The sequence below is a fragment of the Zonotrichia leucophrys genome, chromosome 1 (genome assembly GCF_028769735.1).
Source record: "Zonotrichia leucophrys gambelii isolate GWCS_2022_RI chromosome 1, RI_Zleu_2.0, whole genome shotgun sequence".
Lineage (NCBI taxonomy): Eukaryota > Metazoa > Chordata > Aves > Passeriformes > Passerellidae > Zonotrichia > Zonotrichia leucophrys.
Window position 1 is genome coordinate 14505016 of NC_088169.1, and position 72089 is coordinate 14577104.

The 72089-nt window shown below is 44.1% G+C and overlaps 1 protein-coding gene across 1 annotated transcript; it reads right to left on the reverse strand.

Annotated features, from left to right (window-relative positions):
* Positions 1–7030: 7030 nt before the first annotated feature.
* Positions 7031–45993, reverse strand: PTCHD1 (patched domain containing 1). The gene is made up of 3 exons (XM_064707245.1): positions 45206–45993; positions 32482–33142; positions 7031–14618 (listed from the first exon to the last, which is right to left on the reverse strand). Exons 1-3 carry the CDS (start codon positions 45632–45634, stop codon positions 12964–12966), a joined length of 2745 nt encoding a protein of 914 aa, XP_064563315.1. The 5' UTR covers positions 45635–45993; the 3' UTR covers positions 7031–12963.
* Positions 45994–72089: the final 26096 nt, after the last annotated feature.

Genomic DNA, 72089 nt, shown 5'->3' on the forward strand with positions numbered 1-72089 from the left:
TCTCTTATGTGTGTGTCTGTGAGATAAATGAGGGTGAGAACAAGCAAGGAGAGAGAAGCAGGGTGGCATTGCAGGAGGGCAAAGTGCCAGAGAATCTTTCTCTGAAGAAAAACAGAGATCTTGAAATGTGCATTGTCACTCCCAGAGGAGAGGGGCAGTGCTGCTGGAGGTCTGCAGAGTCTTTGTGTGTTACAGAGACTTGGTGGTGGGATAAACCACGGGTCCTTGGGCAAACTGGCAGGACCTGGCTCCCTGGAACTGTGTCACCTCCCTGCTTTGAGGACATGCCAGAAATTTATCAGCTCTCCTGATAAATACAGGTCTTCCAGCTGTAAGTGGAAGACCTTTTCCCCTTTCCCCCAGACTTTGTAGCCAAGGAAGGAGCCCAGGAATTAGAAACCCTTTGGTGTTTCATTACTGGCACATTGCTGGAAAAATGCAGTCCTTTAGGCAGTGACCTAGTTAAGGCTCCTACTTCTGCAGAAATTTGGTGCTCCCATCTAGGCAGCTCCTAGCAAATGCCTGGTGAGCCATTCCCTTTCTCTCCCACACTCTCTGGAAGGCTGTCTCCCTCTCTTTGCAGGTATAATTCAATTCAAACAAGAGCTGCATATTCCTTGCTAGTCACTGCCTCGTTCCCCAGGCACTGGCCGAGTCATTGCCTTTCCATCAGCCTCAACGGGAAGTTGCATAATGCTGCAGAGACACAATGGAGAAAGGGATATTTTTAAATGTGTGCTTTATTTTTTACTTTTTGTTAAACCTGTATAAATAATTACAAAATGACAAAGAGGTTCATGTTTACTAAACATTGCATTTGATTGTATGAGATTACACAGTGTGTGTCACAAGTTCACTTTTAATTGTGTCCTTTCAGCTGTTGGTGCATAATTCTGTAACTCATAAGATACAATTAGTCCTGAAGCTGCATCCAGCCACCCCTTTAGTGGAACCCCTGAGTACTTACAATTGCAAGAGTGCATTAGGGGAGCTCTTGAGTCAACTGGCCAAAATTGGGGAATTTCATCAGAGAGGTCTGGCATAGCAAAAGGAGAAGGTAATGGGAGGTGTAGGATACATTCTTGAGAAAGGTTTGGAGGATTTTCGTTTCTGTGTTTTGTCCCCTTAGTGGTTAACAGAAACACTCTGGAATTAACCAAAGCCAGCAGAAACCACAGGCTCATTTAGGAATATGATTTTTTTCATGCTCGCTGAGAGCAGGCAAATGGACAAACCTTGCATGACCAGTTTTTACCTGATGAGCTGGTTCATATTTGAAAAGGGTAAAAATATACTCAACCACTTGATGAAATGCTGATTCTCCAAACCACTTACCATCCTCACCCATTGAAGGTCAACTGCCAAGGTTTTATAGACATTCTCTGGTCATGATTCGCTTGCTTGCTTCTTCAAATTGCACTCCATGTGCTTTTTCACATTCATTCTCTCATTCATTCTCTTCAAAAGGTTTGAATAGAGCTACTTTACCTTCACATTTTGAGCTTTTAAAAGTATTTGCTGCAAACAATTTTTCAATTCTGTTTGGCTTGTTTAAAGCAAATTGTTTCCAGGTAGGTTAGATTTTTGTATAGATTTTCCCCATTATTCTGTGAAATACACACACTTGATATGTATTTTAGGAGTGGGGGTAGCTGTAATGGATGACCTTTGATTACTTGAGATCTATGGCTGGCCACCTGAGTATGGTTTATATTGGCACAGTATATTAATGATAATTAAGTTTAAAGAAACTGATTACAGATTTCAGTGGAGTTGAAAAGACCCAGATGAACCATAACAAGAAGTTAAAAACCATAGAAAGTTTTTTGACAATCTTTCCCTGACTTTATTTTTCCTGCATCAGGAGATTTTTGGTAACATTCAGCCAATTATGCATTCAAATCCATGTTTCCATAGAAGTGCAATGTTTGCTATTGTTTGCATTTGCTACTGCCTTGATATCTTTGCTCAGCTCATATCTGGACTCTCCTCTCCTGACCAGAAGGTTTTGTATATGAATTTATGTGCTTTGAGTTTGTCAGACTTAAAGACTTCTCCTTTCAGAACAAAGGTAAAAATGTGAATTTTCTTTAAAAAAAGAAAATCCAGTCTTTTCTGCTGAAAATTTCAAACCCAGCAACTCTATTCACCTCTCCTCCCCTTCCCAATGCTTATTTCCACTGTAGAACATGGCTTCAATGGAGCAATTATATTCTGCTTGGAGTATTCTGAAAATCCATAGTTCTCCCTGGCTGGGGAGTGGAATAGTGAGCACCATTTAAAAATTTGGTACTGGAAAATGAAGGTCACAAAATTTCTGGTAATTGAGCCTCACAAAACTAGCTGCCACTGAACTGAAATGATGGGACTTTAATTGCTTTCCAGTTCTCTCCTTCCCACTGTGGCCACCTTCATTTCCAGATGTACTGACAGAGAATAGAGATGGCAGGTGTGGGAACCTGGGGAAAATAGAAGAGTTCATATTTAAACAGATTTGTTTGTTGTGAAAGAAGTCATTTTCACCAAAAAGGTATCTCAATGAAACCTGCAATATGAGTGTCAGAGGGACTGTGTGGCATGGAGCCAAGCTGAGGGCTGCTAAGATTTGGGAAAGCACAAGCATAAGGATGCCTGGACAGCATCCACAGCACATCTACTGCCTAGGGAAACCACAGTGATCCACAGAGGCCAATTTTTCTTATAAGCTTTTAAAGCACATTAGAAATTGGAATGCCCTCTTTTGCACAGCTGTCTGATGAAGGAGGAACAATGTTTTGCCTTGCCATGGCTCAGGTGTTTCCTGTGCTGCTCTGTGCTCACCTCTGTGTCTCAGGTCCTTTGTCACTCAGACACTGTCAGAGGGATCATCTGCCTTGGAAGCAGATTGACAAAATGAAACTCAGCCTCAGGCTTCCAGGGGAAGGGAGAACAGTTGTCTGGAATGTGCTGGGTGGTGCTTTAAACAAAAGCTATTAGCTGAAACTCCTGAGAAGTCTGTGGAGAGGTGCTGATGAACACAATGAGTAAGAAATTCAGTATTTTTTTCCCATAATTTTTCCATTTCTCTCTTACCCAAGTTCTATGCTTTAAAGCTCTGTTGGTTGTAGTTGTCAATAATTTAAAACTTACCTTGTTTTTGATCTGGTGCTGGAACAGACCACCTGAAGAGCTCTCCAGGACTGCGAGTACATTTAGGAGGTTTTCTGTCCAGGTTTTCATGGAGTTCTCTACAATAAATCTAAGCATTTCTCATCTGAGTTGATTTTTTTGTCTCCCTTGACTTTATAGTTTCTAATATGTATTTGTCATTTCTACCTGTGAAATGTTCTCCATGAATTTATTATTTGCTTCTCACTTCAAACATTTTGTATTCTGAGATTCTGGCTTTGAGGGATATACTGGGCAAAAAAAAAAAAGAAAAAAGAAAAAAAACAAAGAACTCACTGATGTTAGCAATCTTATCCATAATTCTGGTCACATATCTCTGCTCCACATTTCCCCTTTCTAAGCCAAATTCTTTTAATATTTTTCTGTAAAACAGATTCTTAATGTTTGGTATCACCACTGACTGTGAGGCAAGAACTCTTCCTTTGATGGAGACATATGGAAAGTGCTGAATAAGGAGTTTAATTGATGTTCTACCACTCTTTTCCCTATTTCTGCAAATTCCATATAGTAAGTCTGCTGTATAAACATCCTCACAGGTAATATTAAATATCCTGGTGTCCTGATAGTGAGCTTTGGATGCTTCTCCTTGCTAGATCTGAAATTGCTGTGTCACTTGCGTATATCAGAGGCATGGCAGGTCAGCAAATTGCTGTTGGTTGTCCTGTGACAGCCATTGTAGCCACCCTTCCAGCAAGATCCAAGATATTGACAGAAAGGCTCCCATGAGAGGGGCTAGAATAATCCTGAAATTATAATGTGGCCACAGCCTCTGGAGCCAGCATCAGGGGATGCTTGGCAGAACCCCACCTCTCTTGCAAAGAAGGGTACAATGCACTGATTGGTCAGACTGTCAATAAACAGGTCTGGAACTGCCTGCAATAGTATGCAGAGAGGAGAGAAAAGAGAAATGCAACTGCAGATGGATGTCCTTGAATCAGGAATCACCTTAAGAGAGGAATTTCCCACCTCTTGCTGTGGGTTTTGTGCCTGAGGACTCACTTTGTCCAGAGAGAAAATTGATCGCATCTTCAAAAGAAAAGAAAAGAAATCCTTCCAGCACACAAGTCTTTTGTCAGGAAGGCATGACTGTTTCAGAACATTAAAGTCAGCTGCTCTTCTCTAAATAAGAGCTGCAGCAAAATAGTGAGGGTCAATTTGTCATTTTTAAGTAAGTTATGAGCCAGAATCCATGACCAATCTCTTTTTCTGTATGATACTGTTTATAGATCATGTCAAATCCTTCAGCTCTGGGCCCAGATTAGATTAGGAACGATATCCTCCTTTTATTCCAAAACAATGAGGTACTGAATCTATATTTGAAATCATATAATTAGGCAGCTGTGATTTTTTATTTTCCTTGTATAGACAGATCCTGTCTTTTATTAAACAGCCTTAATATACCTTACAGCTGCTAGTCTTACATATGTTCATATGATTTTTCTCAGTCTCATACTAGCTTAGACCTTCCTTCCCTTTGCAACTCAGAGGGTTTTTAGATAATTTCTTTCTCATCCTCCTGACACAATAAAACCTGAGTTTTATTGACAGCTCTGCATTTCTGTAGCCAGTTTCTTTGTTCCTAAACTCCTTACCAAACTTCTCTGTTACTCCTCCCCTGCTGATCCATTACTAATTTCAGTGCAGATAAACTATTCTTCCTACCAGCTTTCAACTACATTTCTAGGATGGCTTTTCCTCCTCTTTATGCAGAGCCAACTTGTGCTGGGCGTATAAGAAATACATAATTGCTATGGGGGTGTATGCACTATATATACATTAGTGGGGCATCTCATTTTCCTGAATATAGCTGACAAATAAAAAATCAGTTTTTACTTGTAGCATCAGGGAACAGATTGCTTATTATGAAATATAATCAGTATGTGAAGGCATAATTTTTACAAATTGTGTTTTCTGGCATCAGTTTGTTTGTATACATTTAAAATTTTGTTTCCAGCAAACTTCACCTGTGCAAATTGGTAATTTCTAAGAAGATAAATGTCAGGTTTGCTCAAAAGTCTGCCTCCTCACAGAACAGAGCATATTTCAAAGGATTCAATGTGGCCAAAAAGAATAGAATATTCTGCATTCATATATAACATATGCTATGTATAGTCTGGATATCCAGCTAAGGCCTTTAACATGTTTCTTACATTTCTCGTATGTATAAATTTTCAAGTGGATGATTGGATGGACTGTTGGATGTCTTATTCCCTGGTTCTTTCTAGCTAGTGCTTGGCTAGTGCTTATATCTGTTATATTTGGCCAGTAAACTGGAGTCAGCAAAAAAATCCTGTTCTTCTCAGTGAGTTGTATATAGCCACTAACCTTTAAAAGTTTAAGTGATATATACAGGATGAATGTAAACATGAGCATGCTTCATTGTTTTGGGTCCACAATCCTGCCTAGTTTCTGTGTGCAAATTAGTTATATAAATAAGGAAATGTGGCATTTGGGAGTGAAAATATTCTGACTTGTATGCAGCAATGTAAGAATTGCATGTGGGATTCAGACATGCTGCTCATGAACATTTGTTGGGCTGAACTATATTCCTTGATAAGTTAAAAATCACATTTAACATGCTTTTATTTTGAAGGTACAGGTACAGATGAACTTTCAGAATGAAACGTGCTGATTATACATTTGGAAAGGCTGAATTTTGTAAATTAGATCAGGGGAGATTTGCACGAAGGAGCTCCTGCTAATACAAATGAGGAACACCAGCCTGGTATAGGGGTTTTTCTTTTGAGTTCCCGTGTGATGCTTAGACATAGCCTCTCTTACATCACACTAGCCATTAGAAAAATTGATATCGTTTGAGTTTCAGTTTCAGACAGAATTTTTGGCAACAGTGCTTCTGGATTCTGAATTTAAGGCAATGAGAGAAAGAATGACTGAAAGGGACCAGGCCCAGAGCCATAAGAGGTGACAGGAATCACCTTTAAATTGCAGACCCAAACTTCCCATTAAAGTGCCTGAAAGCCCTTGGTAGCCAAAATACCAAACTCCTGCTATTTGTTGCAGTGACTTAGGATTGGATGTGGCTCACCTGCTTCTTACAGTAAAGTGATGCATATCTTATTTCTGCAGTCACGAGTGACAGAGCACCTGTAGCTGTCCCCTGGTGGAGTGGTTTGCTTCTGCTTTGAAGCAGTTGGTCCAAATGAGTTTTAGGGATGCTGCTCCCCTTCTCCAAAACATAAGGAAAGAAGTGCAAATGGGTTATCTGCTTGGGCATGGGAAGAAGATGATTGAGCACAGTCATCAGAAGATCCTGGAGCAGCAGCTGTGGTTCTGCTGGTGAGAGAGGTGGGTCTCTCAGTGATGATGGGGCATCTGAGTTTGTGAAAGGTAAGGTCTTGGTAAGAAAAATTTTAATAGCAATAAGTCTGTTCAATCACAATACTTCTGTTAAACAGTAATACTTCAGGCCTACCTACCAGATCTGAGAAGGTCCAGGTCTTGTTTGAGGAAATAAAATGTAGTTTTTGATCAAATCAGTTTTAGATTTTTGCCTTAGCTGTTGGTTTGCCAGCTGAGGCTGGGGTTCTGCTGCTGGAGTACCTAGAACACCCCCAAAAGCACTTAGATCCCAATAACATGGAAATGAATGGACGTGGTTTTCCCTGTGCTTGCAGTGTGCAGCCTGGAACAAGAGGGGCTCCTGCAGAAGCAGCATGCCCATCATCCTGGGGACATTGCTGGCTCTGTGCTGAGCAGGTGCCCCTGAACTCCACCACCCCTCTCTGTGGGGACTTGGAGACCACGCTCATCCTGATTATTTGGGTTAGGCCAGGGCCAGGAAAATCAGTTTGTAGCATTGGCGATGGCATGGGATTTCTGTAGCAGTTTGGGAGCACAGGAAGCAAAGAGAGAGACAGCCATTTTATTTTAGGCTTATGCTATACATTGAGATTCATTATACAATTTTTCCCCTAAATTAATACAAAAATAGTAAAAATAGGTTAAAAAAAGCCTAAACGAAAACCCCTGACATCTTGCAAGCCATTTATTTGATGCACAGATTAAGACTTCTTGGAGCTTAAATAATCTAGAATTGTTTCTGCCGATCTTCTTTTGTTTTGTTTTTCCCCCAAAATTAAAAATGGTAATGACTTGCAGAATGCCAACGACATCAGAACAATTTGTGCCTGAGAAGCGGCTGCCCCAGGCAGGCGCACGTGATGCTGAGGTGCCCTCTCTCCAGGCTGGAAGCTGTGCCAGGACAACAGGGCAAGGGGTGGCATGGCAGGGCATGCCATTCTGCTCCAACCCACGCACCATGGACAGGAATTCGTGTTCAAATGCCCTCCTGGGATCCTTTTGCCATCTCTTTCTCAAAAAAACCCAACCAAACAAGAAGTTTCCCACTGCGCTTTTCTGGCAGTGGACGAGTTTCACAAGGGCTTCCTAGGGGCCCATCTCCCCACAAAATTTGGAGTTAAAGTTTCTCCCTGTTCTTGAATATAATTAGGGAGGGGGGATAAGGTTGTCCTCCCCACTGCACTGAGCTGGGGTCACTGGAGTGCCCTGCAGTAGTGCCTGGCCATGGGTGGAAGACGCTTCCTACCTTTGGGAAAGAGAAGGGGCTCTCCCCCCTCCCCACCTCCTTCTCATCAGACTTGTGTGTTCCCCAGAAAGGCTTAGTTACTTCACAATGTTGATAAGAAAAATAAATGACAGGTACTTTTAGTGATAAATGTAGGGATAAAGCCATGGAAGAAATACTTTGTCCCTACAGAGCTAAATTGTACAATCTGATTTTTATGGATCAGGATTTCAATGTGTGCAAAGGCAGGGGAGGAAAAGGCTCTGGATAATTCTTTCCAACTAAGAGCTTCCAGAAAGTGGTTTCCTACAGGGCTTGTGCCTTACCATGACAGCACTGGTTCAGCAAAACCCCCCCAGCAGTGCTGCCACAGTGTGAGAATGGTGAGGAGCTGTTCCTGCAGGGCAGCTGATGCTCTCTGCAGGCTGCACACCCTGGGAACCCCTGGCAGGGCTGTGGGATGGGGACAAGGGAAATGGCACCACCACAGCCCCTGGTCTGGCATCCCCAGTGCCTACAGCAGTGCCAGCCCTGCCCTGCCCAATTCCCATCCTGCTGACAGCTCCCAGCCATGCCAGAGGAGCTGCTGTAACTGGAGTGCACAGCAAACCCAGAGCTGACGCCCACTAACTCAGCTTCGCTTCCCCGTGTCTCCCTGAACATGATATTTGCTTTCCAAGTTAACAAAGTAGGAAAGACCACGACTTTGCTAAGTTTTGAAGTCACCAGGTCTTCTCCCACAACCCATTTGCTTTGCTGGCTCTGTTTTTCAGAGAAGCCAGTTTTCCTTCTGGACTCCCCTGATCTCTGCCCAGTTGTGCCACCACTTAGTTTTGTTTTCCCTTTGAATAAAAATAAAGGTGTTGGCTGATGGGGGATTTCATGGCTCACAGGAGGACAGCCACCCTAGAAAAAAACATTTAAAAGTACACCTTTCAATTTACAGTACATGTTCTACCTGAATTCAGCGCTGGCTCAGAAGACTTCTGAGAGCAGATGTGAATCCTCTTGTGACTCAACATAACCTCAGTCCACTTTGGTACTGAATTCCCTCCAGGTTCATGCAGTTGACCATAATAAGTGTATTTGCTTGTCTTTGGAAAAGAAGCTCTTTTTCTTTTACAGACAGGTTTTTCTCAACAATTCCAGCTCTAATTTTAATCTAACTAGAACACTTCCACATTTCTGCTTTGGGCAGAAAATTCTGTCTTCATCAATTAATGTTTATGGCATAGTTATTCCAGCTATAACAAATTTTCTTTTTTTTTTTTTTTTCCATTTAGAGTAATTGTAAATTGAAAGTGGACTTGTGCTAACAAAATATCAGAAGTTATATTACAAGAAAACTGGATTGATCTTGAGGGCCATATGCAGGTAGGTTGGCTCTTTTCCCCCATGCTTACCCTGTAGTAAAAATATCCTGTACACCAAACCTTACTGTATGGGAATTTTCATGTTTGTAGAAGATATATGTGCTCAGTGAGCCATAGTCCTACATAGCCTTGTTAGCCTTAGCTAAAATTTTCACTGTTAGATTTTAGTCAGTGCCTGACAGTGTATAATACTCTGCTCTACTCACTGCATTTATAAAAAGTTGGATCATCTATATTGCAAACAAAACCACAGTGATACCAGGGCTGAAAAGCCACTTAAGAGTATGTCAAAAATCTGCTTAAGCCTAGGTAGTCTTCCAAACTGGAGGTTCACCAGTAAGGGGAAAATCTCATGCACAGTTAGCCACTGGGAGCGCTTTGGACTGAGAACAGAGCACTGCATCTGCACCTACTCAATCAATCAGTGCAGGGAGGTCCATTGACTTTGGTGAAGATAATTGCTCCAGAGGAAAAGGTTGAAGGGGAGGAAGGCCAAAGTGGCTTAGCATAGTCTGAAACCTTGAGAACGTGGTTCATGTTGAGGTATTCAAGCTACCTGCAGAGAAGGAGCATTTGGTGCACCCCTCAGACACATCAGGATCCAGGCTGAGTCTTACAGACCTGGGCTGAGTGCACCTTGGGCACTTCCCTGGTGTGTGCTGGGGAACAGAATGGCAGCTTGATGTGAAACACAGTGAAAAATGTATGTAAGTTGGTTCTGGCTCTGTTCTGGGTTTTCTCTCTTTTGGGGATGCTTCAGTCTCCTGCCTGTCCTATCCCTGTGTAGAAAGGGGCACGGCTTCTCTTCTCCATCCCAGTCTTGGGTGGCTAGCAGGAGTTAATGGTTACTAAAGAGGGTAACATGGCACTGAGGGGAACTATTGGGAAAGGAATCTGCCCTTAAAAAGACTTTTAGGAATGGGCTAGACAAACACCCTTCAGAAATTATTTAAATGTTGGCTCTGCCCTAGGGGCAAGGGCATGGATTCCATGACTTCTCACTCTGCCTTCTGTGGACACTCAAGCCTCTTCTGCAGCACTTTGTCACAGGAATGCCTCCACATCCTTTTCCTGACAGGTTTGGAGATAGAGAAGTAATTTTGTCCCTGGTTTTATCACCTTTCTTGAAGATCTCTGAAGGCCTCACATGGTGAGATTTAATAAGAGATCTGTGAAACTGCAAGCTTGTCTTTGGACATCTCTTTAAAGATGCTCCTGGTCTATGCACTGCAATTAGATGTGAGGAGGTTTATGGTAACTATCTTGGCATCTGGTGTTTGCAAGGGAATAGCAGAGGGATAGCAGAGGTGTAAAATCAGTGCTTGCCATGTATTCCTCTCGGCAGAGTACAAACAGCCTCTCTGACACGTGTCCCATTTCCAAGTGTCACACAAGTCAGTGGGTCACTGCAGAGGAATTGCAGTTCCTCTGTAAGTCTCAGCTAATTTGCTAATGCCCTCAGAAGTTTAAAAGCCACTGCAGCTGCCTGTTGAACAGCCAGGGGGACAGGGTGACTGGTATTTAAACAACATACTGATGATCACAGAAAATCTACAGTGAAGTACATTTAAGGAATATTTTTTGGCCAGAAAACATAGCCCCAAGCCTGAGTCTAAAAAAACAGGGGAAACAGATCTTTTTCCTAGCCTTACATTCGTTTGGCTGTCTTCAAGGTGTCTGCCTGTGTTCTGCCAAGGCTGAAGTTGTTGTTACAGCTTCCCAGCTGCTACTGAAGCAACTGTTGTTTACTTAAGCAAAGAGCCTGCGCATTCCTGGACACAGCTTCCTTTCTTCTGGTCAGGGAAGGGACTTATCCAGGGGAAAGTAAATGTTGCCAGCTGCTCTGCTGATTTGTTTTGCTAGTGAGAATGTAATATTTTGCTTCAGGGCAAAATATCTGGTTATCTTATTTTCTGCTAGGAAGGATGCTTCAGAAATATCTCTTTGCTGGAAAATTAATATTCAGTAGGTGGCATTTGCAGGTTTTGTACAGGGCATTTGGGGGTCACTGGGATTTGGATGCTAAAGAGATGTTTCAAGTAATGAAGCACATCCTGGTTTTGTGACCACAGATGTCCTAGTGGCTGTACAGGTACCACAGGCAGCCTCCCAAGCCATGGTGCTCCCAGTGCTCCAAGCCCCAAGGCTCTTGCAATATCCCTCCCCCTCCAGATACTGACATTGAAGCAAACTTTGTGCCAAATGCTGAAAACCTTTCAAGTGCTCTTAGTTTCCAGATGAGCTGCAGATGGGAGTCTGGTTGGAATACATTCATGTTGCACCACAAAGCAACAGTCCATATGAACCCACCTGACACACACCAGCCAGCTCCTGCCACTGGGGCTTCACAGGCAATGTATGGTCAGAATGCTCTCAGCAAAACCTACAGAATTGGCTTACATATCCCCACTGGGGTTCAACCACATGATAAAACCTTACAGCAATGAGCCTGTCGCTCTTAAGGGTGGAGGGGGTGGAGGAGGGAAGAGATGCTGCTTTATCTGTTTTACTCCACATCACAGATGCTGACAGAATTATTGATTTAGAACTCATGGTTCCAAAAAGACTTGCTAATGTAATCTTTTTAAGTTGGTTTTTTTGGGTATTTTTTTTTCCCCTCTTACATGTGATGTTTTCAATAGGCCCCTTAGACATGGGCTCTTTGGGGACGTTGTTGAACTTGCTGTTGCTAAACCACAGAGCCAACCTTCAGTTTGTTCCACTCAACTCTTACTGTCTACTGTCTCCTGGAAGAGCCCATAGCTGCAAGGTCTATTGCTTTACAGGTACTCTAGGAAGATTGAGGGATTAAGTTATACATTATGTAAAACTACCCACTAATCCTCTTAGTGTGCATTACCAGTGAATGGCCTGAAATAGGCTCTCACTAAAAGAGCCCTAACATTCACTTTCTTGATGACATTTTAGTATTTGAGGTTTGTATCATGGATTTTGGTGCTGAAATATTCAGTACACCATCTTCTATCTGCTGCTAGATCCACTCACATGTCTTAGTAGAGTGCTAACAAAATTACAGTTGGTAAAGCAGATTACATGTTTAACTAGTAGCGAGACATGTATAAAATAGAATTATATATTTTCTAGAGTGACAGAGTCACATGGATTTTTTTGTTCCTTTTTTTTTTGTTCTTTTTTGTTTTTATAAGAAAAAGAAACAGCTATAAAACCATGATTAAAAATGTTACAAGGGATGATTTCAATTTTAAAATAATGATACTTTTAGAAAAAAAAAGTGATTCATAACATAAAGGTGTTTGGAAAGCACTTGGTTGCTGTGTACTGCCTTCTTTCCCAGTACAGTTTGCTATTTTTTATATAGTCTTGCATAAATGTTTAGATTAGGGGAGAAAAGAAATATTAAATGTGATGGCAAAGACTTATAAGAGCTGACTCACTGACTTGAGTTATTGCTGTGCAGAAAGTCTGTAAAGCCTTTACATCCAGCGAACATTTAGTGCTACTTCAGCCTTGACAGTTGACCTTTCAACATGATTTGGTTTAGCCACAATAATTGCAGCATCTGCAGTACAGGCGATGCAGACGACTGCTTAAGAACTCAACTTCTTCCATTAGATCTTACTTCATGCATCTAAAATTTAACCTCTCTTTGCATGGGTGTGCAAATTCTCCCATATTACCTGTTATAGGAACTGAGCAAGGTACAATACCCCGGCTCTTGCTTTTTTTTTTTAAATTTATTTTTAATTTCTCCCATAATTTTGAATATTCCTGGATTTAGCTTAGAAAAGGGAAGGGAAAACCTCCAATCTTCCTGTCCCCACACATTTAGTCAGTACTGGTTTCTTTTTTTTTTCTCAGTAAGATCTAGTGTAAAAAAGCAACCAACAAATCAAGTTAGACTGTTGTAATTTGGTCAACCACTCGGGTGCTATCCATATCCACCATTTCAACACACTCTATTTCCTCACGGTTTTCAGGATTCTTCTTCTCTTTCCTCTTCTTCTTGGAGGGTGGCAGGAAAGTCAGTATCACAGGTAAAATGGCAAAGCAGTGAAAGAAGGTGACTAATGCTATTAAAAACAAGCACCTGAACAGTGTACGGGTCAGATTTGAAGGCACAGCTGCAAGAGGAATCAGACCAACAATATAGCAGAGGTAGCTCTGCAAAATAGCTACCCCATGCACTTCCAGGGCATTTTTCACCCATTTAGTTCTTGTGAATTCTTTGCCCAGGACAAAGGTTGATAACAGTGGAGCACAGTTGTCAATTGTATAATTAATTCCGTAAATTAAGCACAACACAGAAATACAATCTAGTTCCACTTTCCACAAGGTCATAAAACCTATAACTCCAAATTCAACTGAGGCAACAGTTAGAGTGAGCCAGACATTGATCAGAGAGTCTGCCACCAGGAATGCAGAGAAGAAGAGCAGAAATAAAGCACTAATGCAGGAGTTTTGTAAGGGGGCTCCCACTGAAGAGGCATAACGATCCATGTACACAAATGACGGATTGAAAACGATGAATTTCACCTTGGAGGTGAGAGAGAGCTTCCTCAGGGTCTCCAGGAGGTCATAAAGTTCTTCCCTCTTGGTTTCCATTGTCTTGGCCACCAAGAACATCCTGGAGGCCACAACATCAACTTCATTGTTGTACTTCTTGGAAAAGATGATATCCTCTGAAAAATGGGCAAACTGAGGGGTCTTCAGGAAGGAGTTCCTCAACATATCAGTGAAATTCTTCTTCGGCAATCCAGTAGATATGTTGAGTTTCCTAAGGTAATTTAAGTAGCTCTCAAACCAAGATATCCTCACGAAGCCCTTGGTGTACTCCAGCACGTCCTCCTGGACACTGGTGTTCCAGTACTCGATGGACTCGTAGATGTAGAACCCGATGACCGGGCTGTAGTTACTGAAGTACTTCTGCTGGGCAGTCGTGTACTCGATGGTCCGAGTCGCGGTCGCTACGATGTTGCTCAGGTCTGACCCCTCACTGACCTGCAGGTAGCCCATTAAGGCAAAGGAAATATAAACAAGGTAAAAGAGAACTACAAAAGGCTTGACATAAGTGTTTGTTATCCAGTCACAATAATAGCGTTTCAGGAACCACACCAAAAGATGACTCTCATAAGTGTTCGTTTCCTCTGAATCATCCGTGTCCTCACTGAATCTGGCTGTCAGAAGAAACCTATACCATGCAGGCTTCTCTTGCAATACCTCTGGCTTTGGTACCTTTCTGCAGAAGATACTATGCTGGTAGTTGTTTTCTATGTAGCCAGTAAACACCAGGCTGGAACCATAAAAGGAGAGTACATAGAGGTAGTTGAAGAAAATTGCAATACAGGAATTGCAGCAGAAAATCCTGGCTGCTTCAATGTTAGTGAAGGGACTGGCACCTATTCCAAAAGTGACCAGGTACATGGCAGTGGTGAGAGAAAACGAGAGCATGGAGTCTGCAAATACAGCTGCAGTCCTCTCTTTAACGTGTTGGTCTTCTCTAGTTTTTCTCCAGGAGGACAACATTTCAAAAGTCCCATACAACCCATGACCTACAATAGAGAACAAAGGTAGTGTTCAATGTATTCAATTACCAAATTACACAGAAGAAAGTAATGTCAACATGCTAAAAGGCTCAAAGGAGACACAGCTGGATGCTATCAGTGCATGAAGGAAATGTCCTGTAGAAGAGAGAAATGATTAAGGAGGTGTAAACCACAGGAGCACGTTTGCTACCTGCATAGCAAACCTTACTGTGAGAGCTCCAGGAGAGTTCTGCACTGCTGGCACAGGATCCACGGGTAAAAAAAACAGGATTTTTTTACTCTGCTTGGCTGTTTTGTTTCGTTATTTCCGAGTGCCTGTGATGGAAGATGCTTTCAAATTAGTTTTTCCTGGTGATGGTATCTGACCTGTGGTGAAAACAAAGAAATATGACCTTGAAGTGCCTGTGCTGGAAGCAGAGCATTAGTTGGTTGCATTGTAGAAAATCTGTAAAAAATGAAAATACCACACAAACTGAAAATGATCAATTAAATCAGTTACTGATTTCTCCACCTCCCATAAGTTTTCCACCAGGAAAAAGAAATCCTAGAAATGAAACAAACAAATAAAAGCACAAATAAATTTTAGAGAAGGACAGTGGTAAAACTGATATGGAGCTGCTTAAGGCATTGGTCTTCTTTATATAACTGAGAGCTTGTAAAACAAATACAGCCCTGTATTTCTTGGCAATGCCTACATTTTGTAATGTATTTAATTGACTCTTAAAATGGATATACCATTCACAAAAGGAACAATCTAAAATCCTGTGTTTAACTCCCAAGTGCAGGTAAATCAGGAAAAGTACATGCTTTTATTTTAATGCCTGGTTGGTCATATTCCTCTTACAGTTTCTATGTTGTGAAGATGCATTTGGAGGACACAGACCTCTGCTCTCTGGTAGTGATCCTGGGCTGGGAATGCAGCCATTGACCATCTACCAGGTGAGAAGAGCTGAAGCAAATGTAGTTTGACGATTTACACAGAGATAAACAGAATATAGTCTTTGTATCACACCTAAAATGTGAGATGGTAATATTTTCTCATAATAATTTATTATAACGTTTATCTTTACTTAAGAGATCTTTTCCATATAATCCCAGCCTCTTTGCTGCCTTTTAATTCCTCCTCCTCCTCCTCATTCTTTTGCTGATTTTGCTGTCACTTGTCTGCTTCTCTGGTCTGCTCTTGGATTATCTCCAGAAATTCCCAAAAGTCAGTCCACTGTGTTTTGCTCCTACCCATCTTCTCTGATAGTAGTAGATAAAATGATCAGTGCTAAATTAGTTGCTGATAACACTGAAGTGCAAGCACTGAACTTTTGAAGCTGATGCTCCAGTCAGGAAGGTCAAGGTAATTCACAGATCTCTCTTAGAATTTCAGGCTGTCTGCAGAGTACCAAGATTGCTGTATCAGCTCTGTTCTCTTCCCCTGTAGACAATTATCACTTTTGCTACCAGAGATATAAATACCAGCCCATAAACCCAAGGTAAATGAGGTATTTTGAAGAAGTGGAACACCACAAGATCTATTAGGCATGTTGGAACTAGATGATCTTGAAGGTCCCTTCCAGCCCAAACCCTTCTGTGATGCTGTGAGTCTATAACCATGTTAATTCTTAAATGCCTCATACAGGCTAAATATTTAATTAACTTGACAAAACAACCCTTTTGTGGTCAGCACCTTTTACTGTAGGGGCAGTTGTTGCTGATTCACTCCACCCTTCTTGAAATCTGTATTTTGACAGATGGCAGAGCTGGTCACGCCGTTATGCTGAAAAGAATAGGTATGGAGTATTTTATAAAGAATTCACAATACAGAGCTCATAAGATGAGACAATAGGACAACTGGTGTATCTCCTTATCACCTGATGTTTAGTGTAATGAAGTCCACACTCTCATGTAAATCAGATATTTTACCTATTTTGTTATTTAGAGTCGTGGCATGGACCTCAAATGTCCAATTTGTAGCAGTATTACAGACCTGGCTTTGGCATTCATCTTAATTTTCCCCAACAGTGTTTTACAGCTGCTTTCAGAGGCCGGGTCAAGACTGTCAATTTGATAACTAGCACTGTGCCCCCTCTTAGAGCTAATGGGGAATACTGGAACTCCCCAGACATAAAATCAAGCAAAAAGCACAATCAGTGACTGGCATCCCGTTGCTAATTATGCTTCAAATAGTTATGTTCTAGGCTCAGTAGGGAAAGCTATTAAGCTTGCTTTCAGTGTGTTCTTTGTAAAGACAGACTGACCTTTATTTAAATGTAACTGATCACTTGCCAAAGTAGGGAGTGAGAGGTTTAATCCATTTATGGCTCCCATGAGTCCTGCAGGCTCGTCTGCGAATTTCACATGGCATCATACGCATTAGCATTGAGTGAGCAAAACAGAATAAAATGAGGTCATTGAATATTACAAATTACTTCCATCATGAGCTTTAGCTATAGCATGTTTTTTGTGAAAAAAAAACACCCCAGCATTAATAGGCTCTTGCCTAAAAATACTCAAATAGCCATATTAATTTGGGGAACCTTTCAATGTGCAATGAGAGAAGGAAATTAGAGCTAGTTAAATATGATGCTGAACATGACATTTTAACAGGTATAAGGCTTTGGATAATGCCTGATAACAGGACTTCTGATACCACATTCCTTCTTTAGGCAGGAAAGATAAAACCACAATTTGCTCTTACATAATCTTCAGGACTACCCTAAAATGGAATCTGATTTAGAGAACTGCTCAAGTAAATGCATGAAGAGGCGTCACCACATGTGCTCCACAAAGCCAAGAGAAAAATATTTGGATACTTTCCTATTTTAGGATAGGTTCCTTTTGTTGTTTGTTACACAATCTGTGTACTAGGAGCTGGTATTTTCCTTCAATTGTACAGTTTGTGATTTCTCTGTCCATTTATACGACAGGTACAGAATTATCATTTACATTGAGGAGGACATGCCTAAAGTTGCAGACTTTTGCAACAGTGCCATTCTTGACCTTATCCAGTTTCCTCAGAAAAAATTAGGCCCAAACTCAATAACAAATTAGGCAGTCCAAAGATTAGCTGTATTTAACTAGGATGGGATTTACCTAACCTAATTTACCTCTAAATACTGACTGCAAACACAACTTGGAGAACAATCTCCATCACTCTAACTCACTGATGTTCATATAAGTCCAGCCCACAGAGACTAGTGCAGATATCTCCATGGAAGCATTTTGAGAGACTTTCTTTCACTTCTCTGCCATTTCAGGGTTTTCATTTTTTGCACCCCTAATCAATTTGCACTAATTACCTCTATTTCTCTCACTGTTGCTACATCTTCTCCATGTAATATTAATGAGACGAAGGGAATTTTTTCCTTGTAAATAAATTCTGTAGTTGCTTCAATTGATTTTCCCTTTTTAATAGAGATTTAGCCGCAAATCTGTAATCATTTAGAGCAACTTGTTCATTATTCACGGTCATTCAGTAAATAATAAATATGAACTCAAACAGCTAATGGGCTACTGGAGATCTTTTCCTGCTGACATTTGCTGCTATGATTCACCGGTCGTGCCCTACAGCCAGGCTGTACAATCACGAGCTAACAAGAAGAACACAGAAAGATGGGAGTTTTTTAAGGAAAAGAAGTTAGGGGTCAAAGGAAAATGTTAAAGGGAGAGGAGAAAGGTAGTTTGGACAAAATGGGAATCAAACTTTTTTCTTATTCTCTTTTTCTGCTGCTTTGTATTTAGGAGATACTCCTACCTTATGCTGGAGGACTGAGAGCAGACATTCTGACTTCTGTAGTCAAAGAAAATGAAGAAGAAAATTACTGTTAATGCTGAGGATCTCCACAGGTTTTTTAGCCTGAGGTGGGCTACCTTTAATTTTAGAACCTGATGATAATAGTAATACTACCAATAAACCTGATAAATTAGACTAGCTTAAATACAGCACTTTTATGAGTAGCCTGAAAATGCTATAAAAAGTTTCATTTGCCTCCTTCAGAAACAAGTCTTGCAATTACACATGCTCTGCAAAATCAATGCAGAGCCTACATCAGAAAAAAAGCATTTGCAGGAAGTTGTGAAAATGAAAGAAAGTTTTTATCTTCCTTAAAATTATCAAATCATTTACCTCATTTTAAAATACCACTTATGTGTAGGCACTGAAATGATTCCTTTTAGTACCATTTTCAAACCTCAAAAAAGAAATGCATCCTTTCCCCTGTTAAGTGGTTGTTCAAGCAAGGGGCCCCCATGGGTTGGCACAGGCAGCCTGGGCTTAGTCCTGGCTCTGCTCCTGACTGAAAATAGTGAGAGCAAAACAGAGGGAGGAGAAGGGATTTCAGCAGCCCCAGAGCCTGTGAGAGGGCAGCAAAGTGACCTGCTGGTCTCTGGAGTTACAAACCTGCTCTCTACTTGCTTGGTTTAATTGCTTACCTGAAACAATGCCTGCTGCCTGCCGTTGTAAAACAAATGAGCGGTATCAATTTTGCACTAAAATCATGCCAAGTTTTGATCTTATTGTGGTAATATGAGGCTTAGATATCCAAACAGACTTCTCCCATCAGAGAAATTGAGGGGAATGACTGAGAAAGAGGTTTTTGGTTCTTCTTTTTGTACTTTTACCCCTCTGTGAAAGTAGAGAACAATAGTACACTGTGGGTCTCATCTTTTTTGTCCTTACTGTTTTGAAGGTTGTATGCATCAAAGTCTTCCAGAGGGAGCAGACTTCACTAGTGGCAAAGTTGGGCTATGGGTGTTTCTCACTTCTCAGGCCTTACTTCCGATCTCCTACTGAAGTTTTCTGCTCCCACATGGCTACTGATTCACCTGTTTTAGTCCACACTGGACTAAAGGAATGGTGGGGATCAGAAAGTAGCCTTTTTTTTTTTTTGAAGGCTACTTTTGAAACAAAATCTTTTCCTGATGCTGATGGCACAAAAGACTGTCTGAAATGGGTAATGACTCATGGTAGGATATATGGGAGCCTTGTAAACTGGGTGGCTGAAAATTTGAAGTGGAAGCATGCCCTGATGGAATATCTGAGGTTAAGGGTGGATTTTGATTTAAGGTTTTTGCTTGCACTGAAATGGCTGCATCCCTGTAACACTATCAGCTCAGCTGGACCAGTGTTGTCCCACTCAGGTTGATTTAAGCCTGAAATCACTCCTCTGAATTGGAGCACTTGTCTGCAAGAGGAATTTAGTGTCCTGTGAAAAAGGGTGTGAATGTACAGAGGGCAAACTATGTTGCACCAGCTTTCTTTGTGAAGCACAGCTGGATTCACATTCAAAGTGGAGTGAAATATCATCCGCAGAGACAAACACCAGATGAATTAACATCAAATAACTAGGATGCTGTAAATGCATATCCCAGCTTGCTGCCAATGCAGGCAAGGTCTCAAGAACTGCTCTTGTGCAAAAATAGTACATAGGAGATCAGAATCACATCACAGGAATTGCCCTTTCCAAAATGGTGCCTGCAATAACATATGATATAATGAAAGTGCAATGAATTTTCCTAGCTGACCGTATTAAAAATAACAATGGACACTGCTCAGCTCTAGAACTGCTTTCTACAGTAATGTCAACAAAGAGGCTGAGATAATTTCCCTCTGCTGACTTATTTTTTTCCAGCTAGATCAGTGATCTCATCAGCTCCCATCTTCTGACAAGCCAAGTGAAACCACTAATCCAGACTCCCTTTGTCACAGGAGCTGCAATGAACCAGTTGTTGACTGAAGACCTGGCCTGCTTCACGTGGCCTCTCCCAGCAGGCAGGATTTCAGCCCAGAACATATAGCAGGCTCAAACTGCTACTGAAGGTGACAGGCAGAGCAAGAATACTTGCATCCAGCTGAAGCAAACATCTGGCTCCACAGCCTGTTCTCACTGAAATAACGCAATACTACAGCTAGATGAGATCCTTCAGCGTGCAGACAGAATCAGCCTAATTTATACAACACTTTTTCACTGAGTGGATAACAATTTACTGGCAAGGGTTGAGCTGACCAGCTATACCATCATTAGCATGCTGCTGTAACAAACCCCAAGCAATGTCCAACCTTGTGGTCCATAAATGGTGCAACACTCAGTTTTGCTGCATGAATGTCAGATATGAAGGAGGGTGTGTATTGCTGAACATCCCACAGTGCAGACTTGTCTGTCCCAAACATTTGTGCTGAGCTGAGAAATGCACTGTGAATCCTACTTGCTTTTCCTACACTTGCCTGTTTGTGGGAGCCCAGTTCACAGTGTAGAGTAAAATCCTGGAGGATACTAACATCCTGTAAGGTACTCATCTAAACAATGTGTTAACAGGCAGCAGTGTTTGTCTCAGGGAAATTGTGACTAGGGGATTGCAGGCTGTGGACAACTGAGTAGCATTAAACACATCCTCTTTGGTGAAGTGATCGAAGTCACACAAGCCACACAAGCTCAGCCTGACCTCATTCATACCTCCAAGCACAGGTTCAAAGGCCAAGTAAAACCAAATGCTATGTGCAGGCATGGTACAGGAATTCAGGACACATGAAGAGCAACATGGGATGGGATGTACTGGTATAAGCATAGGCTGTGCATATTGCAGTGCTTTATTCATCTGCTGTCCCACAGACTCCACATGTCAGGATTGTAACTGCATTCCAGGCATGACAACACACCTCAGAAACATGGTAACAGTACTGTTGGGTAGGTTCTTTATTTGCAACTATTGTTTTAAAGGGTACTAAATTTAACACATATTATCACTTGAGATGTACTATGGCTGGTACTAACATCTGTCTTGGGATCTTCCCAAGAGAGACACATACTGAAATTAGGTAGGTGAGCCTGTTAGGTGTCTGTGCATGAAACCATTTGATCAATCTCTAGTTTTGCTTTACATTTGATTATTAGCCATTCACCCTCATGTGTCAGGCTGATCTCTCCAACCACTTTTATATCCCAGTCACAAAGCCCCATGCATGCCCAAGTATTCCTCAACTCACTACCAGCACCAAAACCACAGTATCTTGGTGCATGTACATCAGATAAAAATCTGCCTCAGTCTCTGCAGAGAGAGCTGTGTTTTGTGCAGTATCTTCTTGGCAACAAAGTAAGAGAAACCAAAATGTTTAATAATATACTCTCAGAATCTGCTGTGTTTCACAGCTGTGGGTGGCTGTGCCCACAGAAATGCACTGTGAAGAGAAAGTGTCCCCGTGCAGCACACGCTGCCTCGGTTGGTGCCTGCAGAGAAGATGTCTTCAACTGGTGCTCAGTGCTTCACACTGGGAGACCACAATGATGTTCTCAGTAATAGATCCTGCTGAAAGACTCTCCGGGCCATTAAGCCTGCACTGAAATTGCTTAATGCACAGTCAGGAAAATGGAGTGTGTCTGGCAATCCAGCACAAGGCTGAGGCCTCATTTAGGTCTTGTGCAGCACTCCCAGTCACAAAAGGGGATTAGGTTCCTCCTAAGACTCGTAGGGATGTGCTGCACCACAGTAATTTAGATGCCAACCTTCTGGCAATGAGGGTCTGCCATAATATCCTACATTTTTAAAGTGAGCTTTTGCAAATGGAGCACCCAGTCAATTCTCTGTTGTCCTGTGAAACAGTTTGTTTGGGTGAGGTGTAGCCCTTTCTGACCTGTACTAAAAAGTACACGTTGGCACAAAGCAGGCACAGACAAAATGATATCACCCCCTCGCTCTCACCTGAACTGTGGGGCCACAGTCAGCAATGCCTGATGCACACACACTATCAACTCCTCAGTACTATTTTTTATCATGGCAAACAAACTAAAATGAGCCAATATTAAAGAAAATGGTACAAGTCACAAGCTAATTTTAAAACTATGATCACATATTACATATATATAAACCATGATGACATATAACTATTGAAATGAAAATCATTATACATATAAATCTCTATCTTTGAAGAAATACATGCACATACACAAGACACACATAACATTCTGTAATTTTTCTATCTATTTAAGGGGAAAAGAAACAAAGAGAATGAGAAATATTTTAATTAAGTAGAATTAAACAATGCCTTGATATTCATCATCCTAGACTTCACCATAATCTATAATCAGCAATGGTGGTAACATGGTTCACTACTTTATATTTTTGGAGTATTTTAGAGCTATTTACTAATAAAAAAATATTACTATTTAATATTGCATTTTCAAATTATTTTTTTTTAAAGTATACCAAATTCTGTTTAAATTAACAACCTCCTACTATAATGATTATATATGCAATTCAGCACTTACATGGTAAATCCTGAACAAACCCATTGATTTCAATTAAATGAAATAATTGATTTAGGTTTTGGGAGACTGATGGATGTTTTTCTTGTATTTTTTACTTTTGAAACAATGTAATATTTGAGATTTTGTTGTTACAGTGATAGCAACAATGTCATATAAACACATTTTAAAAACAGAGATACATTTGAGAGAAAACTTGAGTGGATCTTCTATTTTGATAAGCAAACTAAGTTATAGTTCAAAATCCACTTTTATATATAAAGAGAACATTTATTTCACTTAAAAATCAGTAAAGGGTTGTTTTGGCATTTAAATAGCAGGCTGTCAGCTCTATTTAAACGTGTCACTTGCTTTCCTATGTCTTCACAAAAGACCTGGCAAAAGTTAAAAGTCATATTTCTTTCAGTGCAACAGAAGGAGATGTGTGTTAGCAAAATCTGATTTTAGCTGCTGGAATATTTGTGTCTGCATGGCTTGCTCCTCTACTGACCCCCAGACCTGTTGCAGATGTGAACCGAAAGCATTTGAGCCAAACCTGTGCCATACGTGCAAGGCTGTGCTCTGCAGCAAGCACCTGACTCTGTCTGGGCTCCAAAGGGCCTGCCTGCCCCAAAGTCCTCCCAGGAATGCCTCTTCATCCTCTTTAGCTCAGAAACACCAGGAAATCTCCCAGGAAGCAGAGTGCCCTGGGTGAGCTGGTTTTTGAAGAGAGAAGGAGAAAACTGCGAGGAGGATGACAAGAGAGAAGGGCAGGGTCTGCTCACCACTGCTGCTGGCATGGGTGCAGACCCCAGGTGTGTGAGCTCACCAGGGGAGCTGTCCAGGATGGGAGAGTGCCATGCCAGGACAGGTACAGCTGGCAGGATGAGTTTCCCCATGGTGCACAAAGCTTGAGCCTCACTAGCTGAGGATGTGGTCACACGTGGAGTTAGTCTGTTAAGAAACCTGGGCTTGTCTCACATATGACATGCTGTGAATCATATCAGCAGACAGAATTGAAAACTGATTTCCATCACTAGGTAATTTTTGGACAGATTTTATGCATGTTGTGGAAAAGAAGCACTTAAAAGTGAGAGCCTCCTCCAATCACCCGTGCTAGGTTAATATCTACCATGTTACAGAGCAGCCAAGTGACACACAGCAAACCTCCTGAAGACGGAGTAAGGCATAGTGGGTACATTTGGGGCAACCAGGTTTTCAATCTGCTTTAAATTTCTAAGGCTACAAGCTAAAATATCATTTGTTTCTAAGAGTGCTGTCCCAGTGGAGCATGGGCCAGTGGAATATGAATTTGTTTACCACTCTTCAAGTTTCTCCTTTTCTGGTGAGAAAGCTACAACTGAAACATCTCAGGCACACACTTAAATTCTCCTGGCTTAGTGATGTTTGTCACTACTCTTACCCATAATATATATATCAACCATATGTGAAACACAATGTTCAGAAAGTTGCAAAAATTCAGTTAAAACACATCCAACCTACTATTTTTACTGATTAAAAAAAATAATTACAAGTTTGGAACTCAGCTTGGGCTTTTCACAAAGCATCCAGACTGATTCCAATTTAGTTAATTCACCTCTGGATTCTCTGCCAGAGGTTTCATGACCTGAAAATGACTGGTCCCCTCCCTGCATACCTCCAGGCTACTGTCTATTTGGGGAATGTCATTTATTTGAAGCTCACAAAGTGCACCATCTCTCTTGCAGCCAGACCTAAAATGAAGTAATTTCAGTTCTTGCTGATGTTCCCTGGGTCTTCATTGACCACCCAGGCCCAGTATATAAAGTGTACCACAAACAAATATATATATATACACACACATACACACTTTCTACATGTAGATGTAGATATAGAGACAAGATTCCTTTCTTTAACCTCTGAACAGTATATAAAGTGTACCACAAACAAATATATATATATACACACACATACACACTTTCTACATGTAGATGTAGATATAGAGACAAGATTCCTTTCTTTAACCTCTGAACTTCCAGTATATTCTCATATATGTGAAAGTTTCTCTTGAGGGACTTCACTGCTTGAAGAAAATCAGGATGTCAGTGCCAAACTCTCAGTACTTGTGACTGTTTGGGACACCTCTGACAAAGCCTCCACTGAGCCCTTGCATGCACTGAGTTCCTCACAGTTAAAAGAATGCAGACAGTGAAAGTGGAACAGCTTTCTGTTCCTCTTTGCATAAATAAATGTTCATTGAACATGCTGCATCACCTGTAACATACTTTTCACAAGTGGATATTGGGGCACCAAAAATGAAGAGGAAATGGCTGTACAGCACTTGGTTTCAACATTAAGATGTTCTCTGGACTGACTTCCTATGGATACACCTCCCCTCTTCCAAAAAACATGGTAAATTATCTGAGTCATCAGCAGTGTTCTGAAGCCAAGAAGCGCGACTGTGTGCAGGGATTTCTCTGGGCTTTGTGCTGGTGAAGGGGGAGCCTGGGCACCATGTTGGCTGTGTGTCTGTCCTGTATGCCAGCTGCAAGCTCTGCCTGCTGCTTTCCAACTGCTCAGGAAAGGGCTGCTGTCTAAAACAGTCTGCACCATTTGTTTTTCAAGTCTATTTGTTTCCCATGCAATAGTGGCTTCTGTGTTTGGGTTCCTTAAGTGGTTGGAGACATCATCCTTCAGGAGAGCTGGAGTGGGGAAGACCAGCAGGTGAAGGAGGTGATTAATCAGCTCCACCTTGGGTGGAAAAGGCTGACTTTGGTGAGAGGACTAATTGGAACATTGAGTGAGGAGGGGTGGCCTGGGAACCTACTTCTGCTCTTACTCCCTCTTCCACATGAGAAACAAAAATACCATGTGATGCTTGAAGGACTGCAAAAGATGCATGGCTGCTTAGAGATGTCATAAAATGTAAGAATCCACAATAAAAGACTGAGGGACTGAGAACAGAAAAGAGAGAAGAAAAAAGCTTGATGAGGAAAGTGACATGCCTGGGATTCTGTCTGTTCAGGGTAGATAAAACCAGATAATTTTATTCATTTCTTAGAAGAGGGATGAAAGGAACAAACCACAAAATGCTTTAGGACTGTAACTGAGCTGTGCAGGGTTGAACTGGGAAAGCTGAGCAGATGGAGTGACAAAAAACCAAGTGTACTTCCAGGGCACTCTTGGAGTGCTTTGGCAGCACGAAAAAAGGAAAGGATGAATGGTGGAAACCACAAGCGGCTGAGATACAACTGCAGGGCACAGTGGGGACCTAGCTGAGTGCCAAGGAAGTTGTGAAGAATATAGGGAAAATGGTGGGAGCAATGGGTCCAGCTGTGGCTGAGGAGAGGGGAGGATGAGAGAGGAGAAATTTAAAGAAAACCCAACCAAAATGGCAGAAGGGACACACGCACAGGAATGTGAAAAACAGCAGAAAAGATGAGGGAAGCTTAGGGAGACCAAAAGATGCTGAGAGTTGTGCAGACATTAGGAAGGAGATGCCATGGCCTGGAGCAGGAAGATGGGTGAGTCCTGCTGGAGGAGGCCACCAGATATTGCTAAAGAGATGGATGAGATGGCAGAAAGAAACATAGGGGCAGCAGCTGAGCCAGCTGAAGGAGGCCATGCTTCCTCACAGCATGAAAGGACAGCAGAGGGACAGCTGCATAGGTAGAATGAGAAAGCTTAGCTGGGGAATAAAAAAACAGACTCAGTAAGCATCACAATTTTATTAACTGACTGCAGGAAAATTGGTGGAAAAATACTATACAAAGTCAAACATTTGGGTTACACAAACATTGTGTTACTCCTGTGTGTAGACTGAAGGGCATTGGGGAGACCTGTGGAGGGGCTGCTTCACTGTCTTTGACTCTCTATATGTAACCAATGTTGACTCTTCAGTTTTATTGAATATAGCAAACACTTGGATGCTTGATAGGGAGGATAATGGATGCTTTTTGAGTGTATGAATTTGGCATATGCTGCAACTCCCTACCAGCATGTTCTTCCAGAGAACTGAGCAGCAGCCAGGCCAGGTGCCTTACTGGACTGAGGCACAGCACCAGTGAGCCCCATGCACTGCTGTGTGCTGGCCTGAACACCCTCAGGTTTTTGTGCTGCTTGCCAGCTCCCCTGCTGGGTTTAGCAGCCTGTTGCCTTCATGGTCTCTAACCTTCAGCAGTCCTCTCACTTGCCCTCCTGTGCTTTTCACTTCTATGATCAAACACATTGACCTCCCCTCTTCTTCTGTTGCCTTTTTCCTTCCAACTTTATTTCCCAACTGTCTCTGACCTCATATCCCATCTATGGTGCTCCAACTTTTTGCATTTGTAAAGCCCCCATAGAGGTATCTGAGCTCACTTCTCCATCAGCACAGCTTTCCCCAAGGCAAGCCACGTGGAAGGTGTGCCCCCAACAAATTTGTGTTTTAAGAAGTGACTGGAACTCCTCTGCATCTGTAAGGTGCCACTATGAGCCCTGGTTCCTCCAGGCACCTTCCAAAGTGCTCCATACCTCACCTGCTCCTGAGCCTCCTCCGCAGCCCTGCAAGGGCATCTCCTTCTCCCCGTGGCTTTTCTCCACTTGAGACTGACCCTCAGAGGAACCCTGCCTGGGTCCTGCCTTCATTTCCACCTGCTCCTTCCCACCCATCCCTCCCTGGATCTCTCTGCTGACTGCTTTTCCTTTCTCTCATCCCAGAGGGGGCATGCTGCAGGGCAGGATGCCATGGGGTTGTAAGAAGGGGTTTTCATTTACCCGTTTTTGCTGAGTTTCACACACAGCTGCCTATAATTTCCTTTTACAGTGTGCTACAAGCTGAAGCCACTCTCATAACTTCTACCTGGCTTTCCCCTGCCAGCATTGGAGGCTAAATATAAGCTCAGGGAGCTGGCCCTGTGTCCCTGCCCATATCTGGCAGCGCCCGGCGTTCCAGCGCGGTTTCACGGAGCCGATGCTTTTCACGAACTTGGCAGCTGCAGAGAGCCACTTCTCCCCGAGTAAGCTGTATCCATTTCTGAAGGAACAGCAAACACATTGCTAGCTTGCAGTGCAGAGGGCTATGTTGCAATTTTCTTTTGAGTGCCTAGGTTTCCACTCTGCCTCTGGGAAGGGAAAAAAAGTCACGCCAAAAAGTTGTTCAGACAGCGCTGGTTGTTGTCCAATGATTTGTTTGGTAACGCTGTGATTTTTTTGAGGAAAACATTATTTTTAAAGGTTTGGCAGTTTTTAAACAGCATTTAATGTGTAAGGGAAACTTATGATGGATATGTTAGCATCTGTGCCAGACCAAACATCTGTAGTTTTTAATGAAGAAGGCAATAGGAAATCAGAATTTTAATTCTGTTTTTCAGACACTATAAATCAGCTATTTTAAACACAACCTAGCTGTAGAATTAATTTTTTTTCGTTCACATGGTCAAAAATGAACATCCCAAATTCAGCAAAGTATTCACAAGATCTAGACATGTCAGCAAACTTGTCCTTAAATTACTTGTTTGCACACTGATAGATGTGGATGGCAATTTGAAAAAACCAAATTGAATTACCACCTTACATAAGCTAATTCATACCATGTCCAGACAAATGGAGGGAGCCTGCTAATTTTCCCAGGTTTTAGGCTTCACTTTCAGGTCAGAAGTACCTGTGTTCACCTCTAACTGGAGAAGAGCAGCTCCCAGTTTGACTTGACAAGACATCCCAGAGAAAAGAGTGGCTGCAGCCAGCCTGGACTCTGCTGCCTCACCCCACAGCCATCAGTGGGGTTCAGGCCAGGCCCAGCCACAGCCTCTCACAGCTGGGCCTCCAAGCACCAAAGGGAACCTTCACTATTTAGTATTTGCTGGGCAAGGGAGTCTCTGGCAATATTTCTCCCAGCTTCAGTTTTTGCCATTGAGTCAGAAATCAGGGACAACAAAAAAGAAACCTGCCTCACCATAAAAGTCATCACAGTAGTGACATACTCAGGCTATGCAGAGTAATCTTTCGTAAGATGGCTTACAATAATCTGCCTTAATTAAAAGTTAAATAAATTAGAATAAACTACCATGATTAAAACCAAAGTATGACGTGTTTAAACTGGCATGTCATATTTAACAGGTGGAGTAGGCAAAAGATATTCCTGCCTACACTTACACAGCCTAAGACTGTAATTTGGTAAGTTGTGGTAATTTAGTAACTTTTAAAATTCCCTGTTGATGTAAAAGCTGAGGATTCAACATCTACAGAGGCTGGTACCCTTCACTGTAGCTTGTTTGTTCTTGGAAATGGCTGATGAATAAGGGATGTCAAAGAAAACAGGATGAATGGAAGAAGTATTACAAAGCACTTTGATCAGACTATTTCCCAGACATATTGCCTATATTTTTAGACTGGGCTTGTGACTGGTCAACCTATTCAGAAAGTAATTCTTGAAAATATGAAAAGGTTGATAATTGCAAAACATTGCTGACCAGCTAATACATCTTGGAGACAGTGATGGTCTCCAGATAAACTTACTGAGGAGAAATGGTGAGAGATAAACAAGCTATAATTCAGAAAGGACAGGGGCAAACTTCTGCATGTTGTTTGGAATAAATGGCTGTGAAAACAGGGTAGAAAATGACATGAAGGATCTGTGAATTACCATGTACCACCAACCAAATGCCAACCATTTCATACTGCTGAGAAAAAAATGAATGACATATGGCGATGTATGAACAGCAGTGCCATATGCAAGATGTGAAAAATCCTCCTCCTACTCTACGTGCTGCTGAAAGCCTCAGTCTGAATCCTGTGCCTGGATTTAGGCACCACACTCCATGGAAGATGTGGAATGGTCAAAAGTAAGAAGATTGCTGGAAGTCTGGTAAACACAGTCTGTGTGAGTCTGAGGAAAGCTGGGATGAAAAGGAAGAAGACTGAGCAAGTGAGAGTGGTACCAAATATGTAAAGACAAAGAAAATAAATTATTTTCCAGATGCAATGGATAAATAAGGAGGACAGCTAAGTCACAAAAAGGGAACTCAGGTTAGACATGATGCAAAGGGGAACTCAGGTTAGACGTGATGTAGTGGTTGTGCAGTAAAACACAGGAGGAAGTGGTCTAAGGAGGAGACAGAGTGCATGATGAAAACTATTTGTTATGAAAGATGTAATCTCATCCTGTGTCAAATGATGTCTGGAGAGTGTCCCCCCGCCTCCACAACACTGATGAAAAGTTAAAAATCCTCAGCTGCTGTAAACCACGGAAACTTCATTAATGATGTATACCAGTAAAGGGGCTGTGCCTGAAATGTGTCCGGTGTAATCATTTTTTCTATCTCATTTCTGCTTTTAGCCATGAGATTATGAGTAATAGATACAGGGCTATGTCGTTAGCCAGAAATCCTTTGGCTTTCTAAAGGTCAGTTAATCTATGATCTAATCTGACGGTCGCTGGAATTAAGTGGAAGCAGTTCAGTGGGCTGTAATGGAGGCTCTGGGTGTTTCCAGCCTTCAGTTGCCTTGACTTAAAACATCCTTTATAAGCAAAACAACATCTAGGTATGAAATACATCTCAAAATGCATGAATCTTGCCTTTGTACTTAAAGAAGAAGAAAAAAAAGGCCAATCTCCCTTTCTAGCTATCTGCCAGCTTAAAACAGTTCTCATTAAAAACTCCAAAATGCTGTCAGTGCCTTCTGTTCACCTGTTGATATTCCCATCCCTTGGGAGATTTTATGCAGCTGGGGCAGCGGGCAAGATTTACACGAACTTGGCTGCTCTACCTTGACTCGTTCACAGTGGGAGCTGAGCTGCCCTTTTAAGAGTGGAATACTTCAACCAAGCAAGAGCAAAAAAAAAATCAGGAAAAAGAAAAAAAAAACCTAAAAGAAAAGCAGAATTGAGTATACAGCTTGGCACTTAAAGGAGCACTAAAATAGACATATGAAACTTTTCATAGTTATCTGTAAGTCTTTGAGGATTTCAAGTCTCAGCATTGTTGCTACTAGTAAATTAAAGATCTGAAAGGTTGTCCCAGTGAGCAGATATTTGATCCCTAAACAAAGCTAATATTTCATATTTTTGAGTCAGTTTTCTCACGTACTTTCACTTCATATGTCTGGATTTTAGACTGCTTTTCTGCTACTCTTGTAACACACCAGAAAATCCCCTCCTATCTAAAGTTACACTTAATATACACTACTTAGTTTGAGGAATTGAATTTCATAATACATGAATAGGCATAAAAACCCACCAAAAAAACCCAGAGACTCAGGTCAGAAAGATACCCTTCTTTTGACTCTGACTTTCTGGCACTGCATTTCCTCTGGATTACAATGTAGTTTAATTTTCACGGATGTCATCTGGAAATGACAGGTGATGTAATGTAGCTGGATTCTGTTTGTCACTGAATTTATTCTGTATGTTAACTGGTAGTGTGATGCACTGAAGCATAGTCTTTAATTAAAGTCCAACAATACCACAGTGCAGCAGCACTACAGTACCAGCACAGCACAGGAGCCTGGCGCTGGATATAAAAATAGCTGTGCTCTAAACGTGTCATATCACTACATGATGTGACTAAGTCAGTGGAGACACTCTTACACTTGAAACCTGAAGGATTACTGAACACTGATTTTCAGCTGGGGAAGCTGTGATCAAATCAATGCATGTATTATTCTCAACAAATGAATAATGGCGTGAACAAGGACATATTAAACACCTACAGTGCACAAAGCTTTTCACACTGGTTATGAACCAAAAACAAACAAAGAGGCTGTGAACTCTCCAGAGCTCTCGTTTTGTCTCCTGTGAAGTCCTCCTGCCTCTTTGGGTTCAAGATGCAGAATTCCCACAAATGCCCTGGTGCCAGCAGGAGAAGGCTCTGACTTTGGTTTGGGAGCAAGATGGCCAGACTCCTGTCCTCTCGATGAAAACAAAACAAAACAAAACAAACTGAAACCACTCCATACACCACAGTGAGTGAAGGTGGAACAAACCCCAGGGAGATAAAGATGTCTCTGCTGGCACAGGAGCCAGGGAGCAGCCAGTGCCCCTTCCCTCCATAACCCTCTGCCTGGGATGTGCTGGTGCTGAGCTTGCAGGTCCATCCCTGACCAGGGCTGCCAAAGTGCTCACCCCAGGGCTGTGAAACTCTTCCTACACTTGCTCAGCCAACACAAGGACTTCTGGAGAAATGCAACCCAGAACCAACCACTGCTCTTATCCCACAGGGAGACACCTGCCAAGCCAGGATAGCATCACTCTGGTCTCCAAAGGAGCCAGCACTCCCTAAATGCCCAACATGGGCAGCCCTTTGATTTGCCAGCACAGCTGACGCTGTCAGTGTTGCACGGGGACCACTGCAAAGGTCTCCCTCCAAAACCAGAATCAAACATCCACAGAGAAGCAGCAGCTGGGCTCCCTCTCTGCAAAAGGCAAAGCATTTGCACATCCTTGTTCCTTGCTACTGCACAGGCTCCACATCCCACAGCATTGTGCTGTGCCATACTAGAGCCCCAGGCATGATTTTAACGTCCAGGCACCATAAAAACAGTTTAGGAGAAGAGGCAGTGTGGATTTGGCATGGGGCAGTGCTGCAGGAATGAGACAACAGGAACCATGCAGTGATGCTTGTCTGCTTGCTGGGAAATGCATCAGGGAGGCACAAACACACAAAAGAGAGAGAGGAGATAGTTACCTAACATGACGAAGGGGATTCCCAGGAAGGTGGAATTGTATTTCCCACCAGTGAGATTGATGATCCCAGCAGCAGTCAGGGTGGCAAGGGTCACTGTCAGCAATCCCAGCAGGCCAAGCCAGGGTTTGCTGCGGACACAATCCTGCATGGAGCAGCAGAGAATGGCCAAGGTAACCACAAGGACCAAGCTCGTGATCAGGTAGCGTTCTGACACCCTGCTCGTCTTCTGGAAATCCTCCTTCAGCGAAGAGGAAGTGAAAGGGTACATTTTGACTTTCCTGTTGGATTTCTGGAAAAGTTCAACAGTGTCACAAAAAATGGACTCCCACTTCTCTGCCACCATGTCATTCAGGGAGTTGATTGCCTGCAAGTAGTAGGTGAGCTGAATGGCTTCTGCAGACTTCACCCGGTCCTTGCTGTGCACAGTAACCCCACCGAGCTGATGCCCATTGTACACTTCCCTGCCATCCTTTAAGTGAGTAATCGGGTAAGTGATTGCAAAATTAGTTCGATTAGAAGAACGAGCAGCCTTTAATTCCTCCAGTACATGCACTATGTCGTCCACTATGCATGTCTTGTCATTGTTCAGGATACATATATGGGCAAACGTGTAATTGAAACCAGGTCTTTGAACTTGGATCCTGGTCACTGCAGAGTGCAACTACAAGGGAAAGAGAAATCACACACGTTATTCACCAGTTCATCTCGTGCAGCAGCAGCCAGAACCACAGCAGCTCCTCACCGCCGTCCCTTTGCTATTGATCTAAGCAACAACAACAAAAGTTCTGGTGACTGCAGTATTAACAGCACACTCATTGCAAAAAAAAAAAAAGATAAAAAAAAGGAAACATGCATCAAATCAGCAGTATTATTCCCCAGTGTCCTTTGCTGGTAACTCTGGCATAATGTGATGTACATATGGGCCACATGCCGCCGGTGTTTGGCCTCTCTAAATAAGTAAACTCAACAGCTAAAGCCCAACCATGTCCAGGGACACTGTTGTGCTGAGAATTGCCCAATTACTCTCCCAAGAGATCAACCTGAACTACAGAAGGCAGAAGAGCACCGTGACCAGGTGTGCCACCCATGCAGGATGTGTTGGCAGTCTGGCAGTGCAGGGGACCAGCACAGGCCACAGCTGCATGTCCCACCAACAGAGACTGCTGGCACAGCAGGGAAAAGAGATCTGGCAATAACTAATTTACCCTCTTTTCTCCTCCCTCTTTCCCCCATCAAATCCTCAGCAGTCTGAGAGCAGGAAGCAACAGCAGAGACAGACACTGGTTTTCTCTTGCTTTCTCTGAGACGTTCTGTTAATTACTGAGGGTCCCCTAACTTTAGGGTTTATATGTTATTTAGGTCTAGCAGCCCCTAGTGCACCTTCCTTTTTGTTTCTCATCCTTCTCAAGTTTGCCATGCCTGAGCTCTGATCCCAAAAATATTCAGTTTTTTGAGCATGAGAAAGGCAGAAAAAATTACCATCTCTTAGTGAAAAATACAGAAAACTCCTGTAACCTTTTCTGAATCCATTTTAGTCAACATAGAAGAAACAAGAAATTTAAAATATGGCAAAAGAATAGCCCAAATAGGCTAGGGTTACAGTGTTTTTAAAAAAAAATATTGAATTTGCTATTGTGTATCATTCTGTCTGATGATAAACACTGTTTAAAAAATAGAAGATAGTGTACAGGAGAGCAGTAGAGCTTATACACTCTTCTGGGGGCAAAGGAAAAAATGTCTAATAATCCTGGCTAACCCCCTGTATCTGTTGAAAAGAAACAGTCATAGTGACTTTTGTGTGGTATTTGAGACTTATTTGCAGCACCCCACCCAGCCACCCTTCCCCCTCCTAATTTATATAGTACCATCAACTTGATTGTTTTGTGATTCCATTGCACACTCTGTGATGGGTATAAATTTAGTTTTGTTGCCTCCATTCCACAGGATAAAGTAATATCATATAGACAAAGATTACAACACTCCTATATTCTCATCTTGTTTCTCTAGCAGCTTAGGGGTATATTTTTCCACCTTTGAGTAGCTTTAATTTTTTTGACAGAAATAACAGTTCAATACTGACATTTAGGAACATAACTTTGAGAAATTAACTGAACTAACAAATCTTTTCACAGTTCTGTGAGAACATGATACCTGGCCATGGTGAGAAGCAAAATTTTTCATTGTGGTGGGAGAAAAAATGTAATTGTCTGTGCAACAGTTTGGAGTCTTTTGCACAACTTCTTCTAAAACAAAACAAAATATTTGCAGGAACATGACAAAGAAATAAACTCTATGGGGAATACTTTCCATCTTTTCAGTTTGGAGTTGCAAAGTTCTGCTGTTTTGGGGTACAAATTCTATTGTGACTGCATGACTGCAGTTTGGGGAAAATGCCCTGATTTACCAGATCAAAGACAGATATCTGATTTTAATTTTTTTTCAGTGGGAGCTACTGAATGGTTTTCATTGACAACAGCTATAAAACAAGGCATCACATAAAGAATCGCAGCTGAGGGAAACCAGGAGGAATAGAAGGAATTTCCTGCCTTTATTCGATTCACAATACAACTCCTTCAGAGAGGATCTATGGAGTGACACAATGCAGAAGAAACTAAACTGACATGCAACTTTTATCAAACAGTGTGTGTTGCTATTTACCCACCCTGCCTCACTGCAGCATTTGCTTCCTTCCACATCTGAAGCACTTTCTTCTAATATTTAGCTTATAAAATATCCTCATCTATTACTTCATCTTTAGTGAAAGGCTAGAAACTAAATGTCATACCAAAAATACACCTTCCCTCTTGGAAAGGATCATTCCATGCTGAAGAACTTGTTCTGCAGCAGTGGCCTGGTGCTCCTGAGACCGCGCTGGGCTGCAGCGGGCGCTGCCCATCCCACCTCTCAGCAACGGGGCTTTGGGGAGCACAGGGAAGCAGGCAGACAGCTCTGTCTCCTGGCACATCCTGGCAGCTGAGCAGCCCCTGGAGCTGGCTGCAAGCTTGTGCAGTTTAGAGCAGCTTTGAGACATATTCTGAGCTTTGCCAATGGCCACAATGTTTGGTCTCAAATTGGCGGCAAACAGCCAAAGAAGAGAAAAGCTTGCCATTCCCTCCATCCCAGCAAAGGATGCTGAGAACTGCACCAGCATGCCCAGGGATTCAGCACTGGGAATTCTGACCCAGACTTTCCCTCTCAAGACAAACACAACACTTTATCTGCACTTTTTCAGACCTGATGCTAGGAAAGCCCTCTGCTGCCCCAGTGCAGGGCAGGGTGTGCTGCAGCTTTCTCCTTTCTCCCTTTGCTTGCCTGTGGCAGCCCGAGAGCCACAGGGTGCTGCCTCCTCCCTGAGGAGAGCTGCAGTCCCATGGCACTCTCCTCTCTGCTGCCATGCTGGGAATTCAGCTGTGCCACAGCCATAACCCTGGGTGAATGGCATCCACAGAAAACAGAAGCTCCAAGAGCTTACAAGGGCACATCCTGTGAGTTCACAGGATTGCACAGTCTGCAATTTGGCTGACCTATGGCACACCAGGAGGTCCCCCCAGGAAACTTCAGTCTGATGGTAAGGGCTGTTGTGTGATGGGGACAACATCAGCAATATGCTAATGCATAATGCATATTGCACTCCTCAGTGCAGAGGTTTCTAATAGCAAGTAACCATTTAATTTGGAATAAACCTGGCACCTAGTCCAGGGACAAATGACTGGCTACCAGATCCTCATTTATCCAGCTGTTCTTCTCCTTACTGATCCTATTAGGAGAAAGGGAAATATAAAGGAATAACAAAATCTGAATGAATGGTTCTTCTTGAAGGGAGACATGCACTGCTTGCTCATCACTCCCAGCTTTTTGCAGCTAACAGTGCAAGGAACCAAAAAGCAGCTCACTGCTGAGATGCCAGAGCACTGCAGCATGAGAACTGCATAGCACCACCTAAGCTCCCTCACCATGGTGGCATACCTTCCCTGAAAGTGTTCAGACATGAAATAATAACACTGAAAGTGTTCAGACATGAAAAAATAACATCCACTTCTTCCTTCTGCCATTGTTTAAACAGCGGCCATTCCTTGGACTTCCCCTCTCCCTTCTGAAAATGGTATTTATGTGTCCTGCACCACCTTAAAGATTTCTAGAACAGTGTTTTCCTTTAGTCTTTAGTCATTTGCATTTGGTAACATCTTGGTCTTGGTCTTTGCTTACTTTAAGTCCCATGCTCCCTTGGTTATTTATTTTAGACAGAGAGGAATGATGGTTTCAACCCGGAGACAAATCCCTTGCAGCAAATATCTCCAAGTGAGGGCTGTACTAGTCTCACACCTCTCCACCAAGCCATGTCTAAGCCTGTGGCACAGCTGACAGATGAGAAGTGGTGAATTTGCACTTCCCTGCCAGCTGGTTCTGTCCACGGGCCCAGGAGGACACCAGGAAGCAAAAATTCTTCCACTTATCCTGGGCTATGCCATTTGCACCAGGGCCTCAGAGAGCCATGGCTGGAAGTTCTTCCAACTGTTTTATTTTTGCTGGTCCTCCTATCTCTGCCACCAGCACAGGAAGACAGGTGCTGGGAGCCAGAGCCCCTCAGCAGGGTCAGTTTGGGGGCCCTGGGATGGCCAAGCCCCACACTGGGCTCTATGAGCCAGCTCTCCTCTGAACTGAGCTTGGCACAACTTTCAGCAGTGCCATCAAAGCTGAGCCTGAAGGCAAAAGGTTGTACTTGGAGATGTGTGGTCAGGACAGAAAGGAAAGCTTGTTTTTATTCTTCAGTCCCTGCAAAAGATGCGAGAAGCTACAAGAAGGGGTGAGAAAAACCTGTACCACTTTGCTTTGTCGAAAAATCCTTTAATTCAAAAGTGAGAAGGTATTTCCAGAATTTTGTTAATTTAATCAGGTAACAAAGAAGTCTGCAGCCTCCCTGTGAAGGAAACAGATCCCTTCCCAGCAGGGATGGGTTAGAAACTGCTGATTCATCTGCACAATGGTCCAATCCCAGAAATCTTTTAAACTCACATTACGTAATTTCCTACCCCAATCAAATCTATTGGCAAAGGGGATGAGGACCCAACCACCAGTGTCCCACTTGGATCTCACCTTGCTGGTGGCACAGCTTTGCTCCCAGGGAAACTCCACAGTGACAGCCACAGCAAAATGCAGTGGGACCATTCAGGCTTTAACAAGCTCCCATGCCCAGCTCATGAAAACACATCCTGACTCCCCTGCAAGCTGGGTCAGCCACAGACACCATTTCTAATCATAAGGATGTGTACAGCTACCTCCTGCTTATCATATAGACCTCAAAGATATGTTTGGTTTTGCCGCTGAGCAGTGATATGTGGTGTTTATAGAGGACATAACTCATTGTAAGGACTTGACTATACTTTGTGCTTGACATACAGTCAATGAATGGCCAATGAGACAAAACTAGCTAGATATATGGATGTCCTCCTGCACTGCCAATGATCTGGCAGGCAGACTGTTTAACTCTCAGGAGCACCATCTTTGCAAAGCTGTATTACTTCGTTGTTGCTGGTATTATTTGACTTATTTAGTCTTGCAGTCTCCATCTGATGGTTCAAATCCAATATTAGCTTTGCTTTTCAGTGTTGCCACTCTTAGAATATTTTTGCTGTCATTTTCACCAGGTCTGTTTTTTCTGAGTCCTGGAGTCTGAAGTATTGCCTTTTTTTTTTTTTTAATCACAGCTTTCATTAAAAAAAAAAGAATAAAACTTCTAAACTCATGATTATGGTGGAAAGACTGGGAAGGCTCTGAACTCATTACCTATTACTGTTTAAAATTTTATTACTGTTTTGGATTTAAGACTGAAAAACTAGAAAGCAGGATGAAGACAATAATTTAAAATATACACTTCATTTTTATGAGACACTGGTTTACTCTTTTAGTAATTTTTACAGATAACTTGTGCCAAGGAAAATGAAGAGGAGAAAACGCCTTTAATGGATAGCCATAAATTTCTCCACTTCTTCTATGATCTCAGTAATCTCTGGCATTTCATACCTTTGCAGTGTACTTTTTTATTCACGTCAAGAGGTGGCCTCAGTCAAAACGTAAAAAGGTTATTAGAGGGAAAAGACTTGCACAGCTTCCGGCTTAATTTACAAAAAATCCCCACCGTGGGTTCTGCAGATAGGGGCAGAATTAAACCTTCAAGAGTGCATTTTCATCAGAAAGTGCAGAGAGGGAGGGCAAGGGAGCCCTGGCCAGGCTGTGCCCTGCTGTCAGTCCGAGACTGTGGGTCCAGGGCAGGGGTTCAGAGAGGGTGGTGGCAGTGGGCTCCTGGCACGCCAGCCTAGCAAGGGATGAATTGCCTGCACACAGCCAGCAGAGGAAGCCAACAGATCCTAATGGCTCAGGATAAGCATTAGAAGTCACAGCTGGAGAGCAAGCAGCAAGGATTTCTCTGAGTAGTTTGGCTCTTTTTCTCAGTCCTACAATCAGGTTTCCTGAAGAGACGCTAAGATACTAATTATGCACGGGATTTATTTTTGCAACTAATTTTTTCAGCTGTCTAAAACACAAGGATTTATCTTTTCTCTGAACAATTTTCAGAAAAATAAAATCTAAAAATGGTTCAACTACAAGTCATCAACTGAGGGACAACTATTAGTGCTCGGAGCGGCAGATGTGCCTACATTTACATTTCCATCTGTCTTCTTGGTAGCTACAGAAAATCACTAGGTATGATTTTTCTTTTCTAATCTGAAGTGGAGAAGCTTTTCTAATCAATACCATCTTAATTCTGACACCTTGTAAATCTGCCTGAATTTGTTCCACCAAGAGAAGCCCACTCTTGTTTTCTGGGCTGACTGCTGCTGGATGACAGGACACCTGGGCAGCAGAAACCTCTCGGCGCAGCCTGGTGTGCGGCAACAAGATCAATTTTTCATGATTGGGAAAAAAGAACAAAACTTCGCTCTTCTGTCTGATCTTGCATCAGTTCCACCACGGGTGGCTTTTTCCATGCGCTTCAGAGGTCTCCATGAACACCCTTCCATCTTTGTACTGCTTCTCAGGGGGCTCTTGCCAAGCAGAAGCCTGAGGAACAGCCCCTTCTGCGCCGCAGGGAAACCTTAATAGCTGCAGGTTCACAGCCCACGGTCTCAGCTAACAACTCGGCTCCTCCCTCTGTCTTTCAGTAAGAAAGAGGGGATTCTCTAGCTGCAAACCCCAATTTGAAGGCAGGGCCGTGTCCCAGCTTTTAGGAAGTACAAATGTGGTCAGTGGGAAGCCCTGGCGGCTCTCCCTCAGCCCTGTGGCACTGCCTGGGGGTGGCCTGGTCTTGGTGGCTGTGATGCACAGATGTCCCTGGCCTCCTTGTGGGCTCTCCCTGAGGGGTGATGCCCCCAGCACACACAACACATCCAGCCACCTATTGAAAACACCTGTCCTCCACGTGTTCTCTTTGCTAGAGGGGAAGCAAAGTCTGACCTTCCAAGGCAGGAAAGGCAAGGCAACACGGGATGCTGGGCATTCTGAGCACGGGCTGCTCGGCTGGCAGGGAGCATCACACCATGGAGTGAAGCAGGAGGGAGAGCAGAGGGGCCCTGTCCTGGCTGGTGCTACTGGAGCAGGGCCAGGGGTGGTGGGCACCAGGGGGATGTGATCATCCTCCCAGGCACAGGCAACTTTAGGACTTCTGCTCCAGGCGCTGCCCAGCGCCTGCGGGAGAGACCAAACCCTCTTGCCTGCAGGAATCACTCTGAGGAGCTGCTGCTGCTGACACTGGAGCTCAGGGGGGTTTCTGCACACACTTCCACACTGTCCTTGCAACGTGCTATTTACCTTCCCTCTTCCTTGGCTGTGCCTGGATCTTACCTGCGTATCTTAATTCTCATCTGTTTTCGCATAAGATACATTTTAGCCCTGCAGCATTGTGCTGCTATGACAACAGGCTTGCACTTCTGCTGCTTTCACACCCTTGTTTTTCTTGTATTAGGACTCTTCCCCTCATCTTACAGCCTTGCTCTAAAGACATGACTTCATCCTTTATTTTGTTTTCAGCAGAATGCACTGTGTGTTCTATTGCCTGTTTCCCAAGAAGTGTTTTTAGTGCCCGAGCTACCCTGAGAAGGTGGAGATCTACTACATCCATTGCTAGATCCACAGCTGACTGCCTGTGTCCAGGCATTCAGGAGTAGTCAAAAGTTTCTAAAAAAGGATACCTTGTGTTATTCAGGATTGCAACAAACCCAGCTTTCAATCACAACCCCCTTCCACCGACTTTGGAAGTAATGGTTAAAGAGTGCCATGTTTGTACAGCAAAGCAGTTGGGAATACCACAGACCAGGGAACGTGGTTATTTCTAAACAAGGTTGTTTCCTCCACGAATTTCCTCACACGTACAAAGTAAGTGAGGAAATCCGTGAGGACCGCAGACAGAGCGTGCCAACACACACGTTAACAGGAACAGAATAATTAGGGTGCAGAGAGAGGAAATAAAACCGCAACAAGTATGAGGTCTGCAAGATTTTGGAGCTAAACTGTTTTGTTCTGCAGCAATCAGAAGTTCTGAAGTTCTTTAAATAAATGTGTGCTTAAACAGAAATGCCTGACTTTACTTCATTTGTGCGTACAAATACATATTTAGTCAGTTGCCTAGATCAAATAATGGCCAGTTTAGGAGAGAAGCAATCTATAAGCACTACAAATCTGTAGTTAGTAAAGGTTTCTTTAAGAAAAAAACCCCTTGTCATCTACAGATTTTTATAGAAGGAAACTGCAAATACAATCCCCTTCAGTAAGGCGTGTTACATTTCAATCCCTTCTCATCTTTATGTCTTGATATCTTAAACGGAGTTTTTGCCAAAAAAATATTAGTACTGTGTTATTGTTATAAACACAGTAATGGAAATGGAAAGAGAATATTTTTCTGCAAAAAAAGGTAAATCTTTAATTCAAAAATGTCTTTAGTATGGTGCAGTTAACTCACTGTAAGCATACAGGAATAAACAGAATCAGAAGGATCGGCGTGTCAAATTCTAAGTTCGAATGTATTTTCTGAGGTTCAAAAATCTGTCTAGGTCTGTATTCCCACGAGTTTGTATAACTTTAACCTAACAAGTCTCTCGCTGCAAGTGAAAATATCACCATGAAATGATAGGGGGGCTGTTGTAACACTATTTTTAGGTGGGATTCTAGGTTTTTTTAGAGAATTTCTACAGACCTTATATAATCATCTGAACCTCTGCATGATGGTCCACATCAAGTATCCCAATTATTTTTGCTTTTCTAAGCACTCATTGGAAATGCAGGGGTAAAAGCACACTTTCTTCAGTTAGGGTTTTTTACCTCCTACCTCTCTCTCTAAAAAGACAAATCGAGGAAGAAACGTCCTGCACAACAACAGCACAGGATGCCAGTTACCTATGCTCAGCTATAGAGCAGGTACTGCAGCAAGTAAAATTTCATTATTGTCCTCCCACGATATCTCAGTCTCAGGATGCATCTCTTCCATATCTGAGATTCTACCAAGGCTTTTTATTGTAACACCTATTCAAGACCAGAGACAGGATATGTTTAGATTTCTCCCTTCTGCAAATGACTATGGCAGCTGGAAATGCAATGTTGGGATGGCAGGCCTAGAATGGTGTAAGCACTTACAGGGAGTTATGAGAACGATGGATAGAGATTTACACAAAAATAAGAAATAAAAGAGTACTTGGCATCATCTCAAAAGCAGAACTGTTCTGTAAGGGAGCCACACACCTCTCTGCTGAGGAGGAGAGCCCCTGTGTGGAGCAGTTTGTGCCTCCATCAGGACCTGGGGCTGTGCTGGGAGCAGCCAGTGTGGCGCTGGCAGATGTGCAGTGCCAGCGGGAGCCCTCCAGCAGCTCCTGCTCTGGGAGCTCTGTCTGAGCCCTGGGCTGAGCCAGTCCTGGGGCTGAGCCTGCCCAGAACCCCCTCCCAGCCAGCAGCAAGGGATCGGCAGCACTGGCAATGGTGACTTGTCAGCCTGGTCATGTGCCCACCAGGAGCTGCACTGAGCTAACCAGAGTGTGTTAGAGATGTCACCATAACAATAATTTCATTGAATAATGAACTGACTTGGATGTTAGACTGATAAACTTTTGACAGGACTGTCTATGTTTCAGTTTCCACCGCTCAGAGCCCAAATTTTGTATCCCTTTACTCAGGAACAGTAACAGAAGATGACTTCTTCCTCTGCCTAGATCAGGGAAAATCCCCTTTCCCTGGCACATGACTAGGGAAGCTGTAGCTGCTCAAGGCTCATTCTTCTCCCTCTCTGGCAGATAAAGTGGGATATAGCAGGTAAGGAAACCAACAAGATGTGCTGCAAGAGCATCCAGCATCTGCCTGGGGCAACCATCCTCCTGTGTCTCCCATTCTCCTGCTTGTGGGTGGAGATGCAGCAACAGCCATGTGGGAGGAGCCAGCATCCAACCTGACATTTTTCCCAAAGCAAAACCTCTCCCTTGGGGAGGTCATCCTCCAGAAAAGGAAAGATAAGCAAAAGCTGCCGTGTTGGTTCTCTGCCCTGCCTGTGCTTCCATGGCAGCTTCAGAAATGTGAGTGGGATTTACTGTGTGGTTTCACCCAGGACACTTATTTACAAGCACAGTCCTCTGAGCCGGTTGGCTCTGGACTGCGGCTGGGGCTGCCTTTGCTCCTTTCTCCCTTTCACAGAACCAAATGTGTACAGGAAAGCCTTGATGGCCACCTTTTTCCTTCTCCTTCCCTTGGTGGGCCCTGTTAACTCAAGATGATGTAGGCCTGCATCACCACAGACAGAACAATTTTGGGAGCTAGGAGCCCTCCCTCCTGTTTGCAGGTCTGGGATGGGACCATGGGATGGGCCATCCCCAAGGCTGGACAGGCAGCTGCCTGAGCCTGCCTCTGCCCACAAACAGAAGCATCATCAGGAACTTAATCCATTCTACACAAAACATACTGGAATTAACTAGATAAGTAGAGAGTTGGAAATAATGCATCAGACATGTCTGACAATGTCTAAACAATCAAATGGCAATGGTGTTTTCATTATCTCACTAAAAGAAAAATAATATTTTTTGTGAATTTTGTCTATTAAAAATGGGGCTGTGTTAAATACTGACAGAACTTTCTAAGTTATACCTCTCTTGCTGATGTGATAAATCTCATGCAGAAGTTTGCCTGCAGAAAGATTCTGAGTACCATTTATTTGTGTGTCACTCTGCTATTGATAAAACTACAGATCTCCAGAGAAAGCAGTACAGAGAAAAAATCCATTATCATTATTGTCCTATGACTGAGTAAATGTGCATATACTGGATGCAAATGCAATTCACAGTGCAAGAAAAAGAAGGAATGAAAATAATTTCTCTGGAGTTTTCTCATTCGCCAGTAACATTGCTGTTACTGTAGTTAGTGAGTCGACACTCATTAAATGTTTGCTCATTACTGTTGGGTAATATGTCAAAAAGAAAACAGAAAATACTGTGTGGCTCTGTACCACAGTTCTGTATGTGCCTACAGTGGAAATGAAATATAAATAAATTCACTGTAACAGTTATTTCATTGTTTAGTAAAGAGAGAGGTCTCCCTGAAATCTCTTACAATAGGTGTTTGCATCTGTTTTTTCATTTTAGAAGAGACACTCCTTGAAGCGATAAAGAAGAATTAACATTGGCTTTTATATAGCCTGACAGTTTGACATTCAGGGAAAAAAAACCAAACCAATGCTGAAATCTTTTGGGCTTCCACAAGGCAACAGCAAAAATGTGCAGGATTGAGCTAGCCACACCTCTGCTTATTTCAAAATGTTCCTTTCCTTTCTCTTGAGTGAACTTGACCCTCTTAACACTCAAGTTTTTGCATCTATCATCCCTGTTTTTCTTTCCAGGATTGCTCAAAACTACTGGGGCATAAACTAGAGCACCAGCTTGAAGAAACACAGGTTTCTGACATGTTATGATCTATAGCACAGTGAGATGTCCTGTCAGACTGTGACTTGCACACTCCGTGCTGCTCAAGTGGGAGGATGCTGCCCGCTCTAACTTGAACCGGTAGCACAGGCTGCACCATGCCTGCAGTCTACAGCTGGGCTGGATTTTCTCTTCATCTATGGAACCGGTGCTGGTGGGCTGGGAGTGGAGGGGAAAAAAACACTACCCACTAAAAATAAGCTGCTGAGTTATGTCATTTGCCTTGATGAGCAGAGAGAAGGTTTTGTGGTACCCCTCTCCATGCAGAAGTGCAGTCCAGACACAGCAGCAGCCCCTTAAACCATTCTCGGCAGCCTGATAGACTGGTACCTAACTGTTTTTGAAGTTTGAGTTTATGAAAGCCCGAGATGCCCTAACTCGGGAGCACAACTGCCATGCGAGTGGAGAGACACCAAAAAATTATTTAAGCAAGCCAGACTGCCCTTCTCGCTCACCCAAAACAAATAAAAGCAAAATAGGGAAAAAAGAAAAAGATGGGGGGTGGGGGTGAAAAAAAAAAAATAAAAAAAAGGAGGGAGAGCGCGGATCCCGCGGCGCGGGCGGGGAGCGCGGTGCCGGCTCCCGCGGCGGGCTGGCGTCCCAACTGTTGCAGGGAGGTGACCGGGGAGCTGCGGTGGCAGCGCCCGAGCCGGACGGGCAGAGCACGGCATGCGCGGCTGGGTCCGTGCCGGCAGCAGGTGCGGGGAGCGGGGCGGGATGCGGAGCGCCGGGCCGGGCCGGGGAGCGATGCTCGGGGCCGGGGGACCCGCCGGGGTTACCTTGAGGATGAGATCGGTGTGGTGCTGGTCCAGCATGTTGGCCTTGCGGAAGGAGGTGATGATCACCCGGCCGTACCTCCCAGGCGTCTGCAGGTCGGAGTAGAGCCGGTGCTTGGAGCGGTTCACCGGGAAGAGGCTGTCCACCAGGTTCCTCTCGATCTTGGCCAGGCTGTGCGTGGGGGCCAGGAGGTGCTCCACGCTCTCCTCCACCTGGTAGCGGCTGAAGCTGGCGCCCAGCAGGATGGAGATGAGCACGGGTGCCGAGGCGAAGAACACCGGGTGGCTGGCGACGAAGTGGCCGAGCCGGGAGAAGGACGTCCCCAGCCCCCTGTGCAAGACCTGCCGCAACATCCTAGTGCGGAGGGCGCGCAGGAGAGCGAGCGCCGCGCCGGGGCCCCCGCAGCTCCCCCACGGCCCCCTCAAGACCATGGGGCAGCCCCGCCGGGCGCCGCCTCCCCGCCGGCCGCGGCTGCGGGGGGCCGGGGGCGGCCGCCGCGCGTGTGCGTGTGTGAGCGGTGTGTGTGTGCGCCCGCCCGCCCCTGTGCGTGCGCGGGGCGCCTCGGGCGCTCGTCCTCCCGCAACGCCGCCGTGCCCGAGAGGAGTTTCCCAGCCCCTCGGTGCCCGACTTCCCAACCCGCCGCCCCTCGCCGCGGAGCGGCGGCGCGGACGGCCGGGGGGTGTGTGGGGGGGGGCAGCCCCGCCGCCGCCCCGCCGCGGGAAGGGGAAGGGGCAAGCGCCGCTCCCCGCCCCCGCCGCGGAGTTTGCGCGGGAGCGGGGCTGCCCGCAGACTGCTGACTAATCCCCCGGCCGCGGCAGGCGAGGCGAGGCGGGGCGGGCGCGCTGAGCCCTCCGCGGCGCCCCCGCCGCCGCCGCCCTCCGCCCAGGGGCGCGGGGCCACGCCGGGCGGCGCCGAGCTCGGGGCGGCGGGCGCAGCGCCGCGCCTCCCGCCGGGGCCCCCGCCCGCCCGCCGGCCGCGCTCGGGACGCCGCGGCGCGCCCCGCCCCGCCCGGCCCCGCCCGCCGCCGCCGGCACCGCCGCCCCCGGGACGACGGGGCAGCAGCGCAGGCTGCCCGCGGCCCCGACGGGCGGGCGGCGGGCCGCGGAACGGCCGCCCCCGGTGGAGGGCGAGTCGCGTGTGTTTCGTGGGGGGCTTTGTTGCGAGGACCCGCCGCCAGAAACGCCCGGGCGCTTCCCCCGGCCACGGGGGCCGGCCGCGTCCCGGGGTGCCCGACGGCGCGCCCCGTTTGGTCCCGCCGCACGGCCACCGCGGCGGCGCCGGCAGCGCGGCACAGCCCGCCGGCCCCGCGCCGCCCGAGTGGGCATGTGCGAGCGCCGCACATGCCCATTAGGGAAAGCGGGTGCCGGCGGCGGGGCTGTCCCTGCCCGTCTCACGGTCCCCGGCCCGCTGGCATCGTCTCCGGAGGCGCCCCGGGCTGCCCCGGCCGTGCCCTGCGCCGGGAGCCCCGCACCTGCTGCACCGCGCCCTGCCCGGGCAGCGCTCCCCTGCCGCTCCCCGCAGCCCGAACCCGCAACGGGCGGCGGGTGCGGGAGCGCGCTGCCCACCTGTGTGTAGGGACAGACCGGATGCGATTCGGGGGCACGGCCTCGATTTTAAACACAAATTGTGCACAATTATGTTTAGGAGCACAAATGCTCTGCTGTTGGCGTATTTGGGCACACTGATTCCTAGCGCTGTTACCTGGCCCAGGCTGCTACTTCCCAATCCAAAGGTGTTGGTAATGGGAGTCCAGTTACTCCCCAGGCCGGTGGTTGTACAAATCTGAGAAAAGGAAGCTTCTGTTTGATAGCTGTTACATGTATTGCTGCATAAAACGGCAGCGCCTCCCTGTTTTGGTTGTTGATAGGCTGACAACCTAGGGTCATCGTCCCTTTTACATTTCAGTAGTGTCTGACCTAAGCTAATGTTTTGTCATGGACGCTTCATGTACAAAACCTTGACATCATTCCTGTCTCCTTACAGCTAGGTCACACAGCTTGAATGCTAAACTCTTTCCATGTTTCACTTGTAATGTGGCGAGCAAGTGAGTGGCTTGATTGAGCACGGCCAAGGTCAGAACCAACATCTCCTGTTTCTTCTGGGTTTCTTGCCCAAGGCCAGGAATCCCTCCAGGAGTGATCTGTGAGGTCAGTGCAGCTGCACCCACAGTGCCCAGTGCAGGGATGCTGGGGTTTGTAACACGATCCTGCCCCTGCTCGGCTCCACTCCCACAGAGGTGGGTCCCCACTGCTTGTATCAGTCCTATGCAAGTTTAAGAAAGAAAATCTAATTTGAATATATTTTAAAGAATATTTCAAAGGTGGACATGGAAGCACAGACATGGGAGAGGGCTGGACCTGAGTTTAGGTGACCATTCACTGTTAGGTCAGGCTCAGAGCCCAGGTCTCTTGTGTCCCAGTCCAGCACTTTCCCCTCGCTGCCATGACTGTACACGGATCTGAACACAGGCTTACTCACCTCTGTGTGTCAGGGGAACGTCAGGATGTGCCTAGTGCTCTACATCATTAGCAACAAGTAAAGAACTTTTGTCATTGCTGCAGGCAGTATCATCTGTGCTGGTTTTTTTGGGTCTCCATTAAAGATATTTTGTCATTATTAAAAAGGAAGGGAGATTGTTAATTGTTTCAGTAACCATCCAGTGGCCAATTCAGAGGTCTCCAGGGTATCTCATGAAAACTAGTTTGAAGATCTGACATCTAACCCAGTTCTCAGCACATTAACTTTGGGTAAGCTATAGGTGACCCCAGGAAGACTCAAAGAATCACATGAACCCAACCATTAACAATATATATATATATGCATTTTTGCAGGGGCATAGAGGAAAAAACTGATGCCTCAGCAATTCTGCTGGAGGTTCCCCTGTCTTCCCAGAGCAGTGTCAGTTTTACTGCCTGTTGTAACCAGCATCAGGCTGCACTGTTAGCTACAGTGGAAATGATGTCTTTTCAAAGAGAGTCACAGGATTTCACTCCACAAAATTCTTCTTCCCTTTGCCCCAAAGAATTGCCCTACCTTAGACTGTGGGGTTGTCTGTGGGGAGGAACATACAGGGGAATGTTGACATGTGCTACTGGAGCTCAGCTGTGTTCTGGAGCTGCACTGAGTACATTACAATGCTGCAGGCACCCTGTGCATGTTCCCAAGCCAGCAGGGAAACCTGCATACTCCTGACTTTGCAGGTGGTGAAATCGCCTTGCTACCGAGCCATCCAAATGTGTTCTGTGGGATTGTGGTTGTCAGGAGGGGAACAGCTGGACACCTCCCACAGCACTCTGTGGAGACCAAAGCCTGGTGAGCTCTTGCCTGTGCTGTAGGGGAGAGCTGGCAGCACGTGCTGCACAGTGAGCACTGAGCATCCCCTGCTCTGCATCTCCTCTGGAGCAAAGGGAAGGGTAGGATTTCTGTCACGTATGTGTGCCACTCTGCCACGGCTCTGAATGGCGCTTTACAAAATAGATAATGATGTCTCATTGCTCCAGAGAGTTCCCAAACTAAATTAAGAGAGAATGATGGGAAGAGATGGCCATACAATGAGGTGCAGATGCTGGGAATAGGGATAATGAGGGGGGAACAATATGATTATGTCCTTTCAAAGCAAACGCCTCAGGGTAGCTACTTTTGGGGACAGAGTATAAAAGGGAGATGGGGAAGATGTGACTCAAAGGCAGCATCTGCACAGGGTTCCAGTCTGCTCTCAAGAGCAGATTTGTCTGCTGGGGAGCATTTGTTGACTCTCAGATCCCTGCAAAAAGACTGCCTCGACCCGCGCTCAGAGGCTCTCAAGGACAAACAGGTGATGTGAATTAGCATGAGGCCATGGTGTCATGGTCAACCCATAACGCAGGCCAGAGGGCTTGAGGATGACTTGAACATCCAGAAATGAGCATATCTTTATGCATCTGCTCAAATCTTGTTATGATGGGAAGTTTTAGAGAGGAAGAAGTTGACAAGGTTTTATTTAAAATAACGTCTTTCTCTTAACTCCCCAGAAGTGGTCCAATGAAGGAAAAAACTGAGAGAAGTGATGGAGGAGGGCATTCCTGATGAGTAACTTCAGATGAGTGAAGAGGGCCTAGGGGAAAGGAAAGGTGTCAGGAGCAGCTGGGATGGCTGTGGGAGGTATGCAGAGAATCAGGGTTTTGCATTGTTTAGTTAGGCATGAGGAACCACAGAAGATATTTTAGGAGCATGTGCAGGGGATTTAGTGCTGCCAATGGGGAATGTTTTTTGCAACAGGGCACTGAGCAAAGTGTAATGCAGGTTCCAGCTGGAGCTTGGGGAGAATGAGGTTACCCACAGTGAGGAGATGGATAACAAAGGCTTTTTTTTAAAGGGAACTAAGAAGAAAAAATTCAAGGAGAGTTTAATAATTATGGTTAGACTCTTAAGAGCTGCAAAACTATTTTTATTGACATTGGTTATGTCGTGCTCATTTATACTGGCTGAAAGTCTTGCTGGTGACGTGGAAAGACCCTGTGCTTTGTGCCAAGGGATCAAGACAACATGTTGCCAGTCCAGGATGACTGGGGAGAGGAGAAGTAGCTCTCATTGCATCACCCGACCAACCTCTGCTCTATATTTCTTGGCCTCAGGTCTGGGACCTGGGCCAATGCCAATTAAATTGGTGAGGGCACAGACAAGGTTAATGATAAAGTTAATCTCCCATTGCTGATTGGTGAGGGATCCTCTCAACTTGTAACTTTTGTCCATTTGCAGTTAGCAGAAGAATGAAGCAGAAGGAGGCATCCTCCTTATTTCCAGCTGGGTTCCATCACAGTAGGAATATTATACAAAAGTATCACTCTTTTTGCTCTTATGTGCTGCATTTCTCCCAGAAGGATGACAATTTTCTTATACTAAAAAGGACTTTCTAGAAGAAACCTTGGAAATTGAAAGCTGGTCTCAGTGCAGTTAGTAGTTAATATTTAATCAATGAAAATTCACTTGCCTCTTTTCCTCTCCACCTTCTTTTGGCTGGGACCAAGGAATGGGGCATCATGGGCACAAACAGCATACTCAGAGCTTAAGAACCCCAGAACTAAGGTGACTTTTTAAACTGTGCAACCAGAGAAAGAAGAAATTAAGTAGAGGAACAAAGCAGCATCACAGGCTGTGTATTCCCTCTCTACACCAGTCCTTTGGGTCCTAAAGGATGGGGCTGTCTCAAGAACAGCTGCCTTCTTAACCCAGTATACAAACCAGAACAATACCCTGCGAGGGATGGCCACACTTTTTGCAGTCTGCATCCACAGATTTCATTGCTGGAATTCAAGATGGCTGATTTCTTACCTCCCTCAAACAGGCTGCTGACAAAATCAGTCACGTTGGAAGCTTTTCTTCAGTGTGTGCAAGCCCCTAATGTTCACCAAACGGAAGGGAAGAGAGGGACAAAGATGAGGAGGAGCTGTGGAGGAGCCCTTTGCTCTCCCTGGCGCCCTGACGTGCTGCCACCCGTGACAGGACACACGCACTCCACACATTGCACTTGCTAATGCAGATCTTGGGAGAATTCACAGCAACTGAAATATCTTTTTGCATCTGCTGACAGGAAAGAAATCTTCCCTCCTGCTCCTGCATGACAACATCTCTTCTTTGCAGTCTGTCCTGTAAAATGCAAATATGTAAATGCTCCTCTCTGTCCTGTTCCTCCAAGTGGAGAGAGAGATATACAAAAATGATGTAAATCACCAAGAAATATGACAGCTGGCACCTGATTCTTTCCCAAGTGCCCTGGTGGTCACTCTCGGGCAGCTCTTTGCTGATTCATGAGGACTGCTAAAGGAAAGCATGTATGACATCTTCTACAGAGTGTAATAAAAGGAGGAAAGTGCCCTGTGTGGCTGGAGCTGTGTTCTGTCTCTGAGATGCTCCATTAGCCTGCTCCTGGCAGTGATGATACAAAAACTGGAAATCCCCAGTTGTGCCATTAATATGAATAGATTGAAAAAAACCTCTGGAATGTGACAGGGAGCCAGTGAGCCTGTTCTTTTTTCCTTTTCTTATTGCTTTTTTTTCCCCTTTTTTCTTTTCCTCTGCTTGTATGAAAGATCAGTAGAGGGGAAGGATGGATCTGTTCCCTTGCATGTTGGCACAGCCTGCACAAACCCACAGCTCTGCTTTTATTTGAGCTCCCCCATATTTTGTTAGATCCAGAGTTGCTTCTTAATCTGAAACCTTTGGGTCTCTCTCTGGCTATGTTTTTTACTCCACTCTCTGATATTTGTTATTGACCAGACTATTTATCATGGCCTCTCCCCTGTTCATTTTAAAAGAGTGTCTGCTGACACTTCTGCCAGACCTAGGGAAAGGTCCTTCCTTCATCATAAATAATAATGACCTGATAAAAAAGAGTCCTTCCTTGCAGAAGATGGATTGCAGTCTGAATGGTCCTGGTGTACTCAAATGTTACAGCTAATATAAGCAGACGAGTCCATTTACAGCTTTCATACTACATTTTAGGAAACAAAACAAACAGATGACAACACAATAAATCTGCTTGGTGTCTTGGTCTGCTTGATGTTAACTGAGTGGAGTTGTATTAGATAACTGGGTGATGCAGCTTTCTGAAAGAATAATAAATGCACAAATTTTATCAAGAGCATGAATTTGTCTAAATAAGAGGACAGACTTAAGCAACATATCCTTTGGGAAAAATGTCTGTGAGCCAATGAAGAAGCATTGCTGTGTATGTGTTATCTTGGGTGCACAATTCTAAGTTCTTACTGGAGTAACCCTGATTATTCTGATGTTGGAATACTGCTAGAAAAGGAATTATAATATTCAGGGTTCAAGGGACCAAAATCGAAAAGAAGTTTCATTTATGGATAAATTATTTTAAGAAAATAGGTATTTTTCATTTAGCTATCACAGTTAAGTATATAAAATCTCTACTTTAAAGGTAAAGCACTGCTTTAAGAGACAAGTTTTAGTATAAAACAAAACATTAACTGGGAGTTTAGTAAATATGTCTGGAGATATTGGGATTTTTGGCAGAGTGCAACTCCTAGAATAGTGTGAATGTTTCTCTTTTGTTTATATGGCTTCATACAAAAATGGGCAAAAGAAGTAGGTTGCAAGTGAAAGCAGAAGAAAACACATGGAGCTATTAAAATAGGTTAGCATCTGATTTCAGATTTAGAAATGAATAAATACATATGCACACATAAATGCACATGTATATGTGAACATATACACATTCACTGTATTTATGGAACATATTAAATGCTTGTTTATATATATTTTATATATATTTACAGAGGCTTAAGTAAAAGCAGGAGATGTTTGAGTTGGACATTAAATATGCTTTTTGGTGGTGACATTTTTCTAATAGAAATGTGGAGAAGGGTGCAGCCTTTCCAGTACTAGTGGGTTTAGAAGCAAGCTGGATAAATGTAAAAGGTGTGACATAAGTATTGCAAATCCCACTTTGGTGCAGAAGAATGGACTAGGAATCTTGAAGGACTCTGTCAGACAGCATTATTTTCTGTGACTCCAAGATATGGGCAAAGAATAGGTTAGATGTCACACTTCCACATCTGATGAAGCATAAGAAAAATAGCCTGTGATTTGTGGATGCAGAGAGACTCATTACTGAGCACAGTGAACTGCTCCCTGTTAGCTCATCTACTCTGTATTTCAAGAGAAAATGTGGGTTTGATGGAAGTCCCTGGCAGAGCAGCCAAGTTGTGTAGACAGGCCTGATCAACCCATTTCTCCCCCGCTTTACTTCTTTATATTCTGACTTACATCCCCTTTACAGCCTTTGGCAAGGCTTTGTGTCTCTAAAGCTGTTAGTAAAAACAATTATCTAAATATATATTACAGATGTACAGCTTTGGGACAGCACACTGACTCAGAATTGTCTTCATACTGCTCTGTCACACTATTCCACCTGCATCTAGATTGCATATTGAGTCATATTGACAGTGTTGTTGGCTATAAAGTAAGAGACCTTCAGTAAAGGACATTTTAAAAAACCCTGTAATTTTTCTCCAGTCTTTCAGAATGTCTTTATGGACTGGTATCAGATTGAGTAGATTTTAGACAATATCACAGGGGTTTTGCATCATTTATAGGATGCAGCAGAGATGACAGACCAAGGACTAAAAGCTGCTGGAATTAGGTTCTACAAGTGCTGTGTTGCTGTAGGCAATTCACTTTTATTCTCCCCTTGCCTCAGTTTCCCTGGTTTTAATAATGGGATGATAAAGGTTGTGTGCCTCTTACAGGGAGTGGAATGACCATAATCAGGAATTTAACAGCATTTAGGAAACACACTATGATAAACCAGTGCAGAGTTTTATTCAGAACCCTTACTGTAAGATCATCCTTAACATTACACTTTGTTATGTTTTATCACTGTTTTTAAATGTTGTCATGAGCCAAGAAATAGAATTAATTGTAAAGGGGAAGTGAGTTTTCCCTCCTCTTTAGGCAGCCCATTTTCAGCTTCCCACAAACGTGGATCCCAGATGGCCATTGTTACAGCCCTGCACCAGTGCTCTCTCAACAAACACCAGAAAAATGCACCAGGGATGTATTTGTCAGCAGTTTGGATGTACCTCTGTGCTGCTGTCCTTTCTGCCTGTCACAAACTCATCTTTCCCCTGCACTGCTGTAAGTACCCATGGATGAAGACAGGAACTGGCTATCATCAGGAGAAAAATAGAAGAGGAGCTTCTTAGGACCTTTAGGAGGCAAAACAACTGACAAAACAGCCGACAAACCAAAACAGCTGCATTATCATAATGCAAGGGATTTGCCATTCTTACACCCCTTATATTAACACATGTTCACTAAAAACCTACCACAACCATATTAAAATAGCTCCTAAAGTGTCCCATTACTTGCTTACCCGACACTACCATGTAAAGAATATGCAGGACAGTAGGAGAGGGTTTCTCAGAGTACTGTATTCAGGGTAAGACAACAAAACAAAACAAGCCTGTTTTTATTTTTAAGCACTAAAATTCTCTCATGACAAAGCATGATTGTACAGTGCTGGAAGAAACCCACATCAGTAATTCACAGGTGTACCTTTTATGAGCAGGTGAAATGCATGCAATCTTTGAGAGAGATCAGTTGTTCTTAAGGCATACATTTTCAGTTCAGAACCATCAGATGATTAAGCAGATGTGTATTGAAAATAAGAAAACATTGGATTCCTTTGTGTCTTACATGCTTTTCATAGGTCTGGCTTGATTTTCCAATTGTTCCTGATGTTTCTGGGATAAAAAGAGAAGCAGGGAATTATCCTACTGCATGATGCATGTTTCATCTTCATAGGGTTTTTGGGCTTGCTTTCTATGAAAGCTGCATTCCAAGCAGCTCTTTCTGCTCATGAATATAGAATTACATTACTGTAAATGTTACATGTTGCTTTACATTTTAATTGAGGAGCTGGTGTTCTACCTGGGTAAGTGCCCATCAGGATTAGATGACACACAATTAAAGCAGAGTGTCTAAACCTAATTTTCTAAGGCAAATGTTTAAAATCACATCTGTGCCTATTTTTGGATCAAAACCCCTTATCAAGCTGTACGCTGGCTTTCCTTGCAAATCCGAATGTGCAGACCATGGCAGTATGAATCATCAGCCTGCCTCTGATCAGCATTCAGGGTATATTCTGGTTTGTGTATAATACTAATTGAGTTTGGCTTTGCACCTGAGAGCAAACACTTTATTTTGACTGCATGGGAATATCATACAAGGAAAGACTGTTCTATATTTCAATGAAATTTACTGTACATTTGAGGAAATCATTAAGAGTATTTTTTTTTTCCCTCAAGGCTGCTGCAAGCTTACATTTTGGTTCATGGCAGATGAATTCTATTTCTAAAACTAAAATCAGTGTTTCATTATTCTATAATACTCATGTCACAGTAGTACTTAGAGCCTTCTCTTGCTGTTCCTGTAAAATCCTTCCAAAATTCAGTAAATCATAATAATCTCCAAAGTCACTATTTGCACATGCTAAGCAGATGGTTCCTAAGAGATGGCTGCTTAAACCACACTGTATTTAGCATGCTCAGTTTGGGGCTTTGCAATTGCTTTTTTTGGAAGCCAGGGGCTGCTCTGGTCCCTGGCAATTCTGAGAGGTTCAGGGAGATTGTTTTCCTGGGTTTCTTTTTATTTTTCTTTTAATGCATCCTTCTCTGATATGATGGAAGGTGAATTAGCCTGACTGAAATGGAGAGGAAGAGAGGTGCATGAAGATACAGAAATCTTAGGCAGTTGATGGAGAATAATGGTGCAGAGGGGATCTGGGACCAGCAGATGGGATAAAACAGTGAGAGGATGAATCCTGATCTTGAGGAACACATTACTTACAGGGGTGCAAAAAGAACAGGGAGAAGTGTCTTTCCCCATCACCATACATCACCCCTCTTTGTGCTCCTGTGTCTCTTCTGTTGCCAGAGAGGACTAGTGACAATCACAGCAAAGGGAAGGTTTTATTCTCCCTTGAAAACTTTCCTTCTCAGCTTGTGAGGTCAAAGCCTCTTTATTAAGTCTTCAGATCTCTCAGTGGGTCCTCTGACAATAATGCATTCAGGGACTCGTGTGGGGGGTGGGAAACCATTTGCTATAGAGAGAACTGTCCCCATCCCCAGCCCCATTCCAGAATTTATATGCAGATATGTATTAAAGAGCATTCATGCTGCAGAGTCAGGCACTGAAATGTTCAGTTTGGGACCCTAAATTCAGGTCCCAAAATGACATTAATTTGGCCTTAGTGTAAATATACATTTTACTTGCGTGCTGACACACTAGCTTTTTTTAGGATTAAGCCATTCATTTTTGGTGTCCAGGGTCAATTAAGGAAGTAATCAGAGCTGCATATGGAATGGGTCTGTTCCCTGGAGGCCAGACCCTGTGTCTTTTGCTGTAGGTGCTGGAATCATGCTGTGACTGGAACGAGAGGAAAGAAGATTTAAAGAAAAGACTCAGGAGTCACATAGCTGTACACCCTCTTGCACATCAGACTTTGTCCTTGCCTCTCACTGCTATGTCTGTCTGCCTGAAGACTCATATTTGAGAGCAAGGAAGCAGAGTTTTGTCTGGGTAAAAGTATGGGAGGAAAGGGTTTGAGTGGAGAACAGCTGCAGTAGGGTGGGTGAACTCAGCTTTGGCTTCTGAAATTTGTTATCTGTCTTCTTGTCAGGGCTGGGAGATCCTCTGAGTGAAAGAGAAAATCAAGATAAGTGACACTAATGCCTGGGTCACTAATCTGTAGCCAGAGGTCCAGGTGGCATGGAATGACCTGGACAAAGGTGAAATCAACCGCAGCTTGATAGAGAAAAGGGAATAGGATATGAAGAGTGGCCAGGCTTTAGCACAATCAAACTCACAGATGTGAGATAAAAGGTAATGAAAAAGGGAAACCTTCAGTAAGGTGTTGTTCAGGGTCGAGAGTGGCTGCTAAGCTCCAGCGTCTCTTGGAAAAGCTTTGTAATTTCTTCCATTTGCCGCTGCCGAGTCTCTGCTGCTTTCAGCGTTCTTGGGGGATGCCACCAGCCCGCTGATGCATCAGCCACAAACTGTAAACAGGGGATTACCTGGGAAAGAAAGGAGTCGATTAATTCTTGTAAGGAAAACAGCGCCTTCCATTTACACTGACTGCGGTGTTGTGGGGGTCCCCTTGCCTCCAGTTCTTGGAAGGAGCCTACAAGGGGCTCGCTGGCTCTGGGGAGCGCTCAGCCAAAGCTGGCCGTGGGACGGGGACACGTCCCCGCCTCTGCCGGGCTCAAGGTGCACTTGTGTCCTACTCCCGTATCAGATCCCCAACATTCCGCTCTTCTTTGCTCTCCTTTCCTCTGCCCTGTTTCCCTTTTCCCCTCGCCTCAGACCCGCTGTAGGCTCCCAGCTCTCCTCCGCTGCCTTCCCCGCGGGACGAGAGGGGAGCGCGGGGAGGGAGGCGCGGGCAGCTCCCGGTGCTCCGGGCACTCCGGGCAGCTGTGGGCACTCCGGGCAGCTGTGGGCACTCCGGGCACTCCGGGGAGCTGTGGGCACTCCGGGCACTCCGGGGAGCTCCGAGCACTCCGGGTACACCGGGCACTCCATGCACACCGGGCAGCTCCGGGCAGCTGTGGGCACTCTGGGCACTCCGGGCGCTCCGAGCACACCGCGCATCTCCAGGCACACTGGGCAGCTCCGGCACTCCGGGCACTGCGGCCACTCCAGGCAGCTCCCGGGCGCTCCGGGCACTCCCGGCACACCGGGCAGCTCCGGGCCATCCGTGCATTCTGAGCACACTGGGCACTCCGGGCAGCTCCGCCACACCAGGCACTCCCGCGCTCCGGGCACACCAGGCACACCGGGCAGTTCTCGGCGCCCCGGCCAGCTCCCAGCGCTCCGTGCAGCTCCGGGCACTCCGGGCACACCGAGCAGCTCCGGGAGCTCCGGGCACTCCGGGCACTCCCGGCGCTCCGGGCACACCGAGCAGCTCCCGGCGCTCCGGGCAGCTCCGGGTAATCCGTGCACTCTGAGCACTCCGGGAATCTCCGGGCACTCCGGGCACACCGAGCAGCTCCGGGCACACCGGAGGCGGCGGGGCCGCGGGGCGGCGGTGTCGGGCAGCGCTGCCGGGCGCTCCCGCCTCGCCCCGCCGGGACGCGGCGCCGCGCAGGAGCTGCCGCCGGACGCGGGCACAGCGCTGGTGTGGCACTTTGGGAAAACCGGCCAAAAATCCCTGAAAAAGCAGCTGGTGGGGCTGGCGCGGGGCTGCGTTAAGCATATGGGTGTTACCCTGCCAGCATAGCGAGCATGAACTAGTACAGCACTTGTGCCCCAAAGAAATGGTCCGGTTCTGCTCTTTGGGGTTTTGTTCACCTTCCACAGATGTAAGAGCAAGACAGGAGGTGCAGGCAGCCGGGGAGTGCCCAGGTGCGGCTCTGGAGTGCCGGGAGTCAGAGGATTCCTGAGCAGCAGCGGCAGCAGCAGAGTCTCTGAGCAAGTGTCAGAGTGTCTTGGCAACAGTACAAGATGTCTGCAACTTTCCTTCACTTATGCAGAAAACACGTCGTGTAGGCAGTGCAGTGGTGCGTGAACACAGCAGTGTAGGCTTGGGTTTGAAATATTTGCGTTGAAAGCAAAGGCTTGTTTGGTTGGTGTAGGGAGACAGAAAATTTTGTGACAGAGGCTATGGCATTTCTCTCCCTGGCCATTAATTGGTTGTTACAAATCTGCAGTGCAGTAATTCTCCCTCTCTCTCTTTTTTTTTTTCCCTTTCCCTCTCCTTTCCTCTCCTTCCAATTATTTATTCTGATAGTAATATTAGTTTTCAGTGGTGTAGAACATGAACTAGTTTCTTTGGTAACCAAGTCGGTTACACACCCACACAAAGTTAGAATCTGCTAGGTGCAGACATTTTCTCTCTCAGAAAAGATGTGGGTTTTGAAAAGCGCAGCAGTAGGGCAGCAATATATGTCTCAGGGAGTTGTTTCAGAAGTCCCATATACCATATGCAGATTTATATACAAGTCCTGGTCTTTTGTTTACACACACATATGGAACTTGAATATACTACCAATGTATTGATTTCTCCAGTGACTTCAGGATTACATACTTCTTGTCCCAGTATTTCATTCTTCCCACTTTCTCCCTCACTCCTACCCACTTGCAGAGAATAGGTGGCTGTGAAAGAGCATGCAGTAGGGGTACAGCATGGGTGAATAAGCCTGCAAATACATGCTGCATTTCTTCTTAATTTACTTGGTGCAAGTAAAAATTTGCCCAATTTCTTAATCTGTCCCCTGAAATTACAGAGATGAAATTCAGCAGCTTTTGTAGATGACTTCTTTTTAGTGATTTAAGTAAAAAATTGACCTTTCTGTTTTATTGGTTTTTGAAAGCAAATAGCTACATGCAGCATTAAAACCAATTTGTGAGTATGAATTGTAACAATTAATGTGACTAATAATCCCTGTCATATTGTCTTGATCATGATCAGTAGTTTGGTGTATAGCAGAAGTAGAAACTTATAGATTTTTGCTGCATTTTTCTCTAGTGACACATTAAATCCTGACAAAATTAAAACATGTACATTTTTAAATATACTTCTCTTGTTGTATATGAGGCAGGAAGGCACTAGTACCTGAGTACTGAAAAGAAGCTATAAATAGAGACTGAGCCTGGCAAGGCCATTTCATTGCTCTAGTCTGAATGAAGTGTTAAAAAGGAAACAATAAATAGGTAAGAGTGAATTGGAAGTCTTACTTTCCTTCCTTTCCTGTTCTGAATCATCAGTTATAATAGTAGTTATGTTTTTAGTTAAATATGGTTTTTATGCTAATGTAATGCCTTTTAACTGCAGTTCTTCCAGAGAGGGAAAAGCCTGACACAAATACAGAGAGCACCTGAAAGTGCTCTTATGCAGTACTTGTTATTTCATAATAACCCTTCCTGTGCCACAGCAAGGTACACAACAGGCAGTGCAGTTCTGCACTAGAGAGCTGGAAAGGTTACATTTCACACTTTTCAGGAGCCTGATGGAGATTGAGCTGGGTGGTGCACAGTAAGCACTTTTTACAGTACTGTGTGGTTAAAATTTAATCCATTATAAATAAAAAGTAATGAAAACATTAATGGTAAGGAAAACCTGACTTGAAGCAAACTGACACTTATTGCTGTTTTCCTTTGGATCCTTTATTGTCATCCCGTGGCCACATCACTTTCCTAAGCCTGCAGGGAATGTTTTGCTCTGGTCTCCTGCACATTCTGCTGTCTCCTCCTGGTGCCAGACAGTCCTTTCTGCAGCATCTTTCCCAGGCTCTTCCTGTCTCTCATTGCCATAGAGACAGCGTGTGCCTGCTAGAGGCACTGCAGAGATGTGCTCAGTGGAGCCCAGGCATGGCTGGGGAAGGCAGGCCATGGGCAGACCTGGAGGCTTGGGGTGCCATGGAGAGAATTTTGTGCCCAGGTTCTGATCTGTGTAGCTATTTCAGTACAGAACGGCAACACACTCCAGAAATGCTCCACAACTGAAATGAGCTCATGGGGTCCAGCCAAAAGGCTTAAGGAATTTATTCCCAATGCCTTGGATCATCTGAGGCATTTTTGTTAAAGATGATGCACAACCTTAGTTCATATTCTCAGTAGTAACCAAAAGGATGCTTGGAGCAGGAAGGCTGGGATTGTAGTACAAGAGGTAAACAAGGACTCAAGGCAGCTTTGATTCCTGTCTGTGGCCCAGTGATTCTGTGTCATTCCAGTTTGGAACAATTTGGAAGCCAAATTGTTTCCCTTATTTTCTTCTCTTCAGATTAAGGATGTTTATTTTGTTTTCTCCCTTTGTAGGGTGAGAGCCTAAAGTCACCATCTGACCTAATCTCCATGCACATACGCATTCCACATTTGCTCCAGAACCAGGCAGTTGCAGCCCTGAGCAATCCACAAGCTTGAGCACCCTGGGTGCCTTGCCATGGCCATGTGGCATCCTTCCATATCCTAGTTGGACAGGCAGGCTCAGGCCAAGGTTCCTCTAGGTGTGGTCCATCACCACGTCCATCACCTGGTATCCTCAGTCCTGCTTGTAGTAACATTGGCCCTTTGGGCCTGAAGTGCAGCTGGAGCAGCGGGAGGTGCCAAACACCTGGTGAGAGTGTTCGCTGAGAAGGAGCATCAGCTCAGCTCCAAAGCTGAAGTTGCCCTGCTGTACCAGCAATGTGTTGGTTACTCCTGTGGTGGGCAGCAGCTGCAGGGCAGAGTGCTGTTTCTGCTGAACTGGTGCAGGCCCTCTGCAATGTTTGCCTGTGGGAGAAGAAGTGGTGGGAAAGAAATGGGGAGCAGGGTGAATAATGCCCCCACTTTCCCCACCTGGCCAGGGCACTGGAGACCCTGGGGCAGAACACTGCACCAGGGACAGAGCCAGAACATGTGGTGTGTCTGTGTGCAGGCTCCTAGTGCACAGACCCTTGTCCTGTGCTGGCCAAGTGTTGTCCCTGATGGTGAGACAAGGTTAACAAACATGCACTGAGGCTAATAAAGCTTGACTCTCAGTGGGGCTAATTAGCTTCTCTACAGCAACGTGGCAAAATGAGTGGCAGCTCTGCAGCTAAATCACTGGGCACAGTCCCATGCAGAGCTGCTCTGCCTTCCTTCTCTGCTTAGAGGGCATCTCCTATTCATGCAGCAGTGACAAAGTCGTGAGGATAAGTTGCCTTTGAGGAGTTGAGGACAAAGGTGGTGCCCATCATTATTGCTCTTTCTAAAATGATAGCTAAAAATAGCAAAGGCCATAATTTACAGATACATTTTCATATTGATATTTTAACACTTTCAGCTCTGGTCAGCCTCATTTTCCTGCTCTCTCCTAGTTTCTCCATCTCTTCATGAAACATGTCTTAGTCCACAACAGCCCTTAAAAATGTATAAGGATATGTTAGCATGCAGGCTGCATGTTACTGGTGGTGAAGACAAACCAGCGTGGAAGAAAACTTGATGTAAGGTGCACAAAGAAGATGGAGAGAACCTGTGCCTACAAGGTGGATGAGCCAAGGGATTTCTAGGGAGAACATAAGTTGTCAAAAAAGGAGGGATAGGGCTCAGTTCCCCAGTTTTATGCTCCCAGCCTTCTCTTGTGAATTAGCAAATGAAATTCCTTGTACAGCCCTAATACAGAAAAGCTCCAATGTGACCCTTTAGTACTTTTGGGGTTTGTGTCTATGTGCTTATTTTTGCTTATTTACTGAAGCCAGAACTGTTGTGCTCACCCTGAAGATAAGGGATGGAGGATGTGGCTCACTTACCTCAGTGTGTGGAATCCATCTGCATATGGATATCCCTGGGTCAGGCCTGGGTTTCCTTTGCTTTGGAGCCTCTCATCGTTCAGAACTGCCAAACAGCACCTGCTCTAAGTGAAAGTGCCTAATGTCACCAAGGCCTTAGGAGAACTTTACAGTGCTTTCATCAAAACTTGGATTAAGCTCATAATAATGTCCTTTATGTGCTGCAAGTGCATTAACACACTTCTCTGAGACAGAGCCTGCTTCCATTACTCTGGTTCCTGTGGCACACAGGAATTATTGCCTCCCAGAGAAGTGTTAAGTGAAATGTCGCCAGGGGATTATCACCTCCCTTCCCTGCATGTTTTGCTAAACTGAGCAGGAGAAAAGGAGCTCCCACTGCCCTGCTAGGAAGCCTTGAGGAGGGGCTCTGGTTTGTAGTTTCTTTTCAATAAGGGGGTGAGAGCATTGTTTTGCTCTATGGTTTTCTGGTATGAAGGGCTGTTCCACATCTCACTTCCAACACTTCTGGCTGCCTTTGTGGAAAACAAGGCATGGACCAGGAAGATTCACCTAATTGAAGCTTTCCCTCTCCCCATTTCCTCATATGCTTCAAACATGTCTCCAGTGCTGTTTTACTGATCATACATTGCTTACAAGTACCAATGGTAAATTTAGTTGCTTGTGCCTTTTGGGTTCATTGTATTTCTCGTGTGCCAGCCTCTGCTATCAGCACAAGCAAAATCTTTGATCTTAGAGTCTTTTTCCCACCCTGGTCACTCTCATTTTCCCTAAGATGAATGTGCTGTACTGTGAATTCTGGTTATTATTCACTGTGATTATTGCATAACTGTGATTTATGCAAACCAGTGTTACCTCAAAGAAGGTGTGTGTACTCCCCAGCTTGTGTACACAGGCCGATGACAGCATGATTAAAAGAGTTGACTATGAAATTTTATGATAATTAATAAATTAATTAATTCTGGAATGTATTTCAGATGTGAATGTATTTCAGCTGTGGTGGCAGGTCATCATAAGATGTTTTCTACAGCAAATAATACTTGGAATGAAGATACATGGTTTTAGGCAGTGATATATTAAAATCTAATTGTGGTGCAATGCTGATGCCATTTAAAAAGGTTAAGCATTGAAAAGTGCATTTGAGCCAAGCTGAAGGGCTTGCTTCCTCTTTAGCTTGTATTTTTCCCATTTGCTCCCAAACACACAAAGGAATCTGATGTACAGGAGGAGAGGCACAGCCCCTGCCTGGGGAGGGCATGGGGGAGCAGCCCTGGCCTGGGGCTGGGAAGAGAGAGGGCTGTGAGCTGCTGCACCTCTCACTCCTGCTCCTGCTCCTGCTCCTCTTCTTGCCCTGAGAAAGGTTTGTCACATCTTTGTGAGACAAATACAGATCATAGGCAGGGGAATAAATATGAGGGAGGAGAGGAGGGGAGGTGGGGAAAGCAAGGATAACACCATTTCTCACTGCAGCATGAATGTATCTCAGGGTTCATTTACTTGCAGACTTTCTTTTTCCTCCCTGTCTTTTACCCTCCCACGCCCTCTCCAGACTCAGTGGGAATTGGAGTGAGGGGATGGAGATGTTTTGGGAGGGAACTGGATATTAAGGAGCACGTGGAGCAAACACAGCAGCTTGGGAAGAAGCACCAGGTGTAAGGAGGACACAGCAGTCAGGTGTCTCGGGGTAGGTCTGCAGCTGAGGGTGGCTTTCAAGAGAGCACATAAAATCCTCCATCTAGACCTTTCTAGAATTGTGTTTAGGCACATTTTATAGTGGGAAAATTAAGGATATTTATGTTGGAGGTGTTGACAAGGCAGAGCTGATGGGGGCTGCAGAAAGCCCGTGTCACAGAGGAGAGGGAGGGTGTGTGAGTCCCACGCTGCTGAAGGTACAGCTGGGGATTTTGGTTTTGAACCTGGCACCTGCAGGATGGAGGGAATTGCCTGCTTGTTGAGTTGCAGAACTGACACACCTAGGAAACTTTGGCTTCTTGTAAAGCCTCCTGTGAGAGACTTTATATTCTGTGACTCAGCTCCCACAACTGCTAAAGAGAACAGCAGTGTATTTGTCAATGTCAGGGGAGTTAGCGCATCAGCGCTGGAAAATTGCTGTGAGGTCTTTGCATGGACAGTACCACGAAAAGCACTTTAGTCACAGAATCACTGTAAAAACACTTAGCCTGGTGTCTTACCATTTATGCTTTAAAACAGATTTTTTAATATCATATTCAGCAGAATGAGCTAGTGTTGCTGTTAATTTAAAAGTGACTTGCATTGTCTTTTCTGGTTTTGTGATTTAAAAAAATGCCTGCTTTGTTTTGCTTGTTGGTGTTTTTTATTTTTAAAGGAATATTTTTTCTTTCTATTTTGATTTCATTTTTGGGAGACATAAGGTTAGACTCAATGAAAACGTGTTTTTTTTCCTAATATGGGCTTTTATCCTGTCAAAAAAAAAAAAAAAAGATCAACATAAAGAAATAATTCTCATAGGGAAACAATGAAATGGCCATAAATACAGTTTCTGAATGAGATGTTTTCTAATTTTTTTTAGGCTGTTGGAAATGTTACTGTCAGTATTTACCCCAGCTGGAGCCAAATGTAGGTATTGCAAGTTGTGGGAAAAAGCTGTTTCGTAAGAGGGGAGGTGGGACTGCTCAGGAAAAATATCCCAACCAAAGGTGGGCATGGACCAAAATCTCACAGCAGGGGAATGTACCATTACAGTGAAACCCATCCAAACTGCTTCAAAACTTGAGTATTTTGTGTCAAAATAAAATGTTTGACCCTGAACTGGAGCAGAGCTAAAAGTTTTTGTGGTTACTGAAAAAAAAGTATCATCAGATCTCCTGCTCCTCACCAGAGTTTTATTATGTAGCTTATGCATTAGCCAAAAAAATCTTCCCAATATAACACTTCTAGTTCATTTCTAGGTAGGATAGACCCAAAATACAGTGGGTCTAGTGAGTGCCTCTTAATGCTTTAATATGAAATTGCCAGTCCCTACTGAGAATGAACGTGTGCTGAAGTGTTGGTGGGGAACACCTGGCGACAAGAAGGGATAATGTCATGAGAAGCAGTTTGCTAAATCAGTAACTTTGTATTTCAGTGTGAAGTATTTTAATGTTACCTTACACTTTTTATAATTTGTTCAAACTAACTTGCATTTAATATTGTCTGTCATGATGCAAGTGTCAAGTGAGGCCCATGCAACAAGATGTGAGTTCTGATATCTATGTATGTGATATAAACTTATGTTTAAGAGAATTCTATCAAATTTAAGACCCAGATTTTGGCTACCTGATATGCAACACACTAAAAAATAAATCTGAATTCTAATTCTACCGACATGTCATTGCTGAAAAACCAGAAGGAAAAGGGTGGTATGACACCTAGAGTACACCTATAATGATTTAATTTGCTGCAGAGCCATCCATCAGTAAAATGATAACTAGCCAGCCCTTTTGTCAACAGAGCACTACAAAATTTATCATTTATGCTGGTAGGTAAACAAGAGACTTAATGAACCAGAGACCAGCTGGTCATGATGGGCAAGAATTTAGGGATTCTGCATTGTCTTCTCCCTTGTTCATCCTTTCATACCTGTGCTACTCAGATTTGGCACCAGTTTTACTCCTGTTTTACAATTGTCTTGCACTGCACTAAATAATTACACAAGGATGAAGGCAGCTGCAAATCAGGCTTGGCATATTTCATAGAGTAAATTGCAGGAACCATAGGTAGGACCCTTTAGTGGACCTGCTTGGTTTTAAAAATCACTTTTTATTTGACCTTTGACAATTAAATTTTCTATATTTGTGTTTATCTTACTGTATTACCTCCTGGCTTGTTATTAGGTGTAATTTATCTATCACCTAATATGCTCTATAAAATATTTTGAGATCTCTGCTGAAAGAGACCAGGTAAGTGCAAAATAAAAATTAGAAGGATAAATCACTTATTAAACTTGGTTTGTTCTCTCTTTGATCTACTGGGCTTCATGAACAGAATTGTATCCAAAATTTTTAGGAAGTGGAGATGGAGAAAACCAGGAGAGGGTTATTAAGATCATGGGTATTTAAAAAGATTCAAAATTTCAAGAAGTGGTAAATAGGTCTCTTTAGGCAGAATATGACACGGAGTCTTTCAAAGCAGCTTAAATAAATGAATATTTGCATTAATATTTATTATTCAGCAAGGTATTCTCAATGTTTCTAACTTGCAAGCCAACCATGAAGAAACAGATAGAGTTTAAAAAAGATCTGTAAATACTGCTAAGAAAAGACAATTTCCAAACACTCTTCATGTCTTTTAAATGAAAGTTTCAGTCACCTTAGAAGAAGCAGAATTTGCAAGGTACTTTTCTGAGCTCATGCATCTCTGTGACTGTAAGGATGTGCAACATCACCTTCATAGAATTGAATTTTCTAAATGGAATCGAATTTTCTAATGAAGATGATTATTTTTAGTCAGAATTGTTTTTGTCTAGACTACTCTGTAACAACTAACAAACTATAAAAATTCTGTCCAAAACAATAAACTATAAACTCTGGAGTTTCATTCACTGAAAACTGACCATTGTTCTCCTTACACCAGTGCCAGCTTGGGGGGTTTTGCAATGGCTGCCCAAGAAAGTGAGAGCAGCTGGAAAACTGACTCCAAACTCACAGATACCAAGGGAGATCACAGCAGAATCTAGAGATTTGATGAATTTATGAAGCAAGGTGCAGGTGTTAATGCCATTCTTTTTGTTATTGGTGACTGGAAAAGCATTATGAGACAGTGTGCTGGACATGCTGCACTGTAAACAGATAATGGAGGAAAAATGGATATGCAGCCATCAGGATGTTAGCTGGAAAAGTTGAAAGAACTAATTTTTAAAATGAAGAAAGTATGGAGAAGTATGTGTTGTACTTGAAATGTCTCCAGACATAATGTTAAGGCTGCATATTTTTTCATTTAGAAATCAATCCTGCATGCTAAATTGCTGTGGTAACATAATTTCTCTCCTGATTAACAGGGCATTTCTCCCTCTTCAGAAGTCACAGCACTGAAAAAAACCAAAATCCCAGGCAAAACCCCTTTTCTTATTGCAAACTGCTGTATTGGGATTTGGGGAGCTCCTCTCCACCAGGCAGAGAGCTGGAGCCCTGTGTGGTGCCAGCTCAGGCTGCTGACCCAGCTCTGCCTCAGTCAGCACTGCAGCCCTTCTGCTTCCCACTCCCAGCCCAAGCTGCAACATCATAAGGTTATTTTCTCCTGCTGGCTGCAGGAAGAAAGCAATTGGAAGGGTTTTGTACCTATGCTGAAATACTTGTGAAGGGCTGATGTATTATGGGATAGGAGGATCGTAGATTAAGAAGATAGTTAAACTGATGCAAAAGGAATTTTTGCACTTTGCTCATTCTCAAGCTGAAGGCACATCTTTATCTACAGATATACCCTGGAAACATCATGGTTTGTTTTTAACAAGAACTTTGTGTGATTTCCAGTAAAAATTCTCAAGCCCAGTAGATGAGTGTCTGATTCTCTGCGACCTCCCCCTATGGGTAGTCACTAGATTTTGCAGAAAACACTTCTTTGGTCCACCAAATCTGACCCTGCAATTCACTTTTATGGCAGCATTTTCATCTGGAATATGGGCACCACTGTGGGAAGTCAGCACATCCCTTTGGATGTCCAGAGTTGCTGAGAACCCCGTCTGGGGGCTCGGAGACCCTGGCATGCTGCTCGAAACACCTGGGGATTTGATTTTGACCCTTGCAGTGACTTGCCAGCTTTGTATGAGGACACGAAAGTCACACAGGTTTGAATGGTGTAACAATAAGATAGTCACAGGATGAAAATGTAGATTTTAGGATTTTTGGTATGGGGGTTATGGGGACAAGATGGAGGAATCAGGGTGTGTCTAGTCCTTCTCCTTTCTTTTTCTTGTTCTCCATTTTCTGCAGTGATGTTGGCACTTGGGGATTGGTTTAGAGTAGAAGTTCACTGTCTAACATAGGTGATGAGTATTGGGAATTAAAAGTAAATATGATATACGTAGTTTGTAGTATAAAAGACGACACCGCCTCGGGGGCAGTCAGAGTGCCTGTGGCTGCCCTGCTGAGCGGATCTCGGCTGGGCAGAGAGAAAATTTTATAGATAAGAATTAATAAACAACCTCAAGACCGAAAAGCAAAGAGTCCAGACTCATTCTTCAGTTGTATGGGCTGAAGCAGAGACATCCTACGCATCTCGGGGCAGAGAATATCAACAACCAACCTGAAACACCCCCTTGTTTTTGGTTCTGCAAGGCAGTGGAGGTTCAGACCACAGAACAGGAGGCACAGTTATTTGCTGCTCTGTCCTCAGCATGGCACATCTTTGTGTTTCTCATCTTCTTCCTCTAAGCCGGGTGAAAAGTTGTTCAACTGTATAGGAACTTCTGTTCAACCATCACGCATTTTGGTTTAAGGGGTACAAGTTTTAGTCTGCCATGCTTTCTTTGGGGATGCAAGCTTTTGAGGGCCAGGCAGTAATAAATCCTGTCCTTACAAGCTGGAAGCTTCTCAGTGCTGGTGCTGCCAGGCTGCCACATTCTTAGAGGTCTCATCACACCCTGGTGGCTGATGATCCTGTCTTGAGTGATTGGCCTGCTGTGGGTGGTTGGACACAGGCCATTTCTTGCATTGTATAGCTGCTCAGTATAGGAGATGGTGGAGGCCTGAATTTCCCTGGAATGAATGCACTTTTAACCCCTCAGCTGACTCAGAATGAGGTGAATTTGTGGGTGGGACAGCACAACATCAGGCCTGGAGAGGCTTTTGTGCTCTGTGCCAGGACCCCCAGGTACACAGGGGAGCTGCAGCACAGGGAGGCTGCTCTCCTGCTGGCTCACAATTCCCTCTCCAGACACGACTCAGCTCACCATTGTGCCAGCTTTTTTTATCAGCCAGGAAGCTGTAGAAAGCAAAACACTCTGAAAAACAAAAAATACTCATCAGTAGTTTATACATTGGTGGTGGAATAAATTATTTGTGAGCATCACTGCACTGCTCTATTGGGAAGAGTTATAAGCCCCTGGCTTTGCTTACTAAGTCCTGGCCAAGCCTTCCTTGGTCGTTTCCATTCTCTCTGGCATTTCCTTTTCCCATTGCTCTATTCATAAGGAGATGATTTTTATCACTCTCTGCTCAGCAATAATATGGTTCCTATCCTTCCTGCAAGAAGAAATTTCTTATTCTTTTTATTACATATAATCATTCTTTCCTTAATTTATATCATGTCATGTATTATTCAGTGACATCTCTTGGCTCTGATTACAGGTTCTATATAATCTTACACACTTCAAAAATGATTGTTTAAATTACAATAAAATAATATCGAGCTCATTTATCTGCTGAATTTGTCTTTCATTTGCAGTTATCGGGGCCAATGTTTTATACAAAAGAACTTTCTTGAGGAACCTTGCAGAGAGGTGGAGCTGATATGCTGGAATTCCTTGAGAAAGAGAAGGAAACAGCTCTGGGAAGTACTACCTGCCAAGGGGGAGAGATGTTGAGGTTTGGAGAGAAATGGCACAGAATCTTTGATTCACTGGTGCCTGAGCCAGGATTTATTGAAGACAGTGGGAGCAATGTCAAATGTTGGCAAAAATGTGATCTCAGCAGGTTTTTAAATTCTTGCAAAGATGGAAAACCAAATGAAGAATCTTTCTACATACTACCTACAGAGTCAGAGCTCAGGATCCTCAGGGATACAGAAACTGCCTCAGTTCCTCTGCTTTCCTCTGAGCCAGTGAGAGCCGAGCGTGGTTTGGTTTGGTTTGGTGGGAGATGAAAAGAATACTCGTGCAGGAGGTGAGACCAAGGGAAGGGACTTGCTTTTAGGAAGTGGACAAATAAGGAGAGGCTTGAAAAGTTGCTCTTCCTTGACCCTGATGAGGTTAATTTTCACACCTTTTCTCAAGGTGAGAATCAATGAAATCATCTGTGTTGTGGTATTTTCCCATCAATCCAGACAGGAATTGCTTCTATTAATAGTCAAGAATTGTGGTAGTGAAAGCCCTGTTGGAAATTGGGCTGCTGTGGTTTCAGCAGTGGACATCCACAGAGGACAGTGTATCTGCTCCTTTCAACTCCTAGTTTCAGACAAAATTTCTGGTCTTTTTATTTATCCCTTTCCTATGTATTTAGAATATCTCTTCTCCTCTCCTGGATCCCAGCTACCTTCTTTCTGTTGGAGAGAGAAAGAAATTCCTGCTGTGCTGTTGAACAAACAATAAGCTGCTTTGCAGTCATGCCTGGGCTGAACCCTGAAATGAAGCTACAAGAAACGCTCAGGCTTTTCTCTTTCTTTGTGAAGGCCCACTGAGTCAAGGGAAGGGACCTGTAAGGGGTTTGTCAGGATGCTGTTAGGACTGTGCGCAGTTTATCAGAGTTACTGATCTTAGCTGGCTATCCCTTCAGCTACCTGGCCTCATGAAATGTCCTTATGAACTCTCCTTCTTTCCCAGAAAGATGAATTTTTTCTTCCTCTTTCAGTATTCCTCTGCTCCAGAAGAGGCTGCTGGATGCTCCTGTGGCTGGAGCAGCTCCTCTGGCCCTGTATTTGTCAGGAGCCATTTCTTAGGGAAATCACTCATTCATGCCTCAGCCCTCCTCCCAACCAGCTTCAAGTTCAGATGCCTTGAAGTGAATGCAAATCCTGCCCAGGAATTTATATTGTCTAACTTCAAGCTAGTACATCTAGGTCCTGACCCACTGGACAGGCCAAACTGATATCCATATTTTGTAATTTGGGCCTGTTTCTAATGAATATTGTAAAAACATAATGGCACATACCAAGGAGCAGAAAAGTCTCTTCCAGGGTTACTTCAATCTGCTACAAAGATGCTGCTGCTGTGTGATTTCAGCTCCAACTTTCTCACCTTGGAGGGAGAGGGAGGGTGCTGGATGTCTGTGCCTGGTCTGAGTCCCTTGGCTTCTCCTTTCTGCACCCACCTGGATGGGATGGGATGGGATGGGATGGGATGGGATGGGATGGGATGGGATGGGGTGGGATGGGATTTGAGTTCAGCTGCAGTGACCCCTGCCCAGCTTGCATCCCCAGGATGGAACACAGATCACTGCTACCACTGCTAATAAATTCCTATTAGCAAAACTGCCTGCTCGAAGCTTTCATTTGCTCTCCCAGTGCCAGGGAAAATAACAAGTTTCTCACCCTCCTCACACAGACAGTTTCTACAGATGCTTTTATCAAATAAAAGCAAGGGATGGTTTTTTGTTGTTGTTGCTTTTTGTTGAAGATTCCTGAGTGAAAACCTGCAGTACCCAGTCTCCTCTCTGGTTGGGATCCAGCACTGCAGAAACTCATTTTCACTATACTTCAGCTGAAAACTTCAGAGACTGCAGACAGGAGCTGGAGCAGTCTCTGGATGCTGATTCTTGTCAGGTTTATAGATGTATTCCTAAGCAAGTAGTTTCTGCTCTCTGCAGGATGTTGCTTCTGTCTCTAAGGGCTGGGTTATGTAAAAATAATGGCAGAAGCCTGCCTTAACCTGGCAAAAAAATGGAGTAACAATTGTTCAATGCAATGCTGCCTTTTCAATCAATCCTTCTTCCTAATTAGTGCTGCATGGTGGAGCTAATCTTTCAATAATAATGGAAGAAAAAAAAAAGAAAGAACAACTTGGTGGATGATTGATGGGAGAAAACCTGAATACATTATTAAAAGTCCCAATCAGTTGTGTCTAGAGGGCATTTAATAAAAATATTTTTGATGGGAATCATGAGACAGGTTTTTCAATAAAAATATAAACTTTATTGTAGTCTGGTGTGACCTGGGGAGAGAGGCTGCTCTCACCAGCTTTACTTCATGCACTGTCAAAAGTTACTGTGGGCCTCAGCAGGCCCTATTAGAAAAAAATGCATTTTACTGGGGGCATCCAAGTGTGCAGAGGTGCAGAGTGGGCCAAGTCAGCCACGAGATGTGGTTTTACAACACTAGAAATTAACATAAAGCTGAGTTAATACATCTCAGTACAAAGGCTGACTGTAATTTATAATTTCTCTTTGCTTAGGTACTGCTCTTTTCATTCATCAGTAGCTCCTTAGTTCCAATCCCCATTTTCAGGGTTGATACA

Excerpts from the sequence above, each read along its gene's own strand:
- PTCHD1 (XM_064707245.1), bottom strand. The coding sequence starts at position 45,634 with ATGGTCTTGAGGGGGCCGTGGGGGAGCTGCGGGGGCCCCGGCGCGGCG. Across the intron at positions 33,143-45,205 it reads ACACCGATCTCATCCTCAAG|TTGCACTCTGCAGTGACCAG; the intron begins GTAACCCCGGCG and ends TTTCCCTTGTAG. Across the intron at positions 14,619-32,481 it reads AATCCCCTTCGTCATGTTAG|GTCATGGGTTGTATGGGACT; the intron begins GTAACTATCTCC and ends TCTCTATTGTAG.